General features: G+C 38.9%; 2 protein-coding genes across 4 annotated transcripts; both read right to left on the bottom strand.

Moving 5' to 3' along the window:
* Positions 1-13,700: 13,700 nt before the first annotated feature.
* Positions 13,701-30,298, bottom strand: LOC308635994 (Golgi apparatus membrane protein TVP23 homolog B). 3 transcript variants are annotated; one of them, XM_081270967.1, is made up of 7 exons: positions 30,145-30,298; positions 26,721-26,803; positions 25,241-25,385; positions 22,092-22,181; positions 20,809-20,940; positions 14,996-15,124; positions 13,701-13,867 (listed from the first exon to the last, which is right to left on the bottom strand). In XM_081270967.1, exons 1-7 carry the CDS (start codon positions 30,154-30,156, stop codon positions 13,841-13,843), a joined length of 618 nt encoding a protein of 205 aa, XP_081127093.1. In that variant the 5' UTR covers positions 30,157-30,298; the 3' UTR covers positions 13,701-13,840. The 3 variants fall into 3 exon arrangements, with proteins under 3 accessions (XP_081127093.1, XP_081127092.1, XP_081127094.1); XM_081270966.1 differs by lacking the exon at positions 30,145-30,298 and adding an exon at positions 29,648-29,986 and having other exon boundaries at positions 26,721-26,798; XM_081270968.1 differs by lacking the exon at positions 30,145-30,298 and adding an exon at positions 29,648-29,761.
* A 1,812-nt stretch (positions 30,299-32,110) lies between these two features.
* On the bottom strand, positions 32,111-70,431 carry FBXW10B (F-box and WD repeat domain containing 10B). The gene is made up of 12 exons (XM_081270962.1): positions 69,827-70,431; positions 67,712-67,888; positions 65,447-65,874; positions 63,908-64,030; positions 60,225-60,334; positions 57,775-57,975; positions 50,607-50,728; positions 46,644-46,792; positions 45,088-45,230; positions 38,831-38,989; positions 36,818-37,089; positions 32,111-33,536 (listed from the first exon to the last, which is right to left on the bottom strand). Exons 1-12 carry the CDS (start codon positions 70,323-70,325, stop codon positions 32,716-32,718), a joined length of 3,204 nt encoding a protein of 1,067 aa, XP_081127088.1. The 5' UTR covers positions 70,326-70,431; the 3' UTR covers positions 32,111-32,715.
* Between the last annotated feature and the right edge of the window lie 1,658 nt (positions 70,432-72,089).

Raw genomic sequence — 72,089 nt, 5'->3', positions numbered from 1 at the left:
TGACAAGAATGGAGGAGAAATCCAAGGGACTTGGTGACCGAATGTGAGAGTCAAGAGGAGGAGATGGTTAGTGTGTTGGTTCACTAGGACTGTCATTTCAAAGTAACACAGCCTGGGGGCTTAAGAAACTGAAATTTATTTCTCCCTATTGTGGAGACTGGAAGTCTGAGATCAAGGTGTCAGTAGGGTTGTTTCCTCCTCAGACCTCTCTCTTTGGCTCATCAATAGCCATCTTCTCCCTGTGTCTTCCCGTGGTGCTTATTCTATGTGCCGATGTCCTAATCTCTTCATAAAGGGACACCACTCCGGTTGGATCAGATTCCTCCCCATGACCTCATTTTACCTTAATTAACTTCTTTAAAGGCTCTATTTTCAAATATAGTCAGATTCTGAGGTATTGGGGGTTATCGCTTCAACATGTAAATTTGGGGTGTACTAAACTGCCCACTGCCATTCATGATATGATGATGGGTTTGAGTCCAGAAAGACCAAGTTTCAGGTAATAGCCAGACTTCCCCAGGATAAACACCCAGCAGACTGCATTGCAGATGTGGGCATGAAATTCAGGAGTGAGGCCATCATTACATGATGCTGGAAGAACCTGTTTTGCCTGTTTGACTAGGAGCATGACATCCCAGGGGGGAAGGACAGGGAGCCCACTTTTCACCGTGTGTGTGCAGGCTGGTAAACTTGATGTGATCATTAGAGTGCTAACTGAGCCTGAGTGAGTCAGTTCTCACAGAACACACTCAAGAGAGACCCCTTTTTCAAATTGAGAGTGCCTATATATAATTTATAATTGACCCACAGACGTTCCTAACAGGATAATGATAATGATAATTTCCATGGGATATTCCTTCCTGATGGCTGTTTGGATTTCTATCCCTTTGCCTTCTCTGTCATCTCTCCATTGATGATAAGCTGCCTGTAGCTTGGGATTGTGTCCCACTCAATTCCATATCCCCACTCATTCAGTCCTAAATGTCTTTACTAACACAGTCACATTGCTTAACGATGAAAATATGTTTTAGGAAATGTGTCACGAGCCAATTTGTTGTTGTGCAAACATCATGAAGTACTTTACACAAACTAAGACATCTACGATCTCATCTTATGAGACCACTGTCACACCATGTGGTCCATCATTGACCAAAATTTCATGTATGAAGCACACGACTATTTGTATCATCAGCATTGAACACAGTTTATTTTGGGGAGCAGGTGGCCAATAAACTTGTGTTGATGGTCATGCAGGGACATGGGAACTGACCTCTAAGAGGCGCACAGCAGATTAGTGGGAGCAGGCCTGATTTCCTGGGTTAGAATTTTTTCTCTACCAAGTATGACCCTCCTTGAGCAGGATTATCCTCTCCATACCTGTTTCCTCATCTTATCAAATAAGAGTGATGCTTACAATACATATCTCGTAGCATTGTCGTGAGCACTAAGGGAGTTCATACACAAAGAGCTGAGTGGCACACAGTGGACACTATTTAAGTGCTGGTTGTTTTTCATATCCACTAAGTGCTTGCCACCATTCCTAGGTTGTCTCATTCAATCTCCAAGAATGACCTAAGGTGGATGTTTTCATCCCCGCCATAAATAGAAGGAAACCCGGTCCAAGGAGGTTAAGTAACATGTCAACAACTGCACAAAGGCTAAGTGGTGGAGGTCAACTGTGAACTCAGAGCTGAGTCGTCTGCTCTTTCTCTTCCTATTATACCATAAATTAGCCTAAAGCTAATGCTCAGTTAAGAAGAATATCCCCGGGTTCTCACAGAGGACCCCATAGGCACTACGAGTTAGAAGGTGAGATCAATATGGTATCAAAATTTACCAAAAAAATAAAGGGTTTCAGAAATGTGATCATGTCACAACTCCTACCCAATTTTTTTGCAACCCTTTACACTATATGGATATCACATTCAAGCTAAAGAGCTTTCTGTTTGCATCACCCAGAAAGCATCCCTAGAATTCAGTGGCCTAAAATGTCCCTCTCGGCATTCAGCCAAGCCACCAGCATGCCAGCAATGCTCACATAGCTCCCACCTCTAGAAAGCAACTGGATTCACTGGCAGCTGGTGGACAACATTGATTGTGATCAGAACAGGTTGTTACCGTGACTTAGAAAATTCTTCAGCCTTGGGATGACATACAGACACTGTCAGTACTAACTCTAATTAATTAGAGATAATTATTTAGAAGCAGTGTTTTCCAAAGAATTACATGGGGTCTCAGTGGAAAAGATCTCCATGACTGACTAGTGATGTCTACTGGGGGTACAGGAGGGAGAGCAACCCATCAGATGCCTGTGTTCCTACACTTCTTCTGGCCAAATATTGAAGGAATACCTGGTATTACCCATGAATTGCTAGTTTACTATAAGAGGACACAAGAAAAATATATAAGACTGGTCTCTACCTTCAAGAAAAAGCATATAGAAGTTAAAAAAAATCAAATAAAAATAAGGATAAATGACATGTGGAGAAACAACAGTACTCTGTCTTAAAGTCCTATTTACTTTTTAGTAGGGTGGGGTCATCAGGGAGTCTCGTTTTTCTCAATGCCTTAAAATATAGTCACTTGGCATTAGGGTTTGAATACGAAGTGTCCTCCAAAAGCTTCTGTGTTCATGCAGAAATATTCAGAGATAAAGGGATTGGATTGTGAGAGCCAAAACATGATCGCTCCATCCTAGTTTAAATGGGCCAACTGGGTGGTAACTGTAGGCATGGCTGGAGGAGGTAGGTCACTACAGGCAAAGCTAGAAATGTTCATCTTTCCTTGTGGTCCCTCTCCACCCCCACCTTGTCACTATTTCCTGGCTGCAATGAGGTGAGCAGCTTTCCTTTGCCTGTGGCCATGATGTTCTGTCTCATCTTAGGCTCAGAACGATGGAGTCAGCCATCTATGAATGGAGACCTCTGAAACTGTGAGCCTCAAATAAACTTGCCTCCTCCAAGTTGTTCTTGCCAGGTATTTTTGCCACAATAATGCAAAGCTGATAATACAGTTGGTGTCCGCTGCCTTTCCCAGAGACCAAGCTATGAAAACTAAGCTAAAGTAATTTTAAGAACGAAAAGGTCCCTGGCTGCCATTTAGCTCAGTTCCTTGCTCACTGCAAACACCAGGCACATTCATCCATTTCTTTCATCGGTGAAGCTGAGTAGGGCAGCCCTCTCCACTGTGTTGGCCATGATTGCTAGAAAGTATTTCCTTGGACTTAGCCAAATTCATCTTCTCTAATTTCCATCCAACCATCCTAATTCTGTCTTCTGGATCCATACAAAATACAAACAACCCCTGTTCAACACAACAGTCTTTCTAATCTCCAAAGAGTCTTTACGTTGCCCCCAAGTCATCCCTGTTCCCAATTAACCAGCCAGAGGACTTCTGACTCTTTTACAGATGGCAGGTTTCTAATCACCTAACCTATGTTGGGCTCCTGCCTTTGGATCAACGTGGATCCCCCCATCCAGAGAAACCACCAGGTTGTTTGGGTTCCTCCTCCCTGAGCCTACTGTCAAAAACTGCTCTCAGGCAGGAAGCCAGGGCCATGACGGGCCTCACTTCATTTATTTCCCTTTCCAACTGTTCAGTGCTTGTTGTCCATGCTTTTAAAAAGTTGTTTTATGGAACTTGTCCATTTTCTGGATGTTTATAGTGATTCAGTCCAGACCTTATAACCACATCATGGCTGGAGGGGGATCACCCTGTAACACTGTTGAAACACAGCTTTCAAAAATTTCCCATTCAGCATGGATGGTGAAAGGAGACCCTCATCACTATACAAAATACATGTACGAAGATGTGAATTTGGTGTCAACATACCTTATATATTATCAGAGATATGATAAATTATGATATAATGGTGTATTAGGAATTGTAATGCAAAAATAAATAAATAAAATAAAAAACTTTCCCATTCAAAGTGATAAGTATAATATAAATATTCCCTTTAATACTGGGAAAAAGTAAACATGACTTTACAACGTTATGCCGGAGTTCCAAGCTAGTATAGTAAAGCATATATTAATAAATAGATTAACAAATGAAATATTAGAATTGAAGAAATTAATTTCTTATTTTGCAGTCTGTACCTCTAGATAAAAATCCAAAAGGATCTACACATAAAAAATATTCTAAAGTGTAGAAATAAAGACAAAGATTTAGAAAATATGATTGTAAATGATATTAATCAGGAAAGGAACAAAAAATTAAAAGCACCTAACAATAAAGCTAACAGATAGAAAAGCTCTTTATGGAGAAAACTATAAAAATGTAACTGAAAGAAATCAAGGAATGAAGGGATTTATAAAGTGCATGGGACTCAACATTGCAAAGATGGGACTTCCCCCATTTGATATGTAGTTTCAATGGAGTGATAATCAAAATCCCATCAGGATTATCTAGTACTAAACAGAGTTGATCATAAAATTTATATAGGAAATGCAAAAGTAATAATAATGCTCTAAAGGAGAACAACCAGGTTAAGGGATGCCCCTTGCAAAATTAGGAATTATTACAAATCCACACTAATTAAGTTAGTGTGGTATTGGTACAGGGACATTTAAATAGATGAACAGAACTAAAAACTGAGTCCAGCAAAAGACCTATCTACGTATAGAAACATGACTTATGACAGGAGTTAGTATTGAGATTAGTGTGGAAAGGATGTGCATTTCAATAATTGGCTATTCTTATGGGAAATAAAAATAAAGTAGATCTTGTATGTATTAGATATGTTGCTCCAACAGTGCTATGTAACAAATATCCCCAAAATATCAACAAATATTTATTTCTCATACGCAAGTCTGCACATCAACTAATGCATATTGCAGGTCAGAGTCAAGTCTGATCCACATGTTTCTCAATCTCGAGCCCAAGGAGGAGTGGCTCCCTGGAGCATGCACCTCTTGTATTGCAGGTAAGAAACAAACAAACAAACAAACAAAAGAGTAAACCACACCACATATTTGAAAGCTCAAGTTGAATGGGATACACATTATATCTGCTCATCTGACCAATGCAAGTCACATAGTGAAGCTCAAAGATAGTGGAAATTTGGAATATATTTTGCCCATAATGAATCATGGCAAGAACTGGAAGAAAAGACAGGCTTGTGAGAAATAATGCAATTCACTATAGATCCTACTTCACACCGTACCTTTGCACAAGTAATTCCTGTGACTCAGGAGGCCCATTCTTCATTTTGTTCCTAGATTTGGAAAATATTTGCATTCTTTTCCTTTATACTTTTCTGGCTTATTTTACATTCTTTAGACAAATTTTAAAACATTACAATTCATTATGAGTAGCAGTATGTCTCTCCTTACTCCCTTGGCCTAATGTGGGCTCTCCCTGTTTAAAACAGTGGAGTGTCGGCCACAGGTCCAGCTGTATCCTAGGGACTGTGGTTGTTACCAGATGATTTGTGCAGATAAATTTTAAAGAAAGGGGTGAAAGCAGATTCTAGCAGGCAGTATGATATAGTCCCAGAGAGAGGAGGAAGAAAAAGCTGAGCACATGTTACAAGGTGTGTGTAAATGCTCATCAACTAGATGATGTCATTCTTGATATAGAGGGAGGCATGAAATCAGAAGCCCAAGAAGGCTCTCCCAGAGAACGCATTTTCAGCCCAATTTTTATAGATGTTCCCACCCTCTGGGTGGCATCCACTACCCCATCCGTTTTCTCAGAAGGGGATACCTGGCCTCAGAGGGATGCACACAGTGGCTATTGATGCACTTATCTAACCTCAGCAAATTTTACTGCTTGAAAACTTTTATGCCCTCATCTCAAAAAACATCTGGAGATGGAAACAGGAGCCAGCTAAAACCTAAAAAACAGGAATAGCATATGCCTGCTATTCTATAAGAATGGCCTCTTGGCTCTTGGTGGTGGCAGTCCTGCTCATGGTCCCAGCTGGAAATGTCCATCAGTTGCTTTATCTTCTTAAAAAAGGAAAAACTGCCCAGGTTGGCCAAGCTGGAACTCCAAAAATTAGGTTTATCTACCTTTTGCTTTGATACAAGTCCTGTCACTCCACTCAGGAAGCCCTAAAGAAAATAGCGTAGGAGTCAAATTCACTGCAACTCTGCCTTGTCCAGGTATACAGTTGAAAACAGGATGCACATATTCACCTTCACCTATGCTGGGAACATTTAATAAATGTCTACCTACTGCTACAGGTGAATGAGAAGAACAGACCTGGTCATGTGTTTACAATGTGTTACTTTGGTCTCATGTCAACTTGAAGCTGTAGTATGCAATTATTTCATCAAACACTTATGCAGGCACTGCTGTGATGGTATCTTGTAGAAATGGTACCCAGTGATGGTATCCTGTAGAAACATCTATCATCTGATTGTGCACCAGATTTCATTGCATTCTGCTACTTTGCTGTAATTCGTTGGTGTTTAAGACACCAACATGTCCTAACTTCAAATTCATCATCTTCCCCTCACCATTGCCAAACCCTGGCTTCACTTCTCTGCAATATGATCTTAGGAAAGTCACTGACCCTCCAACCCTGTCTTCTCACTTATTTAGGGAGGGAGGTGCGGTTTTTGGTGAGATCATGGAGGAAGGCACAAATCATGCAGTGTTCCTATGTCTCTTTATATCTGTTGTGCCTATCTTGGTGTCTGGTACATTGTAGGTATCTTACTATAGTTACTCCAGCAAGTATTTTATTATTGTATTTATTCATTCAGCATCTATTCATTCATCAGCAATAATCTTAATTAATTCCACCATAGACATGGATTGAGTCCTAACTCACTATTTGCAGGCCAACCAGAAAACCATCACTTCCCATTAAACCAAGGAAACTGGGTGCTACAGACAACAGCTGTTTCATTTACATGGTCTGTTCTCCTGTCGCCACCTAGTGAACTATATGCAAGTGACAAACAAAAGGAGGGACTAGAGCTTGCTGAGAAAGGCAACAACCTAAAAGTGTTTTAAAATACAGAGACAAATCCATTGTTGGATTTCAACATCTGAAAAACAAAGAATAATAGCACATGCTTTAACTATAAAATTAAGTAGAAATGAACACTATATGAAGCTACCACTTCATAATCTCATGATCTTTGTCAAAATTTCACAGGGGGGAAATGGATTTGGATGAATTTCCTGCACCAGGCTCCAAAAGACCAAACCAAAATGGAGTGACTCATGCTAAAGTTCCACCCCACCAAGCCAAAACTAAGTTAACTGACCTTCTGAGAAATCAGAGGGAGAAAAAGAAGCCGAATCTCTAAGCAGACAGCAGGCATGGTAAAGAAGTACCCCCTGCTTTAACCTTTACAAGGAAAGTAATTTTCAAACAACCAATCCAAAATTCCTGCTTTCTTCATCATTTTTTGTCCATAAATACTGCCCACATTGCACAGCAGAGCTCTCCAAACCTCTTCTAGTTCCGAGAGTTCTAATTCATAAATTGTCAATTTACTTTGTCTACAGTTTTTCTTTTCCCATCTCTAACATGTAAACAAAATAAAATGCAAAAATCAGCTTTTCTCCATAACTACTTTGATCCATTTGGATCCTCCATGTCATAAATTAGATGGGAATTTAAATTAAAGGGGAGACTCTCAACTAGGGATTATATTTCCTGACTGCTCTATCTTTGACAAGCTAAGAACCTAGCTTTCCATTATGAATAAAATTACCATTATCAAATGCTGAACCACGGGGCTTTGGGTATCCTGAGCACTTTACCTGGATTATCTCATTTAATGCTTATGAGCTCCTCCCCTGCCCTTCAGCATAGTATTCGTACTTAGGACTCTCTGTTGCCTTGTTTGTAAAAGAGAGTGAGTGACTTGCTCACAATCTAAACCAGGCTTGCAGAGCTAGATCCACAACCTAGATCTGCCTGAATCAACACAGGTTCTTCCTGATTACATTTTACTATATACAACAGTCCCTGCATTCTAAGAATGGAGTGAGGATCAAACAATTTCATACAAAGCAGTTTTTGGAGAGAGCACAATATTTTCAATGTTTGTTTGCATAACAATGTTAACATCCAAAATATGTTTAAATGGTTTTTTTCATTCTACTGGAATAACTTGCATCCCATATATTACAGTATGTTATGTTTCCATTTTCATAAATCTAAGCCTTTTCTAATTTCCCTTGTCGTTTCTTCTTTGACCCATTGGTTATTTAGTAGCATATGTTTAATTCCCACATATTTGCGAAATTCCCCCAATTCCTTTCTGTTGCTTTCAGACTTAATTCTACATGATCAGAAAAGGGTTCTAGGAATCATGGTTTTACCCTTCAGAAAGCAAGGGCGATTCTGTGAGTGCAAATCTTAATTTTAATCTAGGAAGAAGTAACAGAGTGGTCTAAAACTGTAATTGGTAAAGCAGAACTCACAAAAGCCAGCAGGGGGGATGTTTGGTCATTTCTTTGTGGTTTACATGGCATCTTGTTTCTATGCTTCAACATGACTATCAAGTATCCTTATTTATGTCTCACTCCAGCACAGTGACGAGACCTTGTCAGGTCTTGATGCTCTATAAACATCACAGTCTAGCTATTAGGACCAGGTCAGTTTCCAGCTTTTCCTTTCTCATTATAATAACAACAAAACTTTCATGTACATAATTATTCAGCAGAATCTACAGAAGCTATGAGAGATGCAGGAAAATTCTGCATTGTACATTATACAGGCACCTAGCATCCCTGGCCTCCATTTACTGAGTGGCATTTATTGAATGCCATTAGATACCCAGCATTGGGCTATGCACTGGAAACAGAGGTGATGGAGGAAGACAGCCTCCCTGCCGTCATAGTGTTTACAGACAACTGGAGACATGTGAGGTTTACTTTCATGCATCAATTTGGCTAGTTTCTAGTACAGTTATTTAATCAAACACTAATGCAGGCGTTGCTGTGAAAGTATCTTGTGATACAGTTAACATCTACAAAAGTACCAGCAGCTACCACCAACATGGTGTTAAGCAACCCATCCCTCCCCACGTTAAAGAAACACCCTCTGGGGAGAGTACCATGCCCAAGAGTACCACTGCTCTGCACAGTCTAAATCCACCCTGAATCAGATTAAGGAAGGAATACATACTTCAGAGTACATAAGTAGGCACCCTCAAAGAACTATCTTACCAAGTTGTACTTTAATGGCTTTACATCAAAAGTTGAAAAAAAAAAAAAACTGTCCAGACAAAAGGCTACTTATTTTAGGAATGATGCTGAGAGCATCACCCACCACAGCATCTGATGTCCTCTATACACAACCCCAAATAAGAAAACTGTGGAAGACAATGTGCTTACCTAAATACCTGTTTTTCCAGACTGCCTCACACCTGGGTGACACTACTTTGGCCAAGGAGAAGAAAGTAGAGCAAAGCCTGTTGTGATTTCTGAGAAAGCTTTGTTCTCAGATGCAAACGCCCGTCTTTTTTTTTTTTTTCCCCCTTAAAAACAGATGTGTCATCTTCAGCTGTGACACTGATCCTGTGACCATGAGACAAGCATGGGGACAACAGCCAGATAAGGATGGTGAAGCATCAGGGTCCTGGATGGAATTGCAAAGTAGCTGCATAACACCGGCTGAATTTGACCAGCAATTGCCTTTCAGACTTCCTTTGTGAGAAACACAATTCTTTTTTGTTTAGGCCACTATTATTTGTATGACTTTTTGTTATTTGCAGTTGAACCAAGTCCCTGTAGAGCAAACAAGTTAGAGGAAATCAACAGGTGCAACCCACAGAGTGAATAAAAGACTTCTGGGGAAAAAAAAAAGGTTTATGGAAAACATTTACTAGAGTGAATAAAAGATTTATAGGGAAAAAAAAGGTTTATGGAAAACATTTACTATTACAATCAATTAAAGTGTTTAAATTATATGCAGAGGAGGGATTCAAATTACACCTTCACTTTTCATAGCAGAAAGCCAGTAGTTTTGAAGTTAATAGGCCATGAAATACTAACAAGTATAGTATTTAGTGATAAGGAGGTAACTTCCTCAAAATTAAACACAGAAGCAGTTGAAAGGTGTTTGTTTCTGGGATCAGACTTTTCTCTGTAAATACTTACTACTTGATTTCTTAACCATGTTTTGCTGTCTTTTAAAAAAAATTAATCATAGCAGAGGAAAATTTATATAGATTATATTTTTTTCTAGCACTAAATTATGACTTCTTAGGAATTGCTACTCTGCTTCCTTTCTTACCAAGAGTGATAATTTAAAGGTTTTAAGGAGTATTTCCTACTTCTCACAAGTTAAAAAAAAATCATTAATGAGATTTTATTTTTAGATTTTTTTTTAAAAGTGTTACATACAACCTTAGAATGTGTTTTTCAAAGCCAGGGATAGAATCTGGTTTCAATTTTCCACCAGTGGTTTTCCAACAGGCTCAGGAAGCTCCTTGGAAATCAGTGAAGGCGAAGCGGGTTATTTCATAACTGCTAGTTCTGCTTTCATTAGAAACTCTTCTGCTTTGTTACTAGGTTTAATTGCGGGGGGGGGGGGGCAACTAGTTTGAAAAGTACGAAAACCATTATACTATGGCAAAAGCTGGTGGTATAGCTAATTTGACCTACAAATACATTTAGTTTGGCTTCACATGGTGTTTTCTCCTTTTAAATTCCATTTATAAGCATATGTCAGATTTCATATAAACATCCAGATTTTCCATTTCTCCTGAACAACTGAAATACCCAGCAACACAGGTCCACATCTGCAAATGGCAACAAATGGCTGGAGATCAGAAGTTTCTGGTCCATTTGGATGGATATGGACTCCAACTTCACTCATTTCCCCACCAGAATTGGGGACCCTACACTAAGGGACAACGAATACAACTTCTTTCTTTGCAACAGGAAAAATCATGGAAAAATGAAAAGATTACTGAGTTAGAATTTTAAAAGAAGTTTTGAATTCATCCTTCAGTTGTTCAACTATATTAGTCATAATGGGCAATTATGTCATGGTATGCTATGATGTGAACTAATAATCCAGGAAGCCAACTGACTTAATACACCAAAGGTTTATTTCTCAATAAAAGAAATATAGGTTTTTCTAGTATGTCCAACTAGAATATAGAGGGATTATAGAAGTCACTTAACTCCTCGACTGAAGCTCTACCACACTAAACGCTAATGGGTGCCACAAAAGGGGAATGAAGAATTTCACATCAGTTTCTCCTTCTCCCCTAAAACACCACCACTTTGGCTCATCTCATTGACCATAGATAACCACATGGCCTCAACTAATTAAGGGTCCAAAAAATGTAGAACTTTAACCTACAGCCAGCACAGGCTTCATAAATGAAGGTTCGGCAATGTGAGAAATCCTCAGGGAGTTTGAATTAAAGAGACAGGCTCTAATTATCTTTAAACCAGCTCCAGGACGGCTTCTCCTAGCTCCAGCCTCCAGCTACCTATTACGGTAGGGAGGTTTACAGAAGAAGCTAGCAAGAGAGAGAGAACACGCCAGGGAATGGACTTTTATTGGGGAACAAAAAATTCTGGGGAAAATCCCATCCAATGAAGATTAAGGGGGGCAGTGTCCCAAGGTCAGGTGCGATGGGTCTTCAGGGTAGTGGCCAGACACGCCTCCACACAGACAAGCCCTCGGACCTGAGAAGGGTGGGGAAAGCTCTGGACACAAGGATGCATCTAAGCGCCTCTCTCCCAGCCAGGGAGGTAACTCAAATCACGTGTGAAGATGGCCTCCCACATAGAACAAATGGAATACTTAGTATTTACTATCTTTACTACATGCAACCTTCTGAAGATTATTTTACTTCTCTAAACCTTAATTATGCATCTCTGGGTCTTGAAGTCATAATACATATGGTTTTTCCTACCTCTGGAGGTTATGGGGAGAATCAAATGAGAAAATATACAAAAGAACTTTGAGAAGCTCTGAATATACGGTTTTAAAGGACCAAAGCACTACCATGAAGTCAATGTGCCTTCACCTCTACACATTTACACACACCCTTACCTATTTATTCAGAGGCAACTCAAAGGACAGACCTTCTACGGGATAGAGGATTTGATGTTTTCACTTTGTACCATCAAATTAATTCACCTATATCCAAGATTGAACCAGAAACGACTTAAAAAAAAAAAAAAAAAACACATAGTACCCTCAGTTTCTTCCAAGTAATTTTTTCAACCATGATAAAATTATTAAAGTGAGGCAGATTTTATTTCCAAAGATGGTTGCAAGCAATATCTCCCATCCCACACACTTATTATACCATAAACTCTAACACTCCTCTTATCAAATGGTTGGTTCTATGTAACCTTCTTTTGAACCCGGATAGACTACAGTGACTACTTTGTCCAAAAGAGAATAGCTGAGGCGATGCGAAATCTGAGACTAGTCAAGGTCCTTATCTCTTGGATCACTATAAGAACCCAGAGCCAGCTTGTGAAGAAGCCCTCATGATCCCACAGAGAAAATACCCAGAGATCACAATGCAGTACCTCCAATTAACAGCCTCGCTGAGGCCCCAGATGACTGACTGCATCTGAAGAAAGGAAAAGACATTTAGAGATATTTATTCTAAAAATAGCAATGTACCCTGTTGTATATTCCTGCAATCTGTGCTTCCTTGAGCAAGTTGCTCAATAACCACAAAGATGGTTTCATCATCAAAAGTGTCATGTTTGTTGTGAGGGTTAAATGAGATTACACACATCAAGTGCTTTGTAAACAACAGTTTTATACAAATATAAAGTTGTGCACCTTCCAAGCTATCACTCCAACACACATTGATTCAACTAAAACAAAACATCTTTAAAAATATTTTAACAATGTACAAATACATTCACAACATAATCTGCTGATTAAAAGACTCCAAAGTTTCTAGTACCTACAACAAAATTTACAACTGCCTACAATAATTTGTAGATTGGTTTAGTTTACAGTTAAATATATTGCCTTGTTTAAGAAATATTATTAATACAAATGTATGGTTTACAATATCCCCACTATAGCAAGAAAAAATAGATTCATATAATGTCTTTAGGCATTTATTATGCCAAGTATTTAAATGATCATTCTTACTATGACATAAGAACAACATTCATTTAGTACTAAAAGATTTTATTAGTCCAGAGACCACTGAAGAGATTCCAGGAAGTTCCAAAATAAAATCTGACTATCCTTTCCATGAAATAAATAGAACAGCAGCAATCCCTTGGGTATCCCTTAAACATAAACTATAAAGATTCCTTTTATTATTTAGGCCTTAAGTAAAAAAATAAATTTTAGAAACTAGTTAACACTACCAGCCTGAATTTGGTTTTCACTTGTGCATGTCTAAGGTAAGCAATTTCAACATGAAGTATATATTTAAAATTAACAATTTTTTCTAATTTTTAACTCATACACAAGCCAAGTGTTTACTCTTAATCATGGAATCAACTTATTTCTGAAAATAAACCACAGAAATAGTATGTAAATACACATACCTTTGACTAAGAACATTCTATTTTCTATGGATCAAAATGCAAATATCTCTGTAACATATGTTAACTAACACATTAATTTGGGATATATGGATACTTTACTATATGCATACATATGTACACCATAAAATAAATTCTGACAATGTTCTTAATGATATCATACTTCCCAGCCTCAACTACTAGAAAAAATAAAAATAAAAACTTTGTTTAAAAAAAGAAAACAGTTCTCATAGTAACTTTGTAAGTGAAAACAAAACAAAACAAAACAAAAAAAACAATGCTCCTCTTTGCAACTGGACTGAGCTCTAAACAGTTCATAATCAAGAATCTCTTCGGCCATTCCCCAATATCACAGAAAACATAATTTTCTCTCTATTCAAGAAGTCTGTTCATTTCCGGTGTTCTGCAAAATAGAAAAAAATCCTTAATATTCAGTTATTTCACTTCATATATACCAGGGATTTCAAAGCACTAAACCTAGAAAATATTGTACCTTTGTAAATAGAACCTATTACTCTATTACATTGTATGTAATAGTCCATCATGTCAAAAAGTGGATATGTTACAGAGTTATTCCTCTTTTTTTTTTTTTTTTTTTTTGCAGTATGGGGAAAATGAACCCAGCAAATGCGATTATCCACTCAGATGTTCATCTTATCCCACAGAACAGAGTGACACCAGGTGCCAAGTAAGACTCTTAACCCTGTTCATGTTATGCCAGGCTCACGGTTCAATTTCACCTATATTCAAAATCCCCCTCCACCTTCAGACACATGGAAAAACCCAAGGGGGAAAAAACTTAAAAAGCAAACACATGAAAATTACCCTAAGATGGGTCACAGTGAATTCTTTTACTTGGGGCCAAGTAGAAATCCTTTAGGAAGAGAACCATGACCCTAACTAGAATATTCATTTTCTTGACCTCTTATCTTCAGAGCAACTGTATAGCAGAATAAAGAAAAATGAATTTCTTGTGTAGAGGGCTGGGTTCAAGCCCTAGCTCTGTACTACCTATTAGCTTTATATTCTGAAGTAAAACAGTCTCAGGCTTTAGTTATCCAAAGCATAATCTCTGAACTAGAAACTTGTTAGAAATGCTAATTATAAGACCATCCACCTCCCTCCAGATCTACTGAATAAGAAACCTTAAGAGTGGAGTCCAGGAATCTTTGCACTCGAGGTGATTCTGATGCCTGCTGGAATTTGAGAACCACTGCCCTATATTCAATACTTACCCAGCCCGCTGCACTAACAAATGTAAGCTGTGACTTATACAAAGACCCAGACAATTTGCCCCAAGAGATTTAATCAGTAACTGTTTACCAATATGACAAATCACACTGAAAATCTGAATTTATATCCTTATATCGGGGACTGCAATTCAATCTTTATGTTATAGGAGTATCATTCTCATATTTCAGTGACAATAGGCCTTTTAAAAACCTCATTTGAGAAGCATTTCATAAAAAATTAAATTAAAAAATTAAAAAAACATTTCATTAGTCACTGGTCACATCCAGAAAACACTTACTTGTTTTAAAAACTGCTTTCCGAGATACGAGGTAGCCATGCTGGTTAAATTCTTCCGGCTGCCCACTTTGCACCTGATGTAACCATATAGGTTGGCACCCTGTAGTACCACACCCATGATAACCACAGCCTGGTATCAGGGAAAAATAACACAATGGTTACTGACCTAAAATTGACTTTTCTCTTAAGTCATAAATGAGACAAGGCAGATTTATGGTGAGAAAGAAAAGGAAAAAGGAAGCAGGGGTTGTGCCAAGGAGCACGATCTAATATCAAACTACCAGAAGAGGCCTAATATGTTCTGTACATGGCACTGGGTTATTCACTCATATTCACTCTGTTGCCACTACTCAATTCTGTTGAACACAACTGTTACATATGCAAGCTCTATGTCACACCTGGTGAACACAGTGGAGGGGGACCTCCTCTCTAGGTCCTAAAAAAGGCATAAGGAAAAGTAAGTGAAACTAGAAAAGACTAAAATGTTACTTGTTCCCTTAAGAATCACAAAAGAACAGTCAAGAAGTAGTCAAGTTCAATAACCTGAAAGTAGGCAAAGATGGAATCTCTACTCTATGCTAATATATGTGACTGGATCCTGGGCAAGATGACTAGGTGCCCTAAGGCAGCAACGAACAAGGGTTTGTTTTTGCCTTCAGAGCAAAGAGAGATGAGCAGGAAGAAGTATATTTCTGCAAAGCTGCTTATTCCTTGTGATCACATCAGGAATCCTATAGTGACTCAGACCACTAAAAATTGAGAATAAGAAATTCACACCCTCTCTTTAAATATTTAAGGGAGAAAAATTAATTAGCACAATGTGAGGAAGCTTCAAAGTTAGGTATTCTAGAAGTTTCTCTGTAAAGAGCCAGATAATAAAATTTTAGTCTCTGTTGCCACTACTCAATTCTACTATTTTGGCCCCCAAAAGCCACAGTAAATGTAAACAAATGGGCAAGGCTGTGTTCCAATAAAAATTCACAAATTGTTGGGTTGGATTTGATCTACAAGCCATAGTCAGCCAACCCCCTTCTACAATAAACAACTCATCAACCCTTTTACTACTAAAAGTATCATTCAGGAGATGTTTACATCTATGAAAGGCAAAGAGGCTAAATGAAATCTCATTTTCCAATCCAGACTTTTTTTTTCCTTTTTTCTTTCTTATTTGAGGTGGGGTCTCATTTAGTTGTTCAGTTGTCCAGGCTAGCCTCAAACTTGCAATCTTACTTCCTTAGCCTCCCTCCAAGTAGCTGGGATTAAAGGCATAACTCACTGTACCTGGCTTCAGGCTTCTTCTCTTTAACCCTTAACAAATAGTACAGCTGATTTTAAGCAAGTGAGAGAATTTGCTTTTTGGCAGTCCTGGGGATCAAACCCAGGGCCTTGCATGTGCTAGGCAAGTACTTTACTCCCCATTCTAAGAAGATTTAAATCTTTAAGGAACTGGTTCAAGTGTTCCTAGTAAAAAAGGTAGAGCTGGTACCTTCTGTTATAAGGTTGCTACTTATCCAAATAAACATATATCTTATTTTTTTTTTATTTACATAAATCTATTTTAACTTCCCATGTTCCAACACTCCCAGATACATATATACCAACATGCAAGGGGCACCTGAATTCAGACTAAACATGGTTCTGCTGAGGCACCAATTTTTATTCAATGGCAACAAATTTTTAAAAGCTAAAACATGCAGACTTCTGGTTTAAGACAGTGTAAAAAAGTCAGACATGAACATTTCCCCATAAGATACAGACAGTCCAGATTAAAAAAAAAAAAAAATGTCAATACCTGTACCTGTAAACACAAAAAAGGACTGGTGATCAGAAAAAAAGGAAGTATAACACAGCTTTGCAGAAATTTTAAGGGAAATTACACTAATAATTACCATCCCCAACAAAGAGAGAAACAAAAAGAACTGAGGACATAGCTACCCTAAGAAATAATGTAAAAATAGTTATGAATACAAAAACTCCCGCCAAGCAAGGAGGAAATACCAACAGCTGATACTTCCCCGAAAGAAGCAGAAGAGAAAGTACAGGAGGACCAGCAATCACTGACCATCTTAAGAACACCCAGAAAGAGGGAAAAGACTGATGCAGAGTCTGGGTGAAGCCTCCTCCTGTCCTATGCTATGGTCTTACCAGAGGACCAAACCATGTTTCACATAATAATTTCCTATTGTTTTAGCGAAGTAGAAGCATTGCTAGAGCAAGTCTGGGCTAATTCTCCTGGATGGTGCTAAAGCTACAGAATCTCACAAATGATCTAAATAAAGCGGGAGTGCAGAACCAGAGTAGGGTCCACAACAGCTCCACTCCAAAAAAGAAGGCAAAACTCAAGCAAGGCAGCTAAAGCCTGTGTGGGCAATCCTCCTCAGGCTTGCACCTTCAGGCCACCAAATAGCATTCAAACTCTAGCTCAAAGCAGCAGCAACTGTTATAGAGAACATGGGAAGGGAGTCAAGGGAGAAAAGGAAGATCTGGACATAGCTGCCACTATGAGTATCAGCAAAAAGAAAATGAGAAAAGAGAAAGGCATCTCTGTAAAACTTCAGGAAAAAAAAAAAAAAAAGACAATTAAAAAAAAATAACACACTCTGCAAAAGACCAGTGAAGAATCTATTCTGAAAGTAGTATAGGTCATCGGGGCTCGCAATGAGGCTCTGCAGTAGAGCACTCACCTAGCACGTGCGAGGACCTGGGTTCAATTTCAGCACCACATAAAAATAATAAAATAAAGGTATTGTGTCCAATTATAATTTAAAAATAAATATTTTTTAAAAAAGAAGTATAGGTCATCAAAATAAACGCATTCCTGGGAATACTTCATCCTATAGAAGATCCTACATATAAGAATTCTTAGCATGAAACGAAGACAAGAGGAGATGAAAGGAGTAGGCAGAGCTAGGAAATACAAATACTCCTTTCCAGACCCCTAATCTAATGTAGCTGCTGCTATGTCTGAAGCACTCCACTCAATTCCTGATATCACTGTCTAACATCTCCTATTATGTCTTTTTTTTTTTTTATCTGTAAACCCTTTACTGAAATATAAGCTCTATCAGAGCAATTGTCTTGCTTACATGGCCCCAAACAGTATTCAATGCCCAAAACCAACTCTGATATATGGTGAACTCTTAAAAATATCTGCTGCATGAATAAACAGAAAAGAAACAGATGAATGATTAAAACAGTTAGAGGACAGCAGATGAGAATAGATATAAAATGATACAAGACAGAAACAACTGGTATCTTGAAATTAGACAAGTGAAAAAAACTGAATATAAATAGATTTAAAAATTTAACCAAAGTCAATTTTCCTGATTCAAAGCAAAACTGGAGTCTGAAAATAAGAAGGAAACATAAGTTACAGAAAACTTAATATAGAGTGAGAAAGACATATCCTGGTTATGATATTTAAAAACTTCAAAAAAAAAATTCTTCAGAGCCAGGCGCAGTGGCACATGCCTATAATCCCAGGAGAATCGTGAGTTCAAAGCCAGCCTCAGCAACATCAAGGCACTAAGCAATTGCAAGGCTGTCTCTAAATAAAATACAAAATAGGGTTGGGGATGTGACTCAGTGGTCAAGTGCCCCTGAGTTCAATCCCTGGTACCATCCCTGCAAAAAAAAATTCTTCAGAGAGAAAAATGATTCACTCCTCACACAGAGAGTAGGTAATCCTAGTATTACAGTGTGGTGGATCTAGAATGTCCCCCAAAAGGCTGTTAAAAGCTTGGTCCCCAATGAAACAGGTTAGGAAATGATCTGGGAAAGTGATTAGATTATGAAGGCTCTAACTAACATCACCAGTGGGTTGATCCATTGACAGATTCATAGCTGACTGAATTATTGGGAGGTGGTAGAAAGAGTAGGAGCTGGGACCTAACTGAAGGGAGTGGGTCCTTGGAGATATGCCCATGGGGACTATATTTGGTCTGTCAGTCCATCTTATGTGTGTGTGTGTCTCCCCCTCCCCCCCCAACCCCCAACCCCCCCCCCCCCCCCCCGCGCTCTCTCTCCATGGACTAAACCTCTGAAACTGAAAACAAAAATAAACGTTTCTTCATTTGAGTTGTTCTCATATTTTGTTACAGCAACAAAAAGCTGATTAACATACTAGCATCAGATTTCTCTAAAACATGGAAAAATTCAATGAAGTCATCTTCAAGAACAGTCCAATAAACTCACATTCCTAGATATGAAAAAAAAAATCAAAGAAAAAGCAAATTTACATATTCTTTTCAAAAGAATGTACTATAGCTAACCAAGCAGTAAAAAAGAAGCTAAAATAAAAGAACTAGAAGTGGATACTGAATTGATGTATTTAAAAAAAAATAGATCAAAGACTGAACAACCAATAAGAAATATTACTTCAAAGGGCAATGTTCTAAACCTTGACAACACAAAAATATCATTGGAACAAACAATAAAGGAAGAAACACAGGAAAGAATAATAAGACTGTTTATTTTGGTCCCTTTCTAAACAGTTTATTGGTCAATAAACGGATGTGAGTATACTACCTCATGTATAAAACTAACCACTTGAAAGAACTAAAGTACAAATTTAATGGCAAAATTCAGAAATGAAATCATGAATGTTAACTTTCTTATCTTCCATGTCAGGAAATTAAAAAGTATTCAAAATTCACAAATATTGAGTAAATTTCCTAATTCATGAAAGAGGGTTATAACTATATTAAGTAGTAAAGATGAATAACAGAAAATCAATAATAAAGCATCCAAAGCGTAAGAAGGAAAGTTATGAATGCCATAAAGAAAAAAAGAACTTACTAAAAATTGTAGGAAAAACATAATTCAAGCCAAAATTTATCTGACATCAATATGTTAAGTGGAAACAAACTCGATGGTTATAAGAACAAGACTCATAATTTGAGTCAAGTGTCAAATTAGACTGTATCTTCCAAAGATGGCAGCAAGAGTATTTCCTATTCTATAACTCTAGAACTTTTCTTAGTCTCCCAATAAGAGGTAGAGCCTAATTTATATTCCCTTGAATGTGAATGGTAACAAAGAGGACGCTGGGATATCTCAAACTACGCTGAAAAGAGCAATTCAGCTTGCAAGCTGAACCCCCAAATGGAATCCTGACCCTCCGTCCAAGCAGCCCAACTGCCATAAGGCCACCATTCTGTGAAGAAGTCCAAACTAAGCTACACAGAGGGACATGTGGGGAGGCACAAACCCTCATGAAGAGGAGATGTCTTATGTCCTCAAGCTTCTCCCACCACTATATGACTGCAACTGAGACCCCAAGCCTTAATCTCCAGAAGAACCCTTCCTAAGGTCCTCACCCAAGAACTATGAGATAAAAAGATGTGTTGTTCTACATCACAAAGCTTTTGGGTGAGGGCTGGGGATGTGGCTCAAGCAGTAGCGCGCTCGCCTGACATGCGTGCAGCCCGGGTTCGATCCTTAGCACCACATACAAACAAAGATGTTGTGTCCACTGAAAACTAAAATAAATAAATAAATAAATATTTAAATTCTCTCTCTCTCTCTCTCTCTCTCTCAGCTTTTGGGTGATCCACTATGCAGCAACAAGTAATCAGAACAGGATGCCAATCAACATTTTTCAGGGGGAAAAAAAACTGTTATTATAGGCACTAATATCCTAGAAAATTGGTGGAATTGGGGTCACAGGATCTACTCTCCAATGCTTAAGACAGTAGATTAAGAAAAAAAGCAGTTAGGAAATAGAACCTGGGAAATACAAGATGAAGCTGCCTAATCAAGATAGGTCCTAATAAAGCATAGTGGATTATTCCAAAGTTTTACACAGACACTTACCAACCATTTTACTCTGAAGGAGAAGAGAGCACTAAAGGCAAATATCACCCACAGTATTGGACAGGCAATTAGTCCTAACCAAAAGATTCTTGATTCAGCTTCTGAAACAGTTTTATTCTCCTGAGGAGATGCCTACAAAAAAATTAAATTCACTCATCACTGATCTAAGATTTATCAGTACAAAGTCTAACTTTAAAAAAAAAAAAGAAACCCCCAACACAAAGATTAATACAAACAGCTCAAGTCCCAAGTTAAACCAAAAAACCAGTTAATGGCTCTACCAAAATTGTAATTTTAGGAAATGATTTTAGTATGCTTTGTTCTAGTTCCAGAATTTTGCATATTCGGGCAAAATGGACAGTTTATCATGACTCAAAATAGTAAACAATTGTCTCTAGTAGATTTCTACTCGATTCTTCTTACACTCATGCTGTTCATTCATGAGGAAGATTTGAATGATATATTTTTAGACAAAAATCAAGGAAATCAAGTTTATAGTCATCCTTGAGATTTAAAAAGTCAAGTCAGGTCCACAGAAAAAAAAAATGGAAACAAGGGATTCTGAATAATGACCAAAATGTCTCAGCAAGTTAGGAAATTAGAGGGCAACACGTTTTTTCCAAGGTAGATTTTATAATATTAAGGAATATGGCCTCACTGAGCACAGTGCCACTCTCTGGTAAGTCTCACTTGTCAAGGCTCTTCCAAGCAGAAGGCAAGCAATTTAACAGGTACCATTTCTAAGAATTTTGTCCTCTGCCTCCCAGACTGATTTTCACAAGGGAACAGAATGTTCACTAGAGTAACAGACTACTCCAAAATAGACAAGGGTCCCCCAGGGGTCCTGAGGGCACAGACTTAAAAAGAGACACATCAACTGAGATTCTTCTATCAACCTACAATCCTTTTTTTCTGCTCATAAGTGTCTTTGCCCATGGGAGCAGTTATCTGCTATACATAGAGGGATGAAGATACCCAGTAAGGTGATCAATCTGGGGGTCATCAGAAAGAAACCCTTGATAGGCAGTTTGGCATGCTGAATAAACTCTGACTTAGTGTCCTCTTGGAGGATTCTGTCCTGTACACACCTTATTTTCAGTCTGAACTAGACAGAAAAATGTGTACGTTTTGGAAGGCCATCTGGTTTAGTACTGACATGGCAAGTGATGTGGGGTAGTACTTTTAATCTTGAATACTTAATCCTTAAATATTCAAATCTACACAGAATGTATTAGATGACACTATTAATAACAAAACAACAATAACAACAAAAGGCAGCTTACCTTCCTGGACTCAAACACCCAATGACTCTTTCCATCCTCATCAATATGATTCCACCACCGAAGGCCTACCATCAGTCTACCTGTGACATTCTAGAGAAGATTAATATAAACATACACATTTTTAAATCATTATTTAAAACACTATAAAATCATACCCTAATGCAACATTTCACAAACAAATCTTCATTAACCTCCAAACATGCTCCATACATTCATTATTACCTCCATAACAGCCCGTTCACAAAGCTACATAATAGCTATGTATCAGACCTGGTTAAAAATAAATAAATAAAACGGCAATGGCATAATCAACAGGAGCAGAATTACAGGGTAAGCAGAAGTCTATCCATAAATAATACCTTCCTCATTTCCCTCAAGACATTTGTCCTTTCTCCAATTTCTTAATGTTTTCCCCTGCTCTTTGGCTAATGTGACCTACCTTTTCCCATCATAAATATGTATATTTTAAAATGGACATTCCTAAAAATGATTATAAGCACTGGCTTTCATTTGGTCCCTCAAATACACTAAGTTCTTTTCTTGCTTATTAATAAAACAAATTACTTTGATAGTTTTCCTAATGTTTTGTTTATTCAACAAATATTTCCTAAGCACCTAGAAAGTGCTGTAACAAAACAGCGACAAACAGGTACCTCTCCTATCCCCATGAAGCTTCAAGGGAAGAGAGCCAACTGTGATCAGAACTGTGAGAGAAGTTTAGAATACTTTGAGTATAACAGGGAATTGGATTGAATCTGGGTATCAGACAATGATTTCCCAAGGAATCAACATTTGTAATGTGTCATGGAGGGGATGTTTAATTGGTGGTGTTCACCAATAAGATTCAGGACTTCTATGAACTCAGGTGGAAAAAAATATATATTTCTTCATTTTCATCAACCTCTGGCTTAAGTTTAGCATACCTTTAACTTATAAAGTGTAGACCAAAAAAACACAAATGCAGGTAGAATTAACAAAACCCATATCTTTGTTACAATAAACACCAGATATTTTTCATTTTGTACTATACTTGTTGTAGACATCTCAATATATTGTTTATGCTCATCACTACCTTCAAAATGGTAAGACCTGCCACTAGGTCTTACTATTAATGTGATCATAAAGTACACACTTCTAAATCAGAAATTTCTGCAGAAGCTCAAGTCCCTTATATAAAATAGCACAGTATTTGTATATAACCTATTCACATATTCCCATATACTTTAAATTAGCTCATATAAGGTAAACGCTACATAAATAGCTGTTATGTTGTACTGTTTATGGAATAATGACAAAAAAAAAGTCTGTGTTCAGCACAGATGCAATTATTTTTTTCTGAATATCTTTGATACAGAGTTAGTTGAATATATGCACATCCCATGGATATAGATAGCTGACTATATTTTCAATTAAGTGATTTTTGTAATCTTATGTATTTTTCTTTTATATATTTAAAAACATTATTCATAGCTTCATGACACCATGAAGAGTCCATAGCACAGAAAAAAAAGATTAGAAATTCCTGTATTAAAGTAATGCAGGAACAAAACAAGCACCCAGAGAGAGTAGTAGGTATAGCATCCCTAAGGAAGAAAAGTAGAATGTATGTATTAAAACTTATGACTAGGGCTGGGGATATAGCTCAGTGGGTAGAGTGTTGCCTTGTATGCACAAAGCCCCGAGTTCAATCCCCAGCACCACACACAAAAAAAATAAAAAATAAAATAAAACTTGATGATATGCAGTTGGAAGCTACTCCATATACTTCCATGTTCCATTTTCTAATTCTCTTGCTTTCTCTTATCTTTATTAGTTTATTTTTCTGAATTTCTCTCAGGTTTGTTTTTGTTTTTGAAACTTCTGGACCTAAAAGTCGATTATTTTCATTCTTTCTAATAATACAAGCCTTTAATCTACTGACTTTCCTCTAAATTCAGTTTTAGATATATTTTAAGAGTTTGATACAGATGATCATCATAAGATATAAATAATCTATAATTCCAGTTTCATTTTTAAACCAAGATATTTAGCAAGTTAACTGTTTTAAAGAAACTCCAATTTAGTAACCTTTTTTTCCCCTTAGCTTTATTTTACTAGACCAGAAAATATAGATGCTTTCACAATTTATCTGGAATTTCTTCATAGGGATATTAACCAACTTTTGCAAATGTTCTACCGGCACTAATGAGAAGTTATTATCTCTGGATATACAAAGTTCCAAAAACTACAATTAAACTGGCTTTGTTAATTACCATCAGATCCTTTGGGCCTTATTTTTTGTCACTTCATTCTGTCAAAAACTCGTTTCTTAATACTCCCATCACAACATTTCCTTCATTTTCACCTAGTATTTTAATGTTAGTTTGATATAATTTTATTCTATGAATGATCTTAACTGATTCATGATTTTGTTCCATTTAGTGCTTTTTTAAAAAAATTTTTAATTGTTCTCTGTGGTTATACATAACAGTATAGTATATTTTGACCTATTTATACAAACATGGGATATATCTTACACTAATTAGGATCCCAGTCTTGTGGTTGTACATGATGTGGAAATCACTGTGGTGTATTTATATATGTACACCGGAAAGTTAAATCAGATTCATCCCACTATTTTTCCTCTTCCTGTCCCCCTTCCCTTTCCTTCATTCCCCCTTTGTCTAATGTACAGAATTTATATTCTCCCCCTCCCCCTTTGCTATGTGTTACATTCCACATATTGGAGAGAACAAATATCCCATGAAGGACCAAAGGTTGCCTCTGGTTGAAAAAATAACTGCCCGGGAGCACCCATAGGAACCTCTGCAAAAAGTGGGTACTTCTTAAGTATTTGTATAGCAACTATACAAAGCTTTATGGAGAAATTATACATAGTACACCTGCAAATTACCCTGAAGCAAAACCAGTGGTATGGATTAGAAACAATACGTAAGGTCTATGGTTGCTAGTAACCATCTGTTTACCTAACTTCATAGTTAATAAAGGCTGTCATATAGCACAGACAACTCAGTAGTGTAATAACCTACATGTGATCAGAAGGTCTGAAGTAATAAAAGGATAACATCAATCCAAAATGCCTAATCTCATATTGTTTGCTGCTTATGCAATATTCAAACTCATATTAAATATAACTTTAACAAACTTACCTTCACTGCCCAAAAGTCACATGACAACAACAAGATAATTGTCACCATACAGGCAATAAAGCTGCTGCTGAGCAATTCACAGAGAAGATAGACTATAATGGCACTGACTCGGAAGAACAAATGGAAAAATGATGCCACTGGATGTCTGGAAACCAAAACATAAGAAAGGCAATTACAATTTACTATAAGTACTTTCAGATTTAGATGACAAATGGTTCAGCCATGGCATAGCCATGAAGAGTTCTGTCAAAATAAGAGATAACTTAAAAGCAGCAGCAAACCACCTACCTCTCTTAAGACCCACTATTTGACGAGGCCCTCTGTCGCAAAAAAAAAAAAAAAAATGTACTATGTAATCATAACTACTACGTCTATGAACATAAATTTTTATAGAACACAAAAAAGCAACTTTACCTAGCTTGGATTACCAAATCATGCCAAAACAATTCCTCCAAAATCACTTCAGGAATTAAGTCACTGTCAGATACAGTGTTTTCATTTTTTACCAGCTTTAATTGGGATATGATTCATATATAAATCAACCTACATAAAAGTGTACAATTTAATGGATTTTAGTATATTCACAGAGGTGTGTATTCATCACTACAACCAGGAAAAAAATAAATACATAAAAAACCCTCTGGCAATCAGATGGCTAACCATCTCAGTCCTAAACAACCAAAAAACTATTCTTTGTCTCTACAGATTTGCATATTCTAGACACATCATATAAATAAACCCATACAACATTTGGTCATTTGTGACTAGTATCTTTCACTTAGCATAATGTTTTCAAGACTGGGTAGAACTGCCGGGCACAGTAGCACACACCTATAATCTCAGCGACTCAGGAGGTTGAGGCAGGAGAATCACAAGTTCAAAGCCAGCCCCAGCAATGGTGAGGCTCTAAGCAATTCTGCAAGAGGCTGTCTCTAAATAAAATACAAAATAGGGCTGGGGATGTGGTTCAGTGGTTGAGCAGCCCTGAGTTCAATCCCCAGTATCCCCGCCACAAAAAAAAGAATATAAATACACGTTACTTATATAATTCTCAAATTTGCACAAAAATCAAAGTGTAACTTACTTATAGAAATTATATTTTAAAATGGCGCATTCTTGGAAAAACAGCTAGCACAGAATTTAAAACTGATGAATGTTCACTGGAGAATGAGATTGATCAAATATATTATAAATATATATTCACATAATAGATTCTAATATGTATAATTACAATGCACCAATTGAAAGAACACCAGTATTCAAAAAATTGAACTTGCTAATTTGAAAACTCAGTATTAACATTCCATATGCCAATTATTCCCAAGAAAATCTGAAGTTACCTTTGTCTGACACTAAATTAAACTAGCAACACAGAATTAATAAACACATTGCAACCACTGCCTTGAATCTCATCAGCTGGCACCAACATGGACACCACAGCACTGGGCACCAATACAACCCATCTAACTTATCCCCTTACCGGATTTTGGATTTTCTTGGTCTATTAGTTGTCTCTTCTTCTGCATCAAACAATGAAACATCTTCAGTGTCATCATTGCTGTCCTAGGAGGAACATTAAATATCCATGAAGCAAAATGAAATTCAGTATTTACATTCCTACTATATACAAGGCTGATCACTTGTTAAAATAGAAGATAAAATTACACGGACATAGCATCAGAAATTCACAACTTAGGAGACACCTGCAGACCCTTTACTACCCTACCACTCCAAACACCTGACAAATACCCTTGCATTCAGGAATCAACTGTCTCCATCTCAGCAGCTGGGAGAAATTATACATAGCACACATGCAAATTACCCTGAAGCAAAACCAGTGGTATGGATTAGAAACAATGGAGTGCAGATGATGTGCCTACAAACTTAACATTTATTCTTAGAACTCTCACAAGTGTCACAGAAACCTAAAGCTACTGGGAATAAACTCAATTTTTTTGGCTCCTTCACAAAACCATCTGACATTTCCTTATTTCCATGACTCCTCACAATGCTATTATCTGATAATAGCTGGCTAAACCCACTATTTGTGCTTATAATCCCTTTTCATGCTTCCTCAGAAGCTTTCCATCATTTTATTTATACTTTCTTGTGTCTTTATACATTTTTACCGAGTCTTTTTAAGAATATAAACTTCTTCAAGTACCACTTACAGCGCAAAAAAAGATTTTAAAAACCCTGATCCCCTGTCTTCTACTTTCCCACTGCACTCCTTTCTTCACAGATGTAGGATTCTCAAGAGTGGCTCATAGTCTAACCTATTTCTACTCCTGTTAAGCCTCAACCACAACCCTGCTCACTGTGCCTTCCTAGTGCCACTCACCAGCCTCCCTGCCTTTATTTCTAGTCTCATTCCCACTACTCCATTCTAGTCTCTTCTCCACATAACCCACAGAGCAATCATCCACCGTGGAAATCATACCATGTCACTACCCTGCTAAAACTTTTCAATTGTGCCCCTCCACATACAGGATAAAATAACTTCTTCACATAAAGCACACATCACATGATCTCCTACTAATCTTCTAACACTCTCTCCCACTAGACCCTGCAGCAATACATTTACTATATGGTCTCTCCCACCTTTCTTTCATATTTTCATTTTTTTCTACTCAAAAGCGCTTCCCTTCCCCACCTCTTCTCCATCTTGAAGTTATTAGTTCTGCATTCTCGAGTTATATTTACTATAGTAAAAAAACATGTGTATAACAGATTTGGGGGTAAATTAAAAAGTCTGATTTTGAGCACATTAAGATACTAGTATAAGAACTATATAAAAAAATTTGAGAGGGGTAACCTTTAGTGTTATGAGCAATGGACTGACACATTCAGACTCCTAAGAAAAGTCCTGCTGCTGTATGAAGAATCTGGAGGGTAAAGAGGGTAGGGGAAGAAATAAAACTAGAAAACTGGTTGGGAGCCTACTCGAAAAATGAAGCCAAGAAGTAAGGGGCTGTTCCAGGGTAAATGCAGTGGAGATGGTGAAAAGTGGGCAGATTCCAAATACTTAAGAACTGACAGGATTACCTGATGGGTTAAATATGGAGTTAATATAGGTAAGATGTCAAGGAAGATTGTCTGAATAGTTAAAAGGAGATGTCAAATACAGACTCTGGACACTCCAATATTTTGAGTAAAAAATGTGAGAATAAACCGTGGGAACTAAGAAGGAGTACTAAAAAGAGTGGTAGGTAACCCAAGAGAAGGTAGTGATCTGGAAGGCCCAGGAAGTGTTTCCAGGAGAATTCAATTTTGTCAGATGTTCTTAACAAGTAAAATGAAAACCAAAGTGACTACTATATTTTGAACAGTTGACCTCAATAAGATCAGTTTCAGAACAGAAGGGGAAGGGGTTGAAAAGCTGACTAGAACTGACAGAATGGGGTGACAGTTGAAAGGCTATGTGGGCATAAGTTTTTATTGTTGAAGACAGGAGAAATTAAAGCATGTTTACATGCAAATGTGAACAAGCTTATCAAATTGGGGGTGAGGGGAGGGGACTGGCAATGCAAGATAAAAGAACTGCTGCGACAATGCTTTGCAATGGGCAGGAGGGGATGGTCAAAAAATAAAGCAGAGACAGTTCAATTATAAAATACAAGTGCAATAATGGGTAAAAATGCAAAAAGGTAGGCAGGTGGTATGAAAATTCTTTTCTAATTACTTCCATTTCTCAGTGAAACAAGAAGCAAGATTACCAGCTGAGAGAAGACAAGGGAGGAAATGTTGAAGGACTGAGAAAAGTTTTAGTGCACAAGTTGCAAAAGGAGGAGGTTGCTGGCACAGAATGCAGGGTTGTCTGGCAGCATGAAAGACTAATTTGAGGTTCACAATCACAAACTTATAAAGTAGAAACAACTGACATAGTTTTGTCTATTTCTTCAGCCTCATTACGCCTGGGTGCAAATTCACAGAGCTGAATTTAAATCACCACTGGATTTTCTCAAGTCACCCTGTAGTAGTCTTTTCTGACCATAAATCCTAGTTATCCTAACTTCAGATACATGCTATTTCATCACCTCGACTTTGCTATTACAATCTGAAAGTAACTTAGGTTATTTTACTTATCACATCTCCCCTCCCTACCTGCTTTATGCCCCATTTTCTTGAACCCACCCACCCCGAACCTGACAATGCAGGAAAAGAAACCTATCTACACTTTTCACATCCCTATCCCTGGAACCCAGAACAGTGCCTAAGCTACAATTCCTCGGTAAATTGTGAAACAAAAGAAAAAAAAACTAATATAATCTAAATGGAAGTACCCTATAAACAGTAATTTTTTTAAAGGGGGACATTATTAAATTACACTTATTAATCTCCAGTCGAAAACCTCTGGACCACAATTACATTTTAAGGGCACAAACGCGATAATGTGGTAACAGCTACCTGAACGCAAGGCTCTGCCAGCGTCTCCTATTCCTACAGGATTGCAGGGCACCCACAGGGAAGGTCACAAGGGAGCTGAAGAGGTGCCCGGAGGCCGCTCCCCTTTCACCTCCTCGCGTGCACGACGACGGGCCGAGGAAAAAGACCACCCGCACCCCACCATACAGAGCATTTCTGCAGCCTAGCATCGGAACCGCCCAGCGCCGGGCGTTGGTTGAGGACCGGCTTCTCCTCTCCACACCCCCAAGCTTCCCGAGCTCGGCGACTCCTGGGTCACTTCTTCTACGAGGGCCTCCGAGCACCCAGAACACTCCGGGACAATTACCCTCGGTCCTCCATTCCCTCCCACCCACCCCGCTCTTCCTCAAGACGGACAGCCGGAGGGGTCACAAACACAACCGCCCCTGTGCGCCCGGCTCACTCCACAAACCCTCCAGGAGGGACCCTCCCACCCGCCAAGCCTCGGCCACCCGCTCTCCGCGCCCACAGCCCCTCACCTGAGACAACATGGCGACCGTGCGCCAACCCCACTTCCGGGAACCACGTCAGCGCACCAGCTGTCAAGTCCGATCTGCTACTTACGTGGCCTCTTCCCTACAATCCGGGAGTGGCCCACGTAACAGCCCTAGCCCGACTTGGCTTCCCGGATACACTTCCGCTTCTAGGAGTCTCGCGGGAGGAGCAACACCGGGAGGGGAGGTGCAAGGGGCTATTCCGGGGCGGGGCGATCGGGGCGGGGCGATCGGGGCGGGGCGATCGGGGCGGGGCGATCGGGGCGGGGCGATCGGGGCGGGGCGATCGGGGCGGGGCGATCGGGGCGGGGCGATCGGGGCGGGGCGATCGGGGCGGGGCGATCGGGGCGGGGCGATCGGGGCGGGGCGATCGGGGCGGGGCGATCGGGGCGGGGCGATCGGGGCGGGGCGAGAAGTGCTGGTGGGTTCTGGTCCGAGTAGAAGCAAAAACCCGCTGGGAAAGAAGCCGGTTACCACAGTTGGCGCTAAGGAAAAGTTGCGTGGTTTCTTAAAGGGAAACGTGTTTCGCGGCGATGAAGTGCAAACTGGGAAGTCATTCTCGCCAAGGCCGATGTCCTGAGTGCAAGAGGGCCGGGTTTTATTCCATGGCATTTAACTTCGTTGGAATATTTGACAAGTGACCTGTATTTCTGAATAGTACTACTTTTGCGCTTTGAATTTTAGAAGCAATTGGAAAAGTAAAGGTGGCCTTGGGAAGGGATAAAAAGTTAATCAAATCAATGGGAATAACCTGATGACGGTTGAGGACGACGTGCGACCTGGCGTTTGGGCGCCTGGATTTCAGCCTCCTGCCCTTATTACCAATTAAATAATCAACCTCTCTGTACTTTTTTCCTTGATCTTAAAGTGGAAGTGACGATAGCATCCTTACAGGGTATTTAGTGAATAGGAGAGGGTTACTGTTTTAAGTCCAGCCATTGATGGAATGATCTTGCCTGGACCTAAAAGTTCAGGGGCCTTAAAAAAAGTCAATTTTGAAACTAGAATGATGGCATTCTTTTGTCGGGCCTAAGTCAGACCGCTGTTGGAAAGTTCATGAGGTAATGTATATTCTCAGATGAACTTGAGGGACTTCTTTTCGTTAAAACCATAAATGTTTACAAAGTTATTTGTAGTGCTATTTCAAACCTAATATCTGAATGTGAAGACACCTACCCCCACCCCCATGCACACCTATTTCCCAAGGAGAGAAAGCTTGACAAAGCAACTGCATGCTTGCACATAAAGGTGGATAGATGACCTGTGTGTATCTAGCCCTCCTTGGACATGTTTTTGGTGCCTCAAAATTGTGGGGTTTTGTGAAGTTGTCTTTGTCATTTTTACTTTTGTTATGCATACTATTTGAATTTATTACCATCGTTTAAAAAAAGGGGGCATTTGACAGAAAAAAAATATTTGAATTTCTGACTTTTCTTGAAGAAGCAAAAGATGTGGCCATGCTGAGCCACTGAGTAGGAACTGTCCCATATGTACAGGATTTGAGCTCTCCAGTGGGCCATTACTCCCAACCCCTGAGGGCTGCACTCCTCTAAGTTATTTCCCTGATCCCTGACACCACCCTCCAAAGTTTTAAGTAGAAACCTGAACACACTTCATATTAAAGACTCCCTTTGTACAAAGGATGTATGCTTAATTTTCTTCTGAAAGAATTCTGAGAAGGAAAGGCATGCAAATGTCAAATTGGTGAATGTTTACCTCTTTTAGATTCTTGAGATTCATTGGACTTTCATTAAAAAAAAAATGCCAACAAACTTCAATATATTATCCTGATAAATTCCATTGTTTCACAAGGTAGAAATCCAGATTGGATCCATGTTCCACAGAGTCAAAGAATGAACACCATGAATGCCAAGATAAGCAGAAATTTATTAAAGAGGCTATGGTTCAGAAGTGTAAGAAAGTTCCCAACAGAGTATGGGAGGAGCAAGAGTGCCTCCATGGTCTCTTGACAACCCTTCTTTTAAAGGCACCTGAGAAGAAGTTGACTGGCCCCCTGTAACCTGTCCTTGAGATTTTTGTCATATGTGCATGCTCAGGCTGAATTGCATAGTTGTCATTTTTGTAAGAATGGAGCCTTTTGTCCCGTTTGGAAAACAGATGTTGTTTGACTTGCTAGAGCACATCAAGTGATGAAACATAACTCAAACGGTGGTCCTGGCATCCATCCATCCTCTTACTGACTCTTACCATTTTCCTACTCTGCCTCTTTCCTTACCTCACCATCATTCCATTTGATAGGAAGAATCATAGCATGAAATTGGTAGTAATGCGTGTATCTCATTTCCAGTGATCACCTCTCTACCCCACTCGATGACATTGGACTTCCCTAAGTCTCGCTAAGTGGTTTCCAGTGGGAATACAGATGCCAATATCTGCCAGTCCTTCTGTTTTCTTACTGTTTTAGCAATCCTTTGATCACAAGAAGATAATTAGGAGTTTTCACATTACTTGCCAGGGAATTAAAAAAAAAAAAAAACTACCCAAACCTACCTAGTTTTCTGTTTCTTTAAGACATTGTAATTTCCTGAGGTTGGTTTAGATAAACATATTTTGTCCAAGTTCAGGGGCTGCTGTTTTCCCTGGCTTCATGAAATTATCAATGGGCAAACCTTTGACCTTCCGGATCCATGCAGCTTTCCTGGATTTTCCTGGATCATCTACTCTTGTGGGTTTGCTGGCCTGGTATTCCTTCATCATGGCTTCCCCATACTCTTTTTCCTCTTTTACCGTCAACAGCATGAATTCAGTGTTCATTCGAAGGGGATCCAGGGTTGTGTAGAAGCGAGGCCTTTCTCTCTGGAGAGACAGGGTAGCTGTGCCCAGTCGGGAAGCCAGCAGATGATTTGGCTTAATGATCTGCATGCTGGTCAGGGGCCCCATACTGGGCACTGCCCCTTCAATTGAACTGGTTATTTGATCTTCACTCTTTAATCTGTCAGAAAACCTAGAGCGGATAATCATGGGCTGGGGTACGGTGGACAGGACTCTGGGACTATGCAAAGATTTCTTCAAGTTGGGCTGCAGTTTCTGGACTTCAAAGGGAGTACTAGTTTGTTTCACATCTATGGGATGATTGTTGATTCTCAAGCGATCAACTGCATGTTGGATTGATTTTCCTTTGAAATTCAGGACCTTCCTTGGATATGAAATTGAAGGTCCCCAGGCATCAAGGACTTGGGTTTGGGGCCTGTGGGGATAGGCAAATTCCCCAGAATTATGGGCTTGTTGTAGAGCACTGACAGTCAGGAGGAACTGGTCAGGTGAAATAGGGGTTTTCCAGGACTTTGACTTCAAGCGACTCATCAATTCTCCACGAGTTTCCACTTTTCCCTGTTCTTGTACCTTTTCCACATCATCTTTTACAAAAGGAAAAATGGGAAACAAAAGCAAAAACAGCATTCCATGAAAAAATTAAGTATTTGTACAAGAAAGTGAAAACCATTCTAATTACTGCAACACTGAGGTCTTATTGCCCAACAGGCATGTCATCATTTGGACAATTGTCCCCGATGATATCAGAAATGATGACACCAGATATCATGTAACAAAATAAGTTCTTAATGAATATGCCAATGCTTGTATAAAGTGTATATTAGCTTCTGGATGTGCATATTTTGAAGGCAACAAATGTGATTGCACTGTTCCACACCTTTTCAAAATTTTTTTATGGGGAAGTTTCTCTTTTATAATTCCCACAAAACAGGTCACATAAATTTATAATAATGTGTCTAATGTTTTTCAACAATGATTGTATTGCAAACTTTGATCTCTACCTTATTAATCAGATTTGATTCCAATTGATTTGAATTTTTCCTAAAATAAGACCTGCCTTCAAAGAGTATGTCACTCCTGGTTAATGCAAAACATCACAAAGTGATAAAAACAGGCTCTTAAAGAGAAGTTCCCAAAAATTTCCAAACAATAACAGCAGGTTCAAAATCCAGTGGCTAGAGCAACAGAATGCTTCTAGTATATCACTTTAGTGTCAAGATCTCCAAATGTCTAAAACCACTAAATTACCAAATATATCTTCACAGATGAGCAAACCTATTGTATCTCCCATGTGGGCTTTTCATTCCCTATAATACCTCACAGAAACACTGGAAATATCCTCATTCTTAATTTTTAAAAAAGTAGAAATTAAAAAATAGAAATCATTTGTCTAATCTGGCAGCTACCAAGGAAAAAGTTCTAAACCCCAAACTACACTAGCAGATAAAATGTAACCATGTACTATACATATAGTTACCTTGGTCAAACAGGTTTTATCCTCAAGTACACAGATTAAGATGGAATGAAACTTCAGGATTGTTCCCTGATCTTTACTTTGTTAATTAAGCAATTTTTATTTAAAACATATGAAACAGAATTTTGTTCCTTTTATAAAACAGGGATGATGATAAGTTCATTGTTCATTAACTCATCTTTTTTCACATAATAATACATGGTGGATCTCTTTCAAAGTCAATACATATATAAATCCTCATCATAAAATTTTGAGTTATCATGTAATATCCATAGTATGGATTTTTAATTATCTACTCATCCATCATCCACTGATGGACATTTGGCTTGTTAATGATTAACCTTAAAGAAATGCAAATACCACTTTTACTTATATAAGCAAGTACAAGGTGATAGATAACACCCAGAGTTGGCATGAATGTGGGGGGAAGCTCTCATGCTTAGTGGGACTATAAATTGATACCACATTTTTAAGGAAAACCATGGCAATATATAGTTTTTTGGGAATGGGGGTGCCAGGGATTGAATTCAGGGGCACTCAACTACTGAGCCACATCCCCAGTTCTATTTTGTATTTTACTTAGAGACAGGGTCTCACTGAGTTGCTTAGCTCCTCGCTTTTGCTGAGGCTGGCTTTGAACTTGTGATCCTCCTGCCTCAGCCTGCTAAGCTGCTAGAATTACAGGCATTTTCCACCATGCCCAGCTATCTATATAGTTTTTAAGTGCACTTATCGTTTGGATCAGCAATTTCACTCCTAGGATTTTACCATACAGGTAGACCTGTGCAGGTACATAGACAGGTATATATAAGGATGCCCTCATGAAATTGAGGTGTTTTCATCTTACCTTGAAACTGGTCTCTGCAGGGAGTTTGTTTCAAATGCTATTATACTAATAGTCAAAAAAAATTTAAAAGCATCTGAAATTTTTACCAGTGTCCTTCAAAAACAACAAGGGATAGTTTAGTGATGATGTCCAGCAATACTTCTTAAAATTCCCTTCCCAATTTCTCTCTCCCCCATCTCCTTATCTCACGTACCCACCACCCACCCAAAAATATCTCTGCCCTCTCGTGAAATTTTCTACAACTATTCCTACATCCTCTTCTGTTCTTACTCAGATTGGTGACACAACAGAGCAATAAGCCAGGAGACTGAATGGCAGGGACTGAACACTCAGCTCTTAGAAAGTTTCTCACTCTGTGGCCTCAAGTTAGTAACTGGGACAATTAGGAAACCCAGTCACTGTTAGGGGAAGGCAGCAATTATGTCCATTCTAAATTCTCAGAAATAAAAGTACTGACTTGCTGAAAAACAGAAGAGAGGGAGGACCTTGCCACTAATTCAGAATAAACTATCACCATTAATTTTATCTCCTATTTCACATTTTGCTTCCAAATTCTCTTGCCCATCATCCAGGCCATTTACTTTCCTGTGAACAGGACCAGCTTTCTTCTTGCTATCTTTTTTGGGATGATTTTGGCTTCCCTTGGCTTTGAGGTACCTCTACTAATGTAGCTAAATTAAGATTGAGGGAGAAACTATAATCACTATATAATTCAGTTAGCTCTGAATAATGGGGGTATGGTAATAATAATACAAGCAATAATAATGGGGGCTTATAATTCAAGTGGTTTTCACTTAAAAAATGTCACTGAATTGCTTATTGTCAGACAACTAACTAAGTAGTCACCTGATGTGTAAGGCTTAGGTCACATCCTGACTTCCCTCCCACATAATTTTCCTGATTATGAAACTATAAGCATCATCTAAAACTCTTACTTCTTCAAGAAATAGACTATTTGTAGTATGACATTTTTGGAAGTGTTTGTTAGTGTTCTCTATAGATCTGGGGATCCAACATCATGCCACATAGGGCAGATTAAAGGATGGAGTCTTGCTACTCTAACCCATGTGTAATTGTATTATTTAGATGATATAAATCGTGTGAGCCATGCCTCTCCCACATCAGCTTTATAACTAATACTTTCCACCTGCATACATTACCACTTGGAAGTCTAAAGATAAGACATTCTACATGGAACATTTTTCTGCTTATAGTAACTTCTTGTCTCTATCTTGAGGAAATCATTATGTAATATATGTTTGGATTTGGGGGCTGAAAAATGTTGTTTGCTTGGTTTTTTGTTTTAATGGCAAATAATAAGGCTATTTTTATCTACTGTCCAAAGCTCTAATAAATTCAAAAATCTGTGTCATAAAAGTCAAGAAATTCCCTTTGACGGGCTAACATTTTTTTGTTGGATCAAAGAGAATGGCTCCTACCTTCCTGCAGGGTTTGGATTTACATCAAGAAAGTCTTAGCCAAAATATCCCACAAAGAAACCAGTCCTGTCATGCAACTTCCTTGCCTGTGATTAGCTCCTTTACCTGAAGTTAACTTCATTGAACTCAGAAAGATGCGGGATTTGTGGACTTTATTGGGTAGGAACTCCTGGGTCAGTATTTGTTTACTGGATATCGAGTCTCTCAGGCTGTGGACCTGAGTGCTAGACTTGGAGAGAACATCCATGAGGCTATTTTCTTCCTTTTCATCTTCTTTATCCTTGTTCTTCCTTTGTTTGCTTCTTTCCAGGGAGTACTGCCACTTTATATTCTCAAACTGGAACATGAGAATATTTCTCTCGGTGTTGACCACCATCCTGGAACCAAAACAAAATTGCCCACAAAAGGAGCATGCAGACCACCAAAATATAGGTTGCAGTTACTGTCCCATCCCATCCCTAAGCCAAAGGAGTATAGCATCCCTCAGCCAAAGGCAATGGCCACACAAGCTCACTAGTGGAGGTCATCGGAGTGTTGGGAGCAGTGAAAGGTGTCAGACCATGCAGCAAGAGGGGTTAGCTTTGTAGCATTAATGGGGCACACATGTTCTAATTGCTTCATTTCTCAGATTAGAATGTCTTTTCAATGATTCTGTTCTTGGAGTGAGTGCCCAGGACCTAGGGTGCCTAAGGCAGAAGCTTAGATACTCTAAACACAGATGTCTTTAAATTCACTCCTTTATTTTGCAAGACCCAAAGCTTTCAGACACACTGTTTCTATTGCAATGGAAGTGAAAACTCTGTACATCTCGGGATGTCTCCTCTGCTCTGCTGAAGTTCCACACACAGAGGCCACACTCCCTCACTGTATCCCTCCAGGGTCTCTGGACACACTCCACATATAGACAGAACATCTGTAGTTCATAAAGCAGGATGATACCTCCATTCTCTAATCCCCACTTACATGCCCCAGTAGACAAGGAGGCTCTGAAGTTGCCCTTTCTGCCCCTAGCACTGCCTCCTTATCACCCGCTGGTTTCTGTCATCTTGTCATTTACACAAAGCAAACTTCTGTAACCATAGGTAAGAAATAGAAATATTATGTACAGATTCCTTTTCACTCCAAAGGCTACAACTTTAAGACCTAAACTGTTAGTGTAAACTCTCTAGAAAAGTGACCTGTTTGTACTAGAAACACTGAAACGGAATCAAATTCCACTAAGAAATATCTTGCAGGCTTGTTTTTATTCAAACCAAAAGAAAATCATCTTCTTTGGATGCTGTGAATGAGAAAAGTTTAGGACTAGGACTGATTTTTTTTTTTTTTTTTGGAGTGAATGCTGGAGATAGAACCCAGGGCCTCACAGGTGCTAAGCACATGCTTTACCACTGAGCTACATTCCTATACTTTACAGAAGTATTATTTCATAACTGAAAAATGTTAATTTATTGAGCCTTATTACCAGCCCTGACTTTTCCTTAAGAGAGTTAATAGTTTTAATGAACTTTCATTAAAAGGACAGCAGTATAATTCAAAGAGATTAAATGATGTCTCAATTGAGCTCAGGGTGGAATTGGCAATTAATTGTGCTTATTTTCACATACTACCTCTCTGAAATTATACAATAAGTATAGTACTGCATACAATGAGTTCACCATGGTACTGGTTTCTGTCAACTCACTAGCTAAGCTCTTCCTATTTGGCTCTCCAGCTACTGTAACTCCCACCCCGACCCTCCTACAAGTCTTTCCATCAGAACTGAGTATCAGTGACAGCTGTTGGAGCTCTGGGCGGGCAAATACATAATCAAAGGGAAACCAGAACCATGCTCCTGATAGAAGAGCTATATTGTACCTATTACATGATTTTTTTTTTTCCAAACACCAAGAATGAATGAAGAATCAAAATGAACTCTTATTGTTTCCTGAGTGCTAGGTTTTTTGCAAAGCCCAATTAGTTCCCCACAAGACTTATTACTCCATGGCAGCCAAAACTGGAGAAAGGCACTGCCCCCTCTCTCCTTCTGGTAGGAAATCCAGAGCTAGTGTCCCAGAGGAGAACAAAAAGCATCAACCAACACAATTACCCCCAGTTCCAACCTCCACACCTACCACCCACCTGTTGCCCTGAAAAAAGAAGGACAGCACAGGATCACCTCTGGCATTGGTTTTTATCACCTTCAGACAGTTTCCATTGAGAAAATTGTAAATGCGGATCTTGCCGTCTGCGCAAGCGCTGATGACCCGGAGGTAGTGAAGGGACACATGGAGCACCTCCCTGGAAGGGAAGAGAACCACAGGCAGCACCCACTTTCTGGTAAACTTCTTGAGTTTAGTTGTAGTTTGGCATGTTTTGTATGTGGTTGGGAGGTGGTGGCCACTAACTATCCTCAAGGTGATGTTTGCCATCCCTTTAATAATTCTGGATGTAAACCATGAACCCTCTGACAATCCTCTTCCTATCCTAAAGTTACCTCACAGTTACTTTTTCTGCTGTTTGTTCACAGGGCCACAAGTGGCAAAACAAAAGGATTAATGTCAGGGTTCTTGGGGGGTGGGGGTTGAGGGATAGGAGTATAACAGATGATCGTATTTTTTTTCTTGTAATTTGATTCCTACCTAGCTATTTACTTATATAAAAGTCATGCTGAGAATTAATTATTTAATATTTTGATTCCTCTCCCCCCCTTTTTTCGAAGTACTGAAGATTGAACCCAGAGGTGCTCTATGATTGAGCCACACGCCCAGCCCTTTTTATTTTGAGACAGGGTCTCACTGAGTTGCTGAGGGTCTCTCTAAGTTGCTAAGGCTGGCCTTGAACTTGTGATACTCCTGCCTCAGCCTTCCTAGTCTCTGGAATTATAGGTGTGCACGTATTATTGTATAAAAAAAGAAAAAATTCAGGAAGAAAAGGATTGTCATCATATAAAACTGCTGAGAGCCACAGCTGAGTCGGAATGGCCCCTGGCATTTTGCCAAAAGTATTGGTTGACAGGCGAGGCATTACTATACCACTTGGCTGCTACTTTGGAGTTCTCGTGGGGATTCCCGGAGAGTTTCCATTGGTTGGGGAAATCCAGGAGGAGGGATTTCCGGCGGATATTTCTGGCTGCTGGTGGCTGGACTAGCCGCCTGGCTTTCGGGAGGAGTTCCCGGGAGCGTGTGTGGATCATGCTGGTGGAGTTCAGAAATAAAGTTTGTTCCTGCTTCAGTGGCTCGTGATTTGTGCCCAGCCAGACTGCGGCATAAAACAAAAACCTAAATAAAACAATCTGGTTTTGGTCTTATATCTAGATAGATGCCTCTCATCCTTACAAAAATTGGGTACAAGTTAGACCCCTGATATATTGTGTATCCAGTTCTGACAAGTGTAATTAATCCCATTCCTGTTAATGGCATTGAAAAGTTGGATTTGATGTCCCCGATTTGTTATATTGTTTTTGCAAGGCAAGTCCATTACTCCCTGCCATCTCTTACCCATCCAAGTCTTCTATGGTTTGCAAATTGTTTGAGTGTGTTTCCCAGTGGCTCATGCCCTGGAAGCTTGATCCCAGGGTAGCAACATTGAGAGGTGATAGACTCTTTTAAGAGGTAGGACCTAGCAGAAGGTGGAGAGGTCATTTTGAGTGTGCCTTTGGAAGGGATTAATGTAGGTCTCACAGGACCCTGGTTAGTTCCTGCAACAGAGGTTTTTATAAGCAAGTCTATTCCATGCACTGGGCCACTTCTGCATGTGACTGATTCCCATTCTATTTCTCTGCCATGTTGTGATGAAGCCAAGCAGTCCCTTGCCAGAGGCTGAATATATGGGGCTACCTGATCATGGACTTTCAGTCTCCAAATCTGTGAGCTAAATAAAACTCTTTTTTCTTTTTACAGAATACCAGGTTCCAGAGATTTCCTTATAGTTTCAGAAAGTAAACTAGGAAACAGTCCATCCATGTCCTAAAGCTCGTGTGCTGCCTTCTCCAATAAAAGAAAACCACCTCTTACCTCCATCTCCTCCCCACCATGGATGCACACAAACTTCAGGTATATTGCCAGATCCTCTTGGGCATGACTCATGTAGTATTGTTCCATCATTGCATTCCCAGCCCCTAGCACACAATACATACATCTATAGTAGATGCTTAATATGTATTTGGTGAAAAGATGACTGTCTGCTTGTGTTTTCAGTGCATGGTCTTTACTACAGAGCGTTAAAAGAACCATATCTACCCCATACCATTAGCCTTAGTCTTGGTAAGCTCCTAGGGCCAAATGACAAGTTTCCAAGTCCCCAACCACTATCAAAACAGAAACAGCAAGACCTCAAAAAGCAGGAGCATCCTCAAAATATTCAGAAGACAGCAAGGAGGCTAATGTGGCTTGACCCCCTCATTGTATGGCAGATAGGTAAGTGGTTAGATACATAGATAGATAGAATGAACTAAACTATAAGTATTTAAAAGTCCAACAAAAATCTCATTGTTTTGAAGATGGAAATAAAATAACTTTCTTAATACATTGAGAACATTTTAGTCTGCCTATGAGGCAGTCTGGCACCAGGAGAGACGCCCTGTGATAGAAGGGTTTGCTGCTTTTTGTATCTCTTTTGATTTTGCTGAGTTGGGCCTGCACTTCTCTTAGGCTCCTGTAACATTTGGCAGTCCAGCCTGTACAATTGTAGCCTAGTGATTAAAAAACACAGGGAGCAGGGGTGAGGAGAAGGAAGGGGAAGGAAAGGTCCTGGGGTCTGACTTAGAACAAGATATATTCCATAGTTGTATAATTACGTCAAAATGGGTTCTACTGTCATGTATAACTGGAAAGAACAACAACAACAAAAAGAAGAAGAAGAAGAAGAAAAAGAACAGGCTTCAGGCCAGATGCAGTGGCATATGCTTGTAATTCCAGTGACTCCAGAGGCTGAGAGCTGAGGCAGGAGGATCGTGAGTTCAAAGCCAGCCTCAGCAATTTGGCAAGGCCATAAGCAACTCAGCAAGAGCCTATAGAGAGAGAGATAGACAGACAGACAGATAGATAGGGCTGGGGATGTGGCTCAGTGGTTAAGCACCCTCAAGTTTAACCCCCAGTAGTAGTAGTAGTAGTAGTAGTAGTAGTAGTAATACTAATAACAAATAGGCTTTGGGAATCAGAAAACCTGGGATCAAAAATCAGACTATGCCATTTACTTGGTGTATAATCTAGAGAAAGCAACCTAACCACCCTGTTGTCAGTTTTCTCTTTTAAGAAAAGGAACTAACAATTTCCACCTCAAAAGATTGCTGTCAGTATTAAATTAATTAAAGTATTTTTTTTTAAAACTTAGCCCAGTCATAACACCAGTTATTTTGGTCTTAGAATAGCCCAATCTCCTTTCAGGTTTCATTTCTGCCCTAGAAACAAATTACTTGTCTGTCTTTGCTCTCTGTTTATCAAAGACATGGCCAAGGGCAAGGTCAGTGAAAATGGTGGAGCAAGAAACCATGGAATCTCACCCTTCCATAACAGCAATGAAACCTGTCAAAATCAACTTTTTCATAATTCTGGAAAATGACCAAATGTTTACAGGACCCCAAAGAGCAAGAAAATTGGTCTTGGTGTCAGTGAGAACAGTATGCTCATTAAATGTCAGTCCTCACTTCACAGTCCAATGGTAGCTATGAAAATAATAGCCTGCATTTCTGAGACTGGAGATGGGGTGGGGAGCGTAGAACATTCCTTCACAGTGAATTATTTGACCTGTCCGATGATTTCTCGGAAGACTGGCTCAAAAGGCTTGTCCTTATTTTGCCTGATTAAAAATTCACCCACTTTTAAAGCTGCTACCTGGAAAACATTTATTGAAAATATTTACAGGAAATTGTTTTAGTCCCTGCTACTTGAGGCAATAAATATTTACTGAAGCAAACAACACACTAACCAAACTAGCTTTGGAGAAAATGCTCAAATGAAGTGTTCAAAACGTTTTGAATATTTTAGACGTATTCCCAAGAACCTAGATGATCACACACATGTCCAAAGCAATATACCTGCTTAGGAAACACCTAGGAAAGTCATAAGCTTTCACCTCTCATGAGCTTTCTGTTCTATGCAGGCAGGATCTGAAGGCTAATATAGGTCTAAGAAGAAATCAGAAAGGAAACCTTTTACCTTAATAAACTAGAAAAAGATAAGTCTACACCCAAAAAAGCAGGAGGCAAGAAAGAATAAAGATACTGTCAGAAACTAATGAAATGGAGAATTGAAGAAAAACACAAAATTAATGAGACCAAAAATTGGTTCTTTGAAAAAATTTTAAAAGCCTTTAGCCAGACAGTTGTCACATCTTTACTTAAACTAACCAAGAAAATGAGAACAATGGCTCAAGATAGTGATATGAGGAAGTAAATATCACCGGGACCATTTCTACTAACTGAAGGAAATGTTCTATAGTTAAATAGTGATAGTACTTATACAACATTAAGAGTATATTAAAACTATTTTGTTGGGGCTGGGATTGTGGCCCAGCAGTAGAGCGCTCACCTAGCATATGCGAGGCCCTGGGTTCAATCCTAAGCACCACATAAAAAATAGATAAATAAATAAAATAAAGATATTTTTTTTAAAAAAACTGTTTTGTTGTACACAAAATTATGGAATTTTATGTTTTGTAAATCATATCCTAATTAAAAATTACCCCAAAATTCTAATTACAATATGAGCTATGGAAAAGACATTGAAGAATTAAGTTTTGTTTTATTTTTTTACAGAAAGACCCCATAGAGTACAGAAGTTCTCCCAAAGTTCATCATTTCCATCAGCCCTATTTTACATCCTCAAATCCACTCTTGTATCCATTCTCTCATACTCTATATGCAAAATTGTGATTTTAGTTGAAAAAAAATGTTGAATCAAAAAAGGAGACCCTTGTTTCCAGCTCTTCTACCAAAGGACAGATAGTAACTATGTCTGTTTTCTCACCTACATCATATTCAAAAGATGGGTATCAGCCCAATCGTTAGAACTCCCCAGAAAAGCAAGCTGTCAAATCAGTGTGTTATCTACCAATCATTTAGGTATATTTATTAAGCACTTATATCTACTCAGTACTAAAATAGAGAGATGGGGAAAGGAGAACTACAAACAAAGCATTGGCCTTGTCCTTCGGGTGTCAGTGATTCTTCTGTGACCATGCCAGGTGCCAGGAACCAGTATGAGTGGTATATTAGTGTTGACTTTCACTGGGAGTGTCAGTCATATGACATAGTCTCATAGCAGAGATAGAATGAGAGGTTCATGGATTGTAAGACTGCAACCGAATTACCATGTTTACTGGGAACAAATTATTTTCCAATAACTAATTAAATCCTACTGAATCCTGCTTAGAAGGTTTTTAGGACAAATAGTTAAAATTTTCAGGTGACATCATGAAATTTGTCCCCCTCCTTGAGATCAAACTTGATAATCCCTATGATGTATTAAATGGCTTCCTGATAGTTTCAAAGGGGTTGGACAAATCACCAAACACACATACTTCCTGATACCCACCCATTAATATTGCAATGCTATCACAGTTGGAGAACATACACACAGACTAGTGTGCCTGATTTAGAAGTTTCCCTATGTGGGTATAAAGAAATCTTGAGCCATAACTTAGTAAATAAGCATCTATCTTCTGATAGACTCCCTGCAAAATCCACTCTTTTCATCAAATAAGATAGCATTTTGTTTCCTAGAACTACTTACATGAAGTTCTAGTCTAAGACAGAAGCACCAGTCTCAGAATGGCAGCCTACAAAACTTATATGACTAATGCAGAATCATTTATTGACCACATTTTGCCTTTCAAATAATCCCAGTTGTGACCCTAGAGTATTGCTTAATTGGCTTCAAATTCATTTGCTGTCCTAGAATAATATCTAGCCCACAGACTTATGAATATAAGCTTTTTAAAAAGTTCTTCATTATGTTTAAACCTTTGGCACATGGATTATTTTAATCTTTTGTGAGTACAGGCTTCCTGGGATGAAGACAAATTTCAAGAATTTTAAGTTTAGAATTAGCATTATTTTGGATGGCCCTGTTGGTATTCCTATGTCTGATAAATAACAGATATGAATTTATCACATGTGTCATGAGTACAAAATTTCAATACCTTCTCAAAATCTACATCTAGTGTTATTATTTCCCAAGAGAAGGAAGTGAGAGTGGAAGGTGGAATGGCCAGAAGAGAGGGTGGTGGGGGAAAAGGGTAACCGGTGAAAGAGTAAGGGAAGGGGCAATGTATGAGAAGCAGAAAGGACAGGAGTTCATCAGAGAGGAGAAAATGATCTGCCAAAGACCACAGTCTAGGCTATGAAAGGAAAAGAACAGAATGCCACATTTGCCAGTCCCTACTTCCCGGGCACCTACTTTGGATGCTTGAAGGCCATCAGACATCGCTCATACTTTCCCACCATGCTCCAGCCCATGACCAGGCCATCGGTGCTTCCTGAGAGGAGATGCCAGTGGTCAAAGAACAGGCATTTCACAGGTCCCTCATGCCCAGTGAGAGTCTGCAAGAAAATATGCCATTGTTTTTAATTGCTGAAGAGATCCTCCTTCAATTCCAATGGTGACTCCTCCAAGGGCCAAAGCTGGAGGATTCTTTAGATGAATCCAAAGTCACACTGCACACATCCATGACTGCCACTCACTTGGAATGTCCTTGATCTGCTTTTGCTTAGGATCTGAGAAAGGCCGAGGGGTTCTTGCTTCCCTCTTTGCAGAGTTCTCTCCCCAACTGAGGAAGAATATAATTGAGTAAGGGTCTTATTTCTGGTGTGTCTGTGGCTGAAATATGCCCCCATCTTCCTGGAGCACCATAAAGGGCCAGAAATCCATCAGTTGGGAGAAGGGTAAAGTGTTCCATCACCAGCAACTTGTCAGAACCCAGAAGACATAAGGGGCATCCCTGTTGTGTATCTGAGGTTCAGCCGCAATGACAAGAATGATGGAGAAAAACCCTCAAGCCAAGCTAGCCATTTGTCACTGTGATCCTGTGTTCCTGGCACAAATTATCTCTCACTACCACTCACTGAGGCAAAGGGGTCCAAGTTCAGCAAGAATATGTTTTATGAACCTTTGCTATGGTTTGGGTGTGTCCCATGGAATTCACGTGTTGGAAATTATCCCCAAAGTCATAGGTTAATGGTATTTGGAGGAGAGGTCTGGGAAGTGACTGAATCATAAGGTTCTGCCCTCATGAATGAATTAATCCATTCATAGATTAGGGGATTGATGGGTTATCTCAGTAGTGGCTTTGTTATAAAAGACTGACACACTTGCCCTCTATCTTATCATGTGACACCCTTCACCATGACATGACCCTGCAGGAAGGCTCTCATCAAATGCCAGCATCATGCTTGTGGACTTCTCAGCCTCCAGAACAGTGATCCAGATGAATATTATTCTTGATAAATAAGCCAGTCTTGGGTGTTTTGTTATAGCAACAGAAAATGGACTAAGTCAATCCCTATCAAGGCAGCCAATGTTTTCTTCTCATTAGAGAGTAAAGAGGAAGAAAATTATTTGTCCATCCCCAATGTTTTCTCCTTACTAAAAGAATAAAGAGGTGGGGGCAGGGGGCTTTGTTTGTTTATACCTTTACCACATGCTAGACATTAAGTGCAATATTCCGGAAAAGAATAAGGTACTTTGTCCCTGAGGCCTGTATAGTGTGTTGAGTCAGAATCCAGCCTTCTTCCACCAACCCTGTGAGTAATTATGTAGGTGGTGAAGCTACTGGACCCTGCACCAACTCAAATGCCTCCCCCTTAGGGTCCTTTCCCTTCAGTGCCTCTCAGCATGGTGGTAAGTCCATTGCTCAAGGATGGTCTGGGGGTCTACAAGAGGGAGACACTGTCCATCTTCTCTAATCAGTCAGCAAAAGTGCCTCTAACCCCACCTCAGCCTACTGCCTTGCTCACCTTCACCAGCTGGGCCAAGGCAAGGTGCCACACTTTGACGATCCCTCGCTCACAGCTGCTCACGATGTAGGTGTCATTGATCCTGGTAGCCAAAATGGGGTCTTTGTGTTTATATGTCTTCAGGCACTTCCCTGTGTCTACATCCCATTCTGAAGAGGAGATGGGGAAAGGGAAAACAAAGGAGAGTGGGGTAAGGGAGAGTTATAGTAGAGTTGCTCCCCAAAAAAAGCAAAGATCAGCTGGGCTCATTGAATCAGACCCAGAGGAATTTCACCTGGCCTGGCATCCTGCTGATTTGCCAGAAACTCCACACACCTGCACACACAGCTACCTGAGCTAGCTCTCTTCCCTTGGAAGAGCTAGTAAAGCAGGAGACCTTGGCTCTAACCCTGGAACTTTGACTTGGGGTCCAAGTGCTAGATAGCTCATCTCCAATAAATCTTCAAGCTTGCTATTGAGGAGGTTTCATGAAAATACAGCATATTTTCAGTGTTGTTATTCTTCCCAAATGTAGTCTTCCTGACCCACTCCTGATATTGCCAAAAAATAAGTAACTTGTCTACCCTCACATTTCTGAATAATTCTGTATCTGACTTTTGAATTTTATGAAAGAATTTCCATGACTAGGGGTGTGTTTGATGCTGCTTCTACATAGTCTGGGTTACAGCAAGTGCCCTAGTATAGTAGGTACTGTGAGAGGGGTTGGGTGTGTACGTGTGTCCATCAGCTTTTTGTCACTGATCAAAATATCTGACAAGAACAACTTCACCAGGAAAAGTTTATTTTGAGCTGACGGTTTTAGAGGTTCAGTCTATGGTTGGCCAACTCCATTGCTGTAGGTCCTAGTGATGCAGAATATCATGGTGGAAGAAATTGGAGGAAGAAAACTGCTCAGCTCATGTCAACCAGAATGCAGAGAAAGGGCAAGGAGGGCACACCCCCAGTGACTTACTTCTTTCAACCACACCCTATCTGCCTACAGTTACCACCATGCATTCCATTCCACTTAATGGATTAATCCCCTGATTAGGTCATAGCTCACATAATCTAATCATTTCACCTCTGAACATTGCTTCATTGTCTCTCAAGCTTTTGGAGGATAACTCATAACATAACAAATCATAACAAAAAAAATTGGAGAACAGGGCTAAAAGGAAGAGGGTAAGACAAATTTAGGGATGAAAACTTTAAAACCTGCTTCATCACTCCGCCCCCCACCGATAACAAAACATGTAGCCTAAGACAACAAAATAATAAGCACAATCAAGACTTGATAAGCACTACAATGAGAAAGGAACCATTCAAAATGCCTGGCTTGTATACCTCATCAACCCAAGACAGGTCCTATTATTATTCCCAGCTATTTAGATAAGGAAACTGAGGCATAGAGTTCAATAACCAGCTCAGGTTCACACAGGTGGAAAACAGCCCAGCTGGGATTTGAATCCAAGTATTCGGTGGCCTCTGGTTCTATTAACCATTTATGTGAAGTGAACCCTAACTATTGCTTTTCCTCATTTTTTTATGTCTATCTTGGCCTATTGTAAAATTACCAATGGGGAAAATGAAATAATAAAGATTTATTGGTAACATGCTGTTGGTTTAACAAACTTTAAAAGTTAGGGAGGTACTTTCTAGTTCTCCTAGTTCATTCTGCTTTGGTAGCCCAGGCAGGTGGGAAGAACCCAGGGGAAGCAGGCAGGTTGGTGACCAGGGGCAGGATCAGGGTGAAGAGAAAGATTTTGATATTTTGTTCATTGTGAATTTTGTGCATTAATTTTGCCTTTTAAAATACTACATTGAAATATGTATGTTGATTACTGAGTTGTCTTGGTGTCCCCTCAAATTGGAGCCTAACTTCCTCTCCCCAGTCCTGACCTCACTGGTGGCCCCCAAAACTCTCCCAGATTGCATGGAGGTCATGGTTACCCTTCTATCTTCAAACCGTCACCTGGAGAGTTTTCACTCTTACTGTTGCACCCCTCAGAGCCACAGTGGCAATGACAGTCAGTTAGAGGAGGGTAAAGAGGTTTTCTCATCAAGGCTGAGAGTTGGCAAATGGAACCCCACTGCACTGTTCCTTTCCCACATCTTTTCCTTCTACCTGCCCCTAACATGCTGTGGTTTTCCAAGTCCCTGACTTTTCTTCTCTTTTCAATCTTAACTCCTGTTTCTCTGGGGAAATCCCACCCACACTTAGTGCTTCTACTTTTCAGTATATAGTCAGTTCAACATATCCATGGCTTCCACATCCTCAGATTCAACCCACTACAGATCTAAAATAGTCAGAAAATTGTGATCATATTATATGAAATAAGAAGTGTTTACAAAAATTCATTATAGAAAATATTGAAATCATCATATCTATTAAGAGGGGATTATAATATACCCATCCAAAGGAGCTGCTTCAACTATTATATTACAAATAGTGATAACATTTTGAGAAATATTTGACCAGGATTCAAACACCTTGGCATAGTCATTCTTCTGCCTACCACAATCAGCATGTCCAAAGCTGAACCCATGACCTCTTCCCCATATCTATCTTCCTACCATGCTTTTCCTCTGAAGTCCTTATTATTTCCATTAATGATAATTCCATACATCTAGTGGCCTGAATTTCAAAAACAAAACTTGATTTATTGTCTGCACCTCTATATTTTGCACTTTCATATACAGTTAGTGGTAATGTCCTGCCAATTTTTCCTCTAACAATCTCCATTCCATCTGGGTCACTGAATGTAAAGTCACGTCCACTGAAGTCTCTTCACACTTGCTTGTTCTCCAACATCCTGAAAACACCATGCTAGTTCTCTAGGCTGAAGATGTCTTAACTTGTCCCCTCTATCCATAGACACCCCTTCTAAATCCTTCACCAATCACTCACTGGAGTTACCTTTCTAAAATACACATATAATCATATCAATTCAAACCTTAAAATGCATTTATGGCTTTCCATGTCCTATAAGATAAAGTTTAGTTTTGTACCATGATGTAGAGGGCACTTTAGAATCTGACACCAAACAAACTTACTAGTCTGATCTCCCCTACCACACACTACAGTCCTGCCACACCAAAGAATGGGAAATTCTCTGAATACACTGTCTTCTTCAGTCTCTACATATTTGCCTGATCAGTTCCCTCAACTTAGAATATATTTTACCCTCACTTTTTGTTGCCTATAAAAGTACTCATCCTTAAGATCACACACAAATAACATCCTGTCTGTGGAGCTTTATCTAATTTACCCTTAAATGTATTATCCCTTAGAACTCCACATGTGGCCAGGTGTGATGGTGCACACCTGTAATCCCAGCAACTCAGGAAGCTGAGGCAGGAGGATCACAGGTTTAATACCAGACTCAGAAACTTAGTGAGGCCCTAAGCCATTTAAAAAATAAAAAGGGCTGAAGATGTGGCTCAGTGGTAAAGCAACCTCAAGTTCAATTCCTAATACCAAGAATTTTTTTAAAAAAAAAGAACTACACATATGGTTAGGAGGACATGACTTAGAACCAGACAACCTTGGGTTCAAATCCCCCATCTACCACTTTGCATCTTTGATTTGAGGCATGTTATTTTTCTCTCTCAGTTTTTGATTGCTCATCTTTATCTACCTCATGAGGTTCTTGTGAGGAGTAAATATGATAATATGTATAAAGCATCTATCACAGAGCCTGTCCCAAAATTGGTACTCAATAAATGACAGCTGTTATCATTCATATATTACTATGTCCTCCATTATATAGCTACATATTCACTTCCATTAGAAATTGATGACCCTTTTGAGGAAATAAAATGCCATATCTAAAGAACCATATCATATTCATTTTTTTATCACCAGACCTAGCAGATGGATAGATGGATAGATAAAAGAATAAATGGCTACCTACAGAAATTTAAAAACCCAGCACACAGATCTGGGGAAACGCCTTTGGAGAATGTAAGGCAATTCTTTCTCACCTTTCACTTGACAATCTCTGGCTCCAGATACAAGTTTGTTCTTATACAAATCCATGCAAGTTACTGTCCCCTGGTGGCCATAGAAGATCCGTAAGCAAACCCCAGTTTTCAGATCCCAGTATCTGCAGGAAACAGGCCAAAATAATGACTGGGATTTTCTGAGGGCCCAAGGGATCAATCACACTGCATAGTGTTTCTTTATATCAGTGGGTAGTTGGAAAGCAGCAGAGTTTCATGGTTAAGCTTAAGATTCAGACACCAACCCTCAAGTCCTGCTGGCATCGAGTCCTGTTGTCTTTATTGTACAGAAGCATCTACTTTTGACCACATCAGCAATAAGGTGATGTCAGACTGATTCAGGAATTTGAGACTCATGATCTTGTTTTGCTTTAATCCTCAGAGCACAAATCAAAGAAAGATTACAGTGGAAAGGAAAAAGTAACCTGTAGTAGACTTTAGCTTTTTAATTCTTGAAAGGTGCAGTTTCCCTAGAAACTTGACATGTCTCGAGAGTCTTGTGCTGGTGGGAATCTGATTCTGGTTCCTTTCTGGGAATGAGTTGGGCAGCAAGTAGCGTCAGAAAGACAGATGTTTAAAATCTTAAGTTCTGTGATTTTTTTTTTATGATCCTTAACTCATTGTTTACTGTTTGTCTTAAGAACCTTAATATAATTTCTCTTATAGAAATATAATTATTTCATACTGCTTCTATATCCAGTTCACTGCTTTTGGTAATTCAGTGCTCTTTAGGAATTGAGATTTTACATTGTCTTTTAATCTTTAAAACCCATTGTTCGTCTTGGAAACTTTTCTGTTCTGCTTTGATTCTGGCAATACTTAGAATCAAACTGATTAATGTGATCATGCCCCAAACAACTTGGCCTGGAAGAGGTAGGCCTTACTTTTTAAGCTAACAGTGTCCCATATGTGTGCTCTTCAAGTGTTTAAAGTTGAATAAATGAAGAAAGAATGTCAAAAAAAAAAAAAGATTCAGACACCAGGACTTGAATCCCAGTTGAAGCACTATTTGGTGTAATTTTGGGAAAGTTACATAATTTCTATGCAAGATCATTTTCTCATACGTAAAGTGGTAATGGTAACAACAGTAGTTACTTTGTAGGATTTTTGGAAATAATTAATGCTCTAATAGAGTGAGCATCAACTAGAAATGAGTTCTACCCTCAGAGGACATTTGGAAGTATCTAGAGAGATTTTTGGTGGTCACAAAAGAGATTCTTGGTGGGGAAGGAGGAAATAGAGTCCAAGGAATCTACTGAACACCCCACAATGCACAGGGGAGCCCCCACAGTGAAGAAGTTTCATCTCCAAGTGTCCATAGCACAGAAGTTTAGAAGCACTGCACCAATGCAGGTAACACTAGGACAGTGACCCACACATAGAAAATGCTTGATAAATGGCAGCTGGCTCTAGGTGGGAGGGTCCCTGGAATGACCACCAGGCATAGGATTCACAGTACTGACTCAATGGTAGACCTGATCTTAAAACAAAAGCAGCAAAATAATTTACCACTGTCACTTAGTTCAAAAATATTTTATGCACATCTAAAGCCTATCTATGGGAACACATATAAGAGTCATGCTATTTTTTTTAAAGAGAGAAAGAGAGAATTTTAATATTTATTTTTAATTTTTGGCGGACACAACATCTTTGTTTGTATGTGGTGCTGAGGATCGAACCCGGGCCGCAAGCATGCCAGGCCAGCGCGCTACCGCTTGAGCCACATACCGAGCCCCAGAGTCATGCTATTTTTCAATGAGGAAACTTGCCTGAAGACTCTTCCCTGTCATTGGAAAATTCTTTCACTTCAGCCAAGCTGCTCTTGTGACAGGACAAAGTTATAATATTAAGATAACCGACTCTGGAGCCAGCTGCCTAAGGTTCAATTCCAGGTCCATTACTTACTATTTGTGTGATCTTTGGTAAGTTTTAGAACCACTCTGTGCCTCAGTCTCTTCCTCCATAAATTTGGAATAAAAACAGTTCTTATTTCTCAAGGTTATTTTAGGCTCAGCACATAGTGAATGATTAATAAGTGTTTGTTGGGACATGAAAAGTTTTTTTTCTTTCTAATATTCCCCAAAGTCCCACAGCCTTACCAATACCTTCCCCAGTTTTCAGAGCCTGCTATGCAGCCACAGTGAATTCACAGGAGTATGAAAGAAAGCATGTTCTGATTTTTTTTTTCCAGCAGCATGGCAGTCCATGTGCCCAGGTTGGTTTATGTAATGTATGGAAGAAAAGATATTTGATAGACACTTTTAGAAAATGAGAATAGAAGGAACTTCCTCAACATAATGCAACTATAAACCAAAGTCACAATAGTATGCACTATTCTTAATGAAGAAACTTGCACTGCTGAGTCCCTTTGAGAAGGGAAACAAGGTGACAGTGGCCACTCTCATGTGCTGTTGCTTGGCATGGCACTGGAAATCCCAGGCAAAGTTATAAAAAAAGGGGAGGGGATATATTGTCATTATTGGCACCTAATAAGATCACCTACAAAATAAAACCAAATCAATATTAATGCATTAATGTATACTTTTAGCACTGATAAGAGAGGTGAGCAAGATTGCCAGACACAGTATCAACCTACATAGATCAATAGTATTTCTCTATTCCAGCAATAACCAATTAGAAAATACAAATTAAGATAGCATTCATAATAGCAATAGAATTATATATAGACGTTTAACAAGCATATGAAAGATTTTTATAAAGAAAACTGTAAAGTTCAAAGAAAGAACCAAGAAGATGATATCAATGAATGAATTTCAAAAATTAACCTATAAATTCAGTGCAACCCCAATCAAAACTCTTTTTAGGATTTTTTTAAGTTGATAAACTTATTCCAAAAACTCATATGTATACCACAACTGTTAACATAGAAAAGAGTGGAAGTTTCCTTACCTTGATCTATTCACCAAATGCATTACTAAAAATAAAATATATAAAAAAATTTAAAACAGGGCAATTTTGATGCCATAATAGAAAAACAGCAATGAGAATTCAGAGACATTTCCATGCATGTATGGAAAATGACCATGTGATAAAGATGGGTCCACAAATCAATAGTGGGGGGAGGGGAGCAGATGACAGGTTATTTAGTAATTGCTGTGGAAGGAAAACTGTTCACTTTATCTAAAAATTTTAAAAAAGTAATGAAAGCCCTATCTAACAAGCATATAAAGTCAAACTCCAGATAGATCAACTGACTATAAAAGGTCAAACCATAAAGTCAATAACAGAAAATATTGGAAAATATCTCTGTGACCTCAAAGTAGAAAGAACTACAGACATGAGAGGAAAAAATCCTGATAAACTGATAAATTTTATTACAACAATATTAAGAATTTTTGTTCAACAAAGGGCACTATAAACATGGTCGATAAATTAAAGAATTGGAGATCATATTTGCAATTTTAAAACTGACAAGAGACCATCTAATTGGTTGTTTTAGGCTGTTCTGTACATACATTTTATCTACTTGCTTTTCTATTAATGGACACTAGATTGGATTGGCTCTAAATAATGCCATATTGAACATCTTCATTTATGTCCCTTTGATGATGTAAGATGATTTTTAGGAATAGGCACAAAAAATGAACCTGCTTAGATACAGGATAGGTAGCACTTAATTTGATTAAGAAGTACCTATTGAAGTCTGGAGAGATCTAGAAAGAAATACAACAGCAAATCAATAAGAAAATTGGAGCAGCTTTAAAGGAAAAGTAGGCCAAAGAACATAATCAGGCAGTTTACAAAAAAAAAAAAAGAAGTCACAAAAGGTAAACTCATTAGTAATCAGAGTAATGCACATGGAAATGATTTTACACATATTCATCTTGCAAAAGTTTGAAAGCTGGATGATGTTCTGTGTTGGTAGGGAAGTAGGAATGCTGGAGCCCTACTGGTAAAAGCATAGACCTGTACAGTCTTTCTAGACTTCAGTATGGTACTTTTTAATCAAATTAGGTGCTGCCTAACCTGTATCTAAGCAAGTTCATTTTTTTGTGTGTGCATATTCCTAAAAAAATCATCTTACATCATCAAAGGTACATACATGAAGATGTTCAATGCAGCATTATTTATTTCGTTAGTTAGTTTTTTGGTGGACACAATATCTTTATTTTATGTGGTGCTGAGGATCGAACCCAGTGCCTCATGAATGCTAGACGAGCACTCTACCACTGAGCCACAATCCCAGCCTGCAGCATTATTTAGAGCCAATCCAATCTAGTGTCCATTACTAGAGAAAAAGTAGGTAAAGTATATATACAGAACTTGGAGAACAGCCTAAAACAACCAACTAGATGGTAACATGGGTGAATTTTTTGAAATATAGGGTGGGGGTGAAAACATTAGGAACGAAGATGCAAATTATTGATACATGTACAGGAATTTATCAGTACACATTTTGAAAGAACACACCTAAATAAAAAGAAGAAAAATTAGGTGGTAGTCCAGTGGATAATAGAAGTAAAGAATAAAGGTAAAATAGCATAAATAAATAGTGTTAGCCATTAACACATACTACCAGACAAAAATTAAGAATTTCTGTTCATCAAAAGATGCCTTAGAAAAATGAGAAGATAAGTCTTAACATGGAAGAAGAAATTTCCAATACGAATATAAAGAAGAGATTCGTATCCAGAAATTACACAAAATTCTTATGAAAATGTTGCTCCCTTCAAAAAAGAAGTAACTCTTATAAAAAGGAATCTCATAAAAGCATAAAGGTCTCCCAAAACATATTGTTATGGTTAATTTTACACGTCAACTTGCAGAGAAGGTGCTTTGGAATAAGAGTAATATTTACATTGAACTTTGAGTAAAGCAGATGGCCCTCTAAAATGTAGACAGTCCTCATTCAATCAGCTGAAGGCCATGTACAGAACAAAAATGTGGACCTCCCCTAGCAGGACGGAGTTTTCCAGAACACTGCCTTCAGCCTTTATTTGCACCTTAAGTTCTGCAGAGCTCAGCCTTCCAGGCCAGACTATAGATTTTGAATTTGCCCACCTCCATAACCACACAAACCAATACCTTACAATAAATCTTCATCTATGTACACATCCTATTGGTCTTGTTTCTCAGGAGAACCCTGATGTACATATGGGGAAAAAAATGTTCAATCTCACTAGAATAACCAGGGTTAGAATCAAAACCCTAAGGAGGTTTTTATTTAATGCCCATCAGATTGGAAAAAAATGTCAAAGACTGATTGACAAAAAGTTTTGGTGAGCTGGGTGCATGCCTGTAATCCCAGAGGCTCAGGAAGCTGAAGAAGGAGTATTGCAAATTCAAAGCCCAGCCTCAGCAAAAGCGAGGTACTAAGCAACTCAGTGAGACCCTGTCTCTAAATAAAATACAAAATAGGGCTGGGGATGTGGCTCAGTGGTCAAGTGCCCCTGAGTTCAATCCCCAGTACCCACTCCCAACAAAAAGTATTGGTTAGTGTTTATAAGGAGGGATATTCTCATACCCTGTGGATGGAGGTATAAATTAATCCAACTATTTTGGAAAACAAAAATTTCCCTACTGAGAAGATATCTTTAAAAAAAAATTCATGCCTGTGAGTACCAGGTAATTCCAAGACCATCTATGGCAGTATTCTTGGAAAAATTAAAAACTAGAAATAATACAAATGTCCATCAACAGAATAGTGTGAGTTACAATAAATTCATCCAATAAGATATTATATCTCTGTGAAAATAAATCATGACTGCTACCTACATCATATGGATCAATCTCAAAACAAAGTTCAGTGTAAGATTCAAGTACTGGGGCTGGGGTTGTGCTCCGCGGTAGAGTGCTCGCCCAGCATGTGGGAGGCCCTGGGTTAGATCCTCAGCACCACATAAAAAATAAATAAATAAAGATATTAAAAATATTTTTTAAAAAAGATTCAAGTACTGATGATTTTTTAAAACATGATTCCATTTATGTCAAGTTCAAAAATAGGCAAAAATAATTAATATACTGGAGATATATAAACAAGAAGCAGAAACTATAAATAAACACAAGGGAGTAGTCAATACAAAATTTAGGGTAACATTATCCCTGATTGGAAAGAGGATAAAAGCAATAAGGGGAAAGGCACCCATGGGTGATGGAGGAGGGGTAATGTTCTATTCTTGGTCTGAGAAATGTGTAGAAGAGTGTTTATTATTCTGCTTAAAATATATGAATACATACATGAATACATACTTTTAATGTTTTTATCATAGTTATATATAATGTTGGGGTTCATTTTGACATAATCATATATGCATAGAATATAATTTGCTCTACTTCAGTCCCTAGTACGTCCCCTTTTCCTCCCCTCCTCTCTCCCCCTATTCCCCTTCCTCTACTCTACTGGTCTTCCTTGTATTTATTTAAAGGTTGTTTTAAACTAGTGCATAAAAAAAAACAAAAACAAAGTACATGTATAAAGACATGAATTGGTGTGAACATACATTATATACAAAGATATGAAAAATTGTGCTGTATATGTGTAATAAGAATTGCAATGCATTCTGCTGTTGTATATTTAAAAAAATAAAATCAATTAAAAAAGACTACAAAGTAATAATAATAACCAATAAATTAGGAATGGGTAGATGTATAAATAAAATAATAATGATAGAATGTTGACAATTGTTGAAGGTTGGTTATGGGCACATGGATATTGTTGTACTATTCTGTTTATTTTTTATATTTTTAAAATTTTAAATAATAAAAAGCTTTTAAACCATGATTGAAAAAATAGAGAGAAAAAAGAAAAAAATAAATTAATGCATAAATACATATATTTTTAAATACCATTTTCTCCTATACTTCATACTCACAAAAACTATCTTTCATTGAAGGAATCTACTAAAAGAAGTACAGATTTTATCTTTACTTAAGAATGCTAAAAAAGAGAGAGACTTTTTCTGATTCACAGTCACCCACTGGGAATACAACTGATAAGTTTATGAATCTATCCCATTTAAGTAAATTCTTGACTTTTACCTTGTCAAAAAAAAAATCCATTGTAGGTTTTCTAAAAATTAGTATTATTGAGAATGACTTTTCAATAAATACAAAAAGTCTGTACACTTCTTCCACATCTGACTCTAGACCCTGGGTCTGATGGCAATCATTACCTCTTTGGACCACTCACCTGATGCTTAGGTCGTAACTCCCGCTTAGGAGAAAGTGTTCCCCCTCACACAGGAAGAGAGTCCGGATGCTCCCCACATGGCCTTGGAATTCAATAGGTATCACCTTGATTTTTAAGATGTTAAGAAGTTTGATCTTCCTATTAGATGACACAGCTATCAACTCTCCCCCAGAATAATGGATCACTCTGTTCTGGTCCCACCTGAATTTGGGGAGGGGGATGGGGAGATGGATTATACATGAAAGAAAAGTTAGCATCCTTCCTGGATCCTACTTAGCACTGACTTTTGTATACTGTGGTTGTATAATGGAAAATCTAGGACCTTCCTTGATGAGAAGGGAGACAGCAGAAGGCAAGACCTAGTATTAACAGACCCTGATGATTCCAACCTCATACCATGAAAAAAAATCCATTTCAGGTAGATTTAAAGCCTAAAGACATAAGTCCAAAATTATAAAAAAATTAAAATTATTATGCTAATGTATGCTAAATCCCCAAGAAAGAGAATAGAATATGTGGCATTCCCCAAACTTATTGGACCATGGAAATCTTTCTTCATGGAAAATCTCAGAGGAAGTCCTGTGTTCATCTGTATTTCTTCTATTTCTTTCCTTTCTTTTTCCTTTTCTTCTTTCCTTCTTTCTTCCTTTTCCTTAACTAATATCTAAGGAACATTTATCAGGTCCAAATTTCTGTGCTAGTAGGTACCATGGGAAATAGAAAGATGAATAAGACACAAACCTTGCTCACCAAAAGCTTAGAATTCAATAAATCCAGGTAAGTTGGATTAATTTTCCAATACTAGAATTATTTCATAAGTCAAATATTATCAGAATAACCAAATAATTTATTGTCCAAACTGAGACTTTCTTTTTGTGAAAGAGGATGCTATTATTCAGTATACTAGGAACACAGTAAAGTGGAATTGTCTCAATACTATAACTCTAAATATGAGGAGCAATTCTTTAGATTTTTGTCTTCATTCCATTTGTCATATTCAGAGTTTAACCAGTCATCATCTAAAAAGTAATTATCACCATACTTACCCATAAAAACTCAACCCTGGAGCAGGCGGAATAGATAGTATTATGGTTTAGATCTAGACTGTCTCCTAAAACCTCATGTGTTGAAGGTTTGGTCTACAATGTAGCAATATTTAGAGTGGAGCTTTTGGGAAGTGATTAGGCCATGGAGAGTTCTGGCCGTATCAGTGGATTAATCCACTGAGGGATTACTATTTGATGGCATTATTGGGAGATGATAGAAACTGTAGGTGATGGGGCCTCATTAGAGGAAAGAAATTACTGGGGGCCCACCCTGGAAGGATAGACCCTTTCCTTGCACTCTCTCTCTTTTACACTCTGCTTCTCAGCTGCTATAAGGTGAATAGCTTTCTTCCAACATGCCCTTCCACGATGTCCTTCCACCATTATGTTCAGGCCCAAAACTATGGAGCCCAGCTGAGTATGGACTGAAATCACTGAAAGTGTGAACCTAAATAAGTCTTTCCCCTCTAAGTTGTTTTTCTTAGGTATATTGTCCCAGCAATGGAAACCTAACTAACACAGATAGCTCAGTGGTAGAGTTCTTGCCTAGAATGTGCAAGATCCCAGGTTCAGTCCCTAGCACTGGAAAAAACAATAACAAAAACCTTCAATTCTGTCTTCCCCATACTGATTGGTCTATTTTTGAGATGCATTTTGTTGATAAAATTCACGGCCAACATTAAAGTAGAGGTGGCACAACCAAATGATGTCACATTATGCAATACTTATAAATACAATCTGTCACATTTAATGTGGAAGGATATCCACCGTGTTTTGCTGGATTGGATTACAAAAACATATAGCATAATCCTATTGATATTCAAAATATGTCCTATGTAGAGGCTAGGGTTGTGGCTCAGTGGTAGAGCGCTTGCCATGCATGCATGAGGCCATTGGTTCGATTCTCAGCACCACATACAAATAAATAAATAAATAAAAATATATAAAATATTTTTAATATTTAAAAAGTTATGTCCTATGCATGTGAAAAGAAAATGCTAGAGAATAGACATCAATATTAATGGCAGTTATCTCTATGCGACAAAATTTTAGATGTTTTCTTTTCTCTACACTTTTTCTGGCATTTGGAGGATTTTCCCTCAATAAGCACATATTCTTTCTTTAATTAAAACAATAAAGATATTCTAAAAAATATTTTATGCACATAACATGTGAAAAATGTTGGTGGTCAGCATACCCAAAATTTATTCAGAGAAAATGTTCTCTCCCTACTACCAAGAATGGTGCAAAATTAAGCACATATTGTTCAAAGAAGATCTCATGCTAGTTCAGGGGCAGGAGTGAGAAGACCTTTCTAAGCTGACGGGGTCAGGAGAATTCTAAGATGCCAGTGTAGTTAACCAAAGGGTCCCAGAAAACCTTGATTCTGACTCCAGTACCTACGTGTCAGAGAGAATGCGGATATTGTAGGTCCCACAGAAAACATTTCTCTCCTCCATCTGGACCTGTTGAGTTTCCTGGTTCTGGTATGCAGTCCACAGATTGTAGTCACTCTAACAAGGGAATATGTGAAGTCAAAATGTGGCATCAACTTTATCCAGGGCTCTTGATACTCCTCCAGCCTCCCCTGGCAATGGTGCAAAGACCCATGGATTCTTTCTTCTAAGAGTGTGGCTTCTGCTTCATGGTGAAAGGGGAAAGCCCATGAGTTGGCACCAAAGTAATCCATGAGTTATATAGAACATGCTCAGTTAAGGGTCCTAATTGATCTTTCCTGTTTGTATATTCTGTATGTTCTGATTCTATGAGCTTTTAAGGATGAATTCCAAATAATGCTGAGAATGCAGCTTTTCTGCAAACGAGCTCACAAAGAATGAGCTATATATATATAATTAAGCTACACTCCTTGTACATTTCTGTTTCTGAATTTTCATACATCTTTAACTTTCATTGTTCTGAGAGCTGCCTAATGAAGTAGATCACTTGCTCACAAAATATTCTCATCACCTTAACAGATAATATATCTGGGACTTATGCAGGGGAAATAAATTTTATAAAGTCTCAACAGAAATGTTTTCCTGTGTTTCTCAATATATCTTTTCTTCCTTTTGTCCTTCCTTCCTTACCTCTTTTCCTTTCTCCCACTTCCCTCTCTCCTTCCCTCCCTCATCCATGACACACATCCTGAGCAGCTATTGCATGCCATGCATGATAAATTCTGATATAGATGATTGAACAAACACTCCTAGTTCCTCTTCTTCCCAACCATACTTCACCCTTAAAGAGCAGGAAACAACAGTCACATTGTACTGGCAAGAAAAAAAAAAGATAGCAAGTTTATCATGAAAGCAAAGAAGAAGAACACAACATCATATTTGCATCTGACAGCCTTGGAGACATCTTTGAATCTCCTTCCAAACCTTCTCCTTCTCCCTCATGCCTTTGGACTCTTCCTCAGATGCCCTCTTTCTCTGCCCAATCTCCTCCTTAATCAAATAGTGACAGTCACCTACAAATCTCTGGCCCAGAATGTGCCAACCTTCCTCCCCTCCAGCCCAAACAACTTTCCATATCCCTGCTTGAATTAAACAAGGCTTCCCTGGTTTCTCCCAACAAAGATGGAAATTCCTTGGCCCTCCGTTATCTCCTCGGTTTTGGGAGCACATGGTAGAATCATTCATTGGGACGTAGAAAACACAGCTCTGCCCCTCACCAGCTAGGAGACCTCAGGCAAGTTTTCTAACATCATAGTCTTAATTTCTACATCCATAAACTAGGAGGGATTATACCTACTTGATCCACAGTGAAAATCAAAATAAATGATGTATATAAAGCCATGCTCCTGGCCTTTAGTAGAGAGTGCCTATTATTGTGAGAAGCATTCACCTCCATTTTTCCCCCGGGCAATGGTGTAAGGACCCATGGATTCTCTCTTCTAAGAGTGTGGCTTCTGCTTCATGATGAGGGGGAAGAGCCTGGAACTGCTTCATGTTCTCTCTGGTCTCCATACTCTCTTCCTTGTTTCTATTCCCCCTCCCTTTTTTAAAATTTTTTTTTAGTCATACATGACAGCAGAATGTATCTTGACATATAATACATACATGGAATGTACATACATCAATCATAATGTCTATTCTATTCTGCAGCCCTTCCTATTCCCCCTACTCCTCCCCTCCTCTCCCATCCTTTCTCTCTATCCAATCTAATGTGACACACTTTTTTTTCTTTTTCTCATCACAACATCATATATGTATTCTGTATAACAATGAGGTTCTCCTTCCATCTTCTGTGCAACTCCCCTTCTCCCTCTTTTTCCCTCCCACCTCTCTTCCCTATTTAGTGGTAGTCTTCTTCTCAAGCTCTTCCTCCCTATCCCATTTTTAAGACATTTCTGGAATGCCAAACCCTGCCTTGAAGGTCCTTTTCGTTGGTCAGTTACAAATTCCATCACCTAAAGTAAAGAATAAGGGCATTTGTTTCATTAGACTTAGAAAAGAAATAAATTTGTGAAGGACAGGGTTGAGTTCAACTTGTGCCTCTTTCATGCAAATGTCTGGAAGACCTTGACTTCTCTGAGCCTCACTTTCTTTATCTATAAAATGAGTGAAGGAGATTCTGTTGAGAGTCATCCATGGGCTGTGGGTGGACTGTGCTGCGCATTGTAGCCTAGTGAGGGGATAGGTCTGGCATTGGGAACTTACCTTGGAACTCCCACAGGGATAGACCACCTGATGTAGGTGAACTTCCCCCTCCCCTCTGCCAAAGATCCCACATGGCACCTGAGATGAGTGTGACCTGCCAATGCCAATCAACCTGCTGACTGCAAAACATCTACCCTGGAAACCTTATCCCTGCCTCTGATGCACCCCCTTAAATAACCACCGGAGCTGTCTTTCCTTTGTCTAGTTCCAGCTCTTGCGTGGACTGGATGTATCAGGGGCTCCGCTTTTGTAAATATATTTCTGACTCTTTGTGTTTTGTTCTTTACTAATTATTTTAGCCTTTAAGTTTTCAGGTGGCTTACACCCTCCTCAGCAGGAAGAAGAACCCGCCAACGAGACACTGGCCACTGGCCATTGCTCCCGTTAAGATTCACAAATGTATTTTCTTTGGCCCATGAAATGCCTTTCACTGCTTGCCAGTAATTAAGAAAAGCAAAAGATTTCACATAATCATTCAGATTTCCTCCTGAAAACTCATATGTCCTGGCAGGCCAGGGGGCAGAGTTATCATTAATTAGCTGAAGCTGAGCAGTGACTGGCCCCTTTCAGTAGGGAGTGAGCTCTCTAGTTCATCACAGTTTCAATGTCCTTTACTTTCCCCACTGTCTGCTCCCTGATCTATGTGACCTGCCTGTCCCTACACAGAAGCTAAGTAATCTCTCTGGATGCTTCTATTGCTTAAATTCTTAGTTATGCCACATAAGGAAGCTAAAGTCAGACCACCCTTCATCTAATATCCCTTCTGGGCCAACTAAATAGTAGGACCTTCAGCAGAGAGGTGGGGGAAGGAGTCTAGTGTTCTTAGGGGTAACTACCATGCCTGCAGACTCAATTCATGAAGCTGCAAGAGTCTTTCCTTTACTCTACTTTATCACTGCCTCAGAATAGATGGGGTGATTTTATCTAGAATCTCTCCTTCCATCCAAGAAACGAAAAGAACCCAGATGTGAGAGTTGAGAAGGCGGACCTTTTGGATCAACCCTGGTCCTTCTCTCAAGTCTTTTCTCATTCCTGTGCAGCAGATTCAAGTAACCTCAAGATGGATGGGCTGAGAGAGTTGAGGGAAACCCCAGCTCAAAGCTAAATTCACTCCTGGTCTCTGAGCTCTCCACTAGATGATCTAGTGCCATGAACACAGGTCCTGGCCACAGGATATGAGCCAAAAAGAATTCTGAGAGGGCAACCAATCAATCTATTCATTAAACAGATGGGGAATCAAGACCTATGGAGGGGAAGTGACTTGCAACTTGGTAGCAACACAGTAGAACTCTGGTCTCCCTTACGGAATGGTGCCTCCTACCATCACTGTTCTTTCTTGAGGACTGAGTCTTCATGTCAGCCTTCAATGGCCAATAGGAGCATTGGACACTCATGGAACTTGCCCCAGGCGCCATTAAAACTCACCTTTGTTCTCAATTTCCACTTGGGATTTTTGGTACGTGTGCGCTTCCCATCATCTCCTATTTTAGGAACTGGGATAGAAAGCTTGTTGGCATAATTGGGATCTATTCCTTTTGCGTAGGATCCCTGGAGAGGGGGAAAAAACAGAAAATGGCTGCTCTTGGATATCTGTACTCTCATTTATTGCAGCAATATTCAAAAATAGCCAAGATATAAAAATGTCCTATTCATGGATGAATGGCTAAAGAAAATGCAGTATACACAATAGAATACTATCCTGACATTTTTTAAAAAAGGAAGGAAATCCTGTCATTTGCAACAATGGGGATGGCAGTGAGGACATTATGCTAAGTGAAATAAACGATGCACAGAAAGGTAAATACTATGTGAATAGGCCTCATGTGCAGAACCTGAAAAAGCTGACTTCATACAAGAGTAGAATAATGGTCAGCAGAGGTTGAGGTAGTTCAGATGGAGTGAGAGATGGAGAGATGTTGGTCAAAGGATTCATAATTATAGTTAGATAAGAGTCTATTGTGTAGCAAGTGACTGTAGATAATAATGATATATGTTGTATTCTAGAAAATGCAAATAGAGTAGATGTTAAGTGCTCTTGCACCACAAAATTGAGAACTATGTGAGGTGATGCATTTTTTACTTAGCTGTAAATTTTTCATAAAACAAGAAATGACAACTCTTCATTCCTTCTCTCCAGAAGAACAGAAAAGACTAGTTTTTTTTTTTTTTTTGGTAAAATCTGAAGATGAGTAAACTCTGGCCAGGGAAGGAAGGTCCAAGTCTGGTCAGTTATGCCAATGATGTGCACGGACCAATGGAGGAGGAGGATGAATACCAAATTCCTGGAGGAAAACCAGCAAGAGATGGTCATCAGTTTCCAGATGATGACCTGCCTTACCATGCCTGCGTCTCTCATCCTTTGTCACCTACCTCTGCTAGGGGAAAAAAAAAAATTCAAGACCACCAAGATATCAGGCAAGAAACTGAGTAATAAAAATGCCAGAGATAATGACTGTCAGGTAGAAAAATTCATATGGACCTAAATATATTCTTGGTGACCTTGTAAACTTCTCTTTAGCATGAGTTTGGTTCAGAAGCATATTCATGGCTTTCTTATTGTGTAAGCTCCAATATGAGTCCTTGGGTGGGGGTTGAAAATTCCCTGCTTTGTGAGATTATGTTTTGCTTCATGTTTTGCAGCTCTGGGGATGGATCCCAGGACTTCATTCATACTAGGCAAGTGCTCTACCACTGAGATACATCCCAAGCCCTGGCAGTTTTGGAAAGGCTTGGCCTTTTTATACATATTGTCCCTGCTAGATACACAGACAATAGAAAGGTAAGTGGTGACCAATGGGGAGTCCAGACAACAAGGAAGTGGCTACTAACACCTAACAAGCAGCTAATGTGAAGCAGGAGGCCAGCTGAGGGTCTGCCAGGGAAATGGAAAGGCTCCTAGTCAGGTCAAACTCAACGTGGAAATGAAGCCGGTCTCCAGAGATGCCCCTCCCAGACTGGAAATACCTGCAAGAGGGCAATTTGGTTCTGAATGAAGGTTTGTGTGTTCAACTCCATCTTCACCTGATGAGCCATTGCAGCCCAGTGCTGGCTTACAGAGGCACACTTGTTCAGAGTGTTTCTATCGAGCATTTCTAGGGGAGAGGTAAAAAACAGAAAGATGGACCCAGAAATCCCAGGATTGGGCCAGAATGGGAGATATCTGAGGACTCCCCTCACCCACCCCAGCATACTTAGAATGTACTTGGAGAGATGGAGAGGGAGGTGACGGATAAAGTCCCGGTATCTGCTGTAGCCACAAGCCAGGTCTCTGACATCATCCAGGTTTATCAGCAGATTGCAGGAATTGTCTTCTGATCTAGATGTGCTTTTTTTCCCAGAAAACATTCTGTTCACCTCGGAAATACACTGCAGTGTACTCTTCCATTGTCCCTCTAGAGTGAAGCCAGAGAAGGGTGCATGGTTGAGTTGTCTCTACAGTAACTCTAGCCTCAGAACAAATCCTCACCAAAAGCTTCCCCCCCCCAAAAAAAATAAAGCTTATGCAAGTGAGCTCATGCAACATATTCTTCTTATCTCTTCTGCCACATGAAAATAGTACCTCCTGACCCAAACATGCAATTCCTTTACTGCCTTCTCAGTGACAGGAGATGTCTAAAGTAGCAAAGTCTGAAATGACATTGTGTCTGGTATTTCTTTGAAAATATCCCAACAAGAAAAAAATTAAGCAATTTTAAAGGGGTAGAGATGGATAAAATAAGATTAGTAGGGTTTGAGATGTAGCTCAGGGTAGATGCTTGCCTAGCAAATATGAGACCCTGAGTAAACTATTGACAATTGTTAAAGCTGAATAATGGTTATATGGATGATTTATTAGACTGTTCTATCTACTTAAAGAAAACTTATATATATATATATATATATATATATATATATATATATATATATATATATATATATATATATATATATATATATAACTTTTAGTTGGACACAATATCTTTATTTTATTTATTTTTATGTGGTGCTGAGGATTGAACCCAAGGCCTCGCACAAGCTAGGTGGGCACTCTACCATTGAGCCACAACCCCAGCCCTGTTCTATCTACTTTTAAAGTTTGGAATTTTCCATATAAAAGGTGTTTTAGAATTTATGCTTTGTGTTTCTCATGATTATTTTATGTACTAGTCCTATGCCACACATTATTGACTGGTGTTTCAGTCAATAACGGACCATGTGTGTGACGGTGGTTACACCATATAGCCTATGTCTACTATGTCTACTATGGTGTATACAACATCTTGGTTTGTGTAAGTGCACTTTATGTTGTTCACACAATGGTGAAATCAACTAACAACATGTTTCTCAAAATGCATCTCTGAAGTTAAGATGATTCATGAGTGTACATGACTTATTTCAAAAACAAACTTAGGAGGGCCTTTGAGATCAGGGACCAAATTCCTTACTGCTTTAGTTTCTTCTTCAAGACTAAATCCAAAGCTTAAAAAAAATTAGCCACAGGTGAGTTGGATCCTAGAGGTACCCATGCACCATGCCAAAGCTCAGAGCTTGATGGTGGGTTATGACCTGGGACAGAAGGAGATGTCATAAGAAGCTCTGTAAAGTTTCCTTTTTGATCTTTACTTCCAGATGTCTCTCATAAGCATCATGGTGGAAGGGCAAAAGCATGAGCTTTGGGGTCATACTGACCAATTTTTATCCTTTATCCCTTACCAGGTTACCAGCTGTAAGGAGTAAATGAGAAAAAAAAAAAATCAAAGAGCCCAACATACTGGAGATGCTGAGTGAATGTTAGTTCCCCAAATCTGACACAATCAGATGTCACTACCCTCCCAGGCCCTCCAACTCCACTAAGACGTCCCAATCTCATGTATTCAGAGACTCTTCAATTTACATAGGGTTACATCCTCCACAAATAAAAACATCCCTAAGTTAAAAATACCATAACTTGGGCTGGCATTGTGGCTCAGTGGTAGAGCGCTTGCCTCAAATGCGTGAGGCCCTGGGTTCAATCCTCAGCACCACATTAAAAAAAAATACCATAACTCAAAAATGCACTTGATCCATTCTAACCATTGTTAAGTTGAAAAAAAAAAAAAACACTGCAAGTCAAATCATGACAAATAAAGATACTTCTGACTTAAGGTGAGATTATATCCCGATAAACCCATTGTAAATTTTTAAAAGTGATGAGTTGAAAGTGCTAAGCCAGTAGTTGTACACTGGCTTTCTTGCTAAAAGCTGACTTACCTATATGTGATGCTTCTCTCTCCAGCTTTTCAGGCACTGTTTTATTTCCTGGGGCTTTAGACAACGGGAAAGATGTGGGCTTGAGTTTAGCTGCCCAGAAGATATGTGAAGTCTTAGACTTGGGGTCGTAGCCTTTCTCAGGGAAAAAACTCACATGGGCAGAGTCTTGACTAAGCGCTGAAGAACAAAACACCAAGACAAAGATGCTCTTCAAGCAGGTATACAGAACATGAGGCGGAGATCAATGGTTTTATTTTTCCTTATTTTTTCTAAGAACAGTCTGTATCTGTAGACTGTTTCTGCAGGTTTTTCATTCTTGGATTCAACCAATCGCAGATATAAAATATTGAGGAAAAATAATGAATCTGTACTGAACATGTACAAACATTTTTTTTTCTTGTCATTATTCACTAAGCCATATAGGATAATAACTTTTTTGCATAGCATTTGCATATATTAGGTATTATATAAGCAATCCAGAGATCTCCAGTACTCTAGAGGAGTTAAAGTATCTGAGAGGTTCTATGCAAATACTGCACCATTTTATGAACATGAATAACTGTCTTAAATCAAATTAGAAAACTTAACTCTTTAAGAGAGAATATGTCCTAGGAAGAAGAGGGTCACCACAATTTATAACTGAACTTATTAGCTCTAACATAAAGAGCTGATTCCTAGAGTGCATGGTGGAGCTCTTGAAATACACCACATGAGTATGTTCCATCATGGGAGATGCTCAGGAGAAGACACAGATATCAATTCACTTGCTCAGTGACCTAAGCTCAGTTGCTCGGATTCCCTAGACTGTGGCTTGCTTATCTATAAAATTAAGGAATGGGACTGTTTGATCACTAATCTAAATCATGGTTTTGACATGCCAGTCTTCTATCATTTTTCACCACAATTATCCTTCTTTTATATCCCTGACATGGATGAAAACAAGTGAAATACTTAGGGATCAAATTGTACCCTAGGACCCTGAACCATGTACAACCAGAGGAATGAGAAGTTGTGCTCCATCTGTGTACTATACATCAAAATGCATTCTACTGTAAAATAAATAAATTAATGAATTTTTTAAAAAAAATTGTGCCCTAGGTTATTTAACTTTAAGATTCCTTTGGATTCCATTAGCCTGCAAACATGATCACAACTCAAGCCTCCTTGATAATAGGAATTACCCATCTTCAAGAGCTCAAATTCCAAAACCCCTCCAAGAAACTCACCTTTCCCACTCTTTTCCTACCCCAACCCCCTTTCCCTTCCCCTTGCTGGAAATTCCAACTCTTAGTATCCTCCTAATTTTGAGTCCCTTGCCTCTCTTCTGGTTTCTTTTGCCTTCCTAAACCAGCTGGCCAAACACTTTCAAGAGTCTCCTATGGATACCCTACACTAATGATTCTCAAAATGATGTTTCCAGACTAGTGGCATTAGCAATAGCTGAAAACTTATTAAAAATACAGCATATTGACTACCTCAGACCTAATGAGTAAAAAGTTCTACTGCAAGAGGACAACAATCTGTTTTAACAAGTGTAACTGGAGACTCTGATGGAAATACAGTTTGAGAACTACCATCCTAGAATCATTTGGATGTTTAGCTACCTCCAACCTTGAATAAACTCCACTTCAAGATTTGATTCTATGATAAAAAAAATAGGGCAGAATGAATGTTTATAAAGTCCCAAGCTCTAACCTCTTGTCTTGGTTTCTGAGTAGGGCTATTGAAGAACAAACCAGTTTTGCAACTTCCCCATTACATCCCTCCCAAGCCCAGTCTAATAATCCCTAATGCAGGAATGAAATGATACCATCATTGAGTGGTCAGAAGCGGGGACCAGCCATTTCTGAACCTAAGTCATGCAGAAACCCATTTAAAATCCTCACAGTTTCAAGTCCTATACTTCCTCCTGCATTGGCCATTTTCTTAGTTTTCTAGAAGGAAGTCACATTCAGTGATTTCTCCTTGGGCAAACAAGATCAAATGTCAGGACAAGGTTCAAAGAAGACTTTCCTGCATTACACAGTATTCGTCTGCCTAAGCTTGTCTGCACCTGCTGCTCCTTGTAGTCTTGCTTTCTGGTCTCCCAGGGCCCTCTTCTCCCTACCTGTTTACCTGAGATATGGTTCCACTCTCTCAGAAACAGGACTCTGATCACATCGGCAGCCATGAGCAGTAACTTGGTGTCACACATCTGCAGCAGCAAAAGAGTGTAATTTGCCTTCGTCTGGTGGGTGCTATTGCCAAACCAGTACAAGATCTCACTCAACTTTTCTTCTGCAGTTTTATCCAACATTTGGTTCAAGGAGGATTTCGCTTTCCCTTCCATCCTGAGATTGATCCGGGACCTGTTATAGATGAAATCCTTTCCCTGGGTAGTCTGAAGGATATTTTGGAAATAGTTTAACAAGTACAAGCTGTTTAACTGTTCCAGAATGCTAACTAGAAACCTCCTCTGAGACATGCTGCTGATCCTTCGGAACCACTCCTTGGTAGAAAAGATCTTCCAGGCTAAGATACATGTTTCACACTTCTGGCACAAAGGGACCGAATCGTTTCCCTTCTCACAACGAAAATAGGGGGCATTCTTGAACCTTGGTTCCAGGTTTGCCATGATCCTGAGATAACCAGATCATTTTATCCTTGCCAGTTAGAAACTCTGTACCAAACACCAGAGGAACAGAGAAAGTGGACAAAAGCCCCTACTGAGCCTTTTCTGTTATAAACATCTCCCGGAGAAAAGGTAAACCATAGTGACCAATGGAAAGTTTATCTGTCCCAGAAACTGCCAGTAGAAGTCTGGCTTTTTGTACTGACCTCCTTGGAAACATGGCTTTACCGTAAATCTCCTAAACCTGGCACTACTTTTGTGGAGGCAGTTGCTGTATATTCTGAAAGAGCTGATCATCTCATTTCTAGAACAAGAATACTGCAAGAATTTATTTTATTTTTTTTCAAGCTTTTTTTTATTGGTTGTTCAAAACATTACAAAGCTCTTGACATATCATATTTCATACATTAGATTCAAGTGGGTTATGAACTCCCATTTTTACCCCAAATACAGATTGCAGAATCACATTGGTTACACATCTACATTTTTACATAATGCCATATTAGCAACTGTTGTATTCTGCTACCTTTCCTATCCTCTACTATCCCCCCTCCCCTCCCCTCCCATCTTCTCTCTCTACCCCATCTACTGTAATTCATTTCCCTCCTTGTTTATTATCCCATTCCCCTCACAAACTCTTATATGTAATTTTGTATAACATTGAGGGTCTCCCTCCATTTCCATGCAATTTCCTAATACGTGCCTTTTAAAGAGGAAAAAAATACGGTGTAGCTTGGTGTTACACTTCAATTGTTGTTACTAATGACTTTTAAATCTTCATAAATATTTAATTAGATGCAAACATCTTATGTTTATAGCTGTTCAGTTATAAGGTGGCTATCTCAATGATCCCGAAGAAGTTTATATTCAATTTCTTAAGGCATCATCAAAGTAAAACCACAAATATTTAAATTAAATTGAAATTGTTTAACTGCTTCAGAATGCTAACCAGAAATCACTTCAGAGAACCACACTGAGGTACAGAAAAATTTACTTGACCTGAGAATATGTGGGGGTTGGACTTCCAGATGCGATAACATACCTATCTATGTGTAGGGGACACAGCACAGCTTATCAGCAAAGAGTGGAGGGTCTGGTGTTAGACTGCTGGGTTGGGACCCCAATCCAGCCTTTTACTAGCTCCCGTGAACACAGGCAGATTATTTAATCCTCTATGTTTCAGTGTCCACATCTGTAAAATATAGACCACACTAGTTCCTACTTCTAATGCTATAATGAAGATTCAGTGAGAATCTACATGCAAAGCACTTAGAAGATGACCCGGTACCTGTGTAGCCCTTAATACATGCTAACCTGTATGGTATTGTCATCATGATTACTGTCGTCCCCACTTAGCCATGGTGATACATCCAAATTCCCGGTGGACACATAAAACCACAGATAGTAACAATCCTTACGTGTATTATGCTTTTTCCTATACATATATAGCTATGAAAAAGTTTGATTTATAAATTAGGCACAGCAAAATAAATTAGACACAGAAAGACAAGTAACTCATGTTTTCTCTCATATGTAGAATCTGGGGTGGGGGAGACAATATGAAAAAAGAAGGGGGCACTATTGGGAAAGGAAAGGGCCCATGGGGGGGAGGGTAAGAAAGAGTAATAGGGATGGCAGATATGATCAAAGCATACCTTATGCATGTATGAAAATGTCACAATGAAACCCATTATTTTGTACAATTAATATGTGCTAATAATTATAATATATAATTATATGCCAAAATTAAATAAATGAGGCACAGTA

Source organism: Spermophilus citellus (assembly GCF_964194105.1).
Source record: "Spermophilus citellus genome assembly, chromosome: 17".
Taxonomy (NCBI): Eukaryota; Metazoa; Chordata; class Mammalia; order Rodentia; family Sciuridae; genus Spermophilus; species Spermophilus citellus.
Note: the sequence above shows the minus strand (reverse complement) of the source record. Positions and strands in the feature narration are given on the sequence as shown.

Excerpts from the sequence above, each read along its gene's own strand:
- FBXW10B (XM_081270962.1), bottom strand. The coding sequence starts at position 70,325 with ATGGCAAACCTGGAACCAAGGTTCAAGAATGCCCCCTATTTTCGTTGT. Across the intron at positions 67,889-69,826 it reads AGAGTGGAACCATATCTCAG|CGCTTAGTCAAGACTCTGCC; the intron begins GTAAACAGGTAG and ends TTTGTTCTTCAG. Across the intron at positions 37,090-38,830 it reads TTCTTTTTTCAGGGCAACAG|GATGGTGGTCAACACCGAGA; the intron begins GTGGGTGGTAGG and ends TTTTGGTTCCAG.
- LOC308635994 (XM_081270966.1), bottom strand. The coding sequence starts at position 29,835 with ATGCTAGGCTGCAGAAATGCTCTGTATGGTGGGGTGCGGGTGGTCTTT. Across the intron at positions 26,799-29,647 it reads TGGCAGAGCCTTGCGTTCAG|CAATGATGACACTGAAGATG; the intron begins GTAGCTGTTACC and ends CTCCTAGGACAG. Across the intron at positions 25,386-26,720 it reads CCAAGAAAATCCAAAATCCG|ACATCCAGTGGCATCATTTT; the intron begins GTAAGGGGATAA and ends TTTGGTTTCCAG.